Source organism: Gastrolobium bilobum, unplaced genomic scaffold, assembly GCF_033153095.1.
Source record: "Gastrolobium bilobum isolate Gb01-03AN ecotype WA unplaced genomic scaffold, APGP_CSIRO_Gbil_v1 utg728, whole genome shotgun sequence".
NCBI classification, from domain to species: Eukaryota; Viridiplantae; Streptophyta; class Magnoliopsida; order Fabales; family Fabaceae; genus Gastrolobium; species Gastrolobium bilobum.
This window is the reverse complement of record NW_026899225.1, coordinates 174,748-237,521: the sequence shown is the minus strand read 5'-3', so window position 1 is coordinate 237,521 and position 62,774 is coordinate 174,748. Positions and strand designations below refer to the sequence as shown.

At 33.2% G+C, this 62,774-nt stretch overlaps 6 protein-coding genes and 1 long non-coding RNA gene across 8 annotated transcripts in view; 5 read left to right on the top strand and 2 right to left on the bottom strand.

The window, feature by feature from the left end:
• The first annotated feature begins 2,100 nt into the window (after positions 1-2,100).
• On the top strand, positions 2,101-4,415 carry LOC133288535 (uncharacterized). The gene is made up of 3 exons (XR_009748374.1): positions 2,101-2,212; positions 3,976-4,060; positions 4,341-4,415. It is a non-coding gene; the product is annotated as an uncharacterized LOC133288535 (long non-coding RNA).
• Positions 4,416-7,153: 2,738 nt separating this feature from the next.
• Positions 7,154-7,678, top strand: LOC133288539 (uncharacterized). The gene is made up of 2 exons (XM_061486320.1): positions 7,154-7,431; positions 7,534-7,678. Exons 1-2 carry the CDS (start codon positions 7,154-7,156, stop codon positions 7,676-7,678), a joined length of 423 nt encoding a protein of 140 aa, XP_061342304.1.
• Positions 7,679-24,031: 16,353 nt separating this feature from the next.
• Positions 24,032-29,174, top strand: LOC133288572 (U-box domain-containing protein 5-like). Its single transcript, XM_061486367.1, has 6 exons — positions 24,032-24,550; positions 25,437-25,512; positions 25,728-25,913; positions 26,141-26,248; positions 26,665-27,833; positions 28,007-29,174. Exons 2-6 carry the CDS (start codon positions 25,456-25,458, stop codon positions 28,770-28,772), a joined length of 2,286 nt encoding a protein of 761 aa, XP_061342351.1. The 5' UTR covers positions 24,032-24,550; positions 25,437-25,455; the 3' UTR covers positions 28,773-29,174.
• A 2,141-nt stretch (positions 29,175-31,315) lies between these two features.
• On the bottom strand, positions 31,316-34,303 carry LOC133288531 (tubby-like F-box protein 5). Its single transcript, XM_061486309.1, has 5 exons — positions 34,006-34,303; positions 33,051-33,442; positions 32,870-32,957; positions 32,295-32,424; positions 31,316-32,202 (listed from the first exon to the last, which is right to left on the bottom strand). The coding sequence occupies exons 2-5, from the start codon at positions 33,402-33,404 to the stop codon at positions 31,530-31,532; spliced, it is 1,245 nt and encodes a 414-aa protein (XP_061342293.1). The 5' UTR covers positions 33,405-33,442; positions 34,006-34,303; the 3' UTR covers positions 31,316-31,529.
• Positions 34,304-51,899: 17,596 nt separating this feature from the next.
• Positions 51,900-54,350, top strand: LOC133288558 (laccase-11-like). The gene is made up of 6 exons (XM_061486339.1): positions 51,900-52,052; positions 52,087-52,244; positions 52,351-52,595; positions 52,719-52,847; positions 53,029-53,952; positions 54,106-54,350. Exons 1-6 carry the CDS (start codon positions 51,900-51,902, stop codon positions 54,234-54,236), a joined length of 1,740 nt encoding a protein of 579 aa, XP_061342323.1. The 3' UTR covers positions 54,237-54,350.
• Positions 54,351-59,813: 5,463 nt separating this feature from the next.
• On the top strand, positions 59,814-62,024 carry LOC133288561 (laccase-11-like). 2 transcript variants are annotated; one of them, XM_061486346.1, is made up of 6 exons: positions 59,814-59,918; positions 60,001-60,152; positions 60,243-60,487; positions 60,574-60,702; positions 60,791-61,714; positions 61,840-62,024. In XM_061486346.1, the coding sequence occupies exons 1-6, from the start codon at positions 59,814-59,816 to the stop codon at positions 61,968-61,970; spliced, it is 1,686 nt and encodes a 561-aa protein (XP_061342330.1). In that variant the 3' UTR covers positions 61,971-62,024. The 2 variants fall into 2 exon arrangements, with proteins under 2 accessions (XP_061342330.1, XP_061342329.1); XM_061486345.1 differs by having other exon boundaries at positions 59,814-59,922; positions 59,960-60,152.
• A 649-nt stretch (positions 62,025-62,673) lies between these two features.
• The window catches only part of LOC133288591 (uncharacterized), a 1,494-nt gene continuing 1,393 nt past the window's right edge, over positions 62,674-62,774 (bottom strand). The window contains exon 3 of the mRNA XM_061486390.1: positions 62,674-62,774. This exon is cut by the window's right edge and continues 387 nt beyond it. Within this exon, the coding sequence (XP_061342374.1) occupies positions 62,689-62,774 (86 nt within the window). The 3' untranslated portion in view covers positions 62,674-62,688.

Below are 62,774 nucleotides of genomic sequence, written 5' to 3'. Positions count from 1 at the left end.
AGCTTATATACTCTCCCACTTCTTACTAATTGTCCAATGTGGAACTTGTTAAACCCACACACCTCTTCATCTTCCCTTTTCTCTTTTCTTTATTAACCCACTTCTTATTTATAACCAATGGATCATTGTACATTAATTCTTTCATTAATTTCAGCAGAAATCATCGTATTTTTGTAATTTAAATTTTTTCAGGGTTATAATAGTCTTTATATTTATAATTTTTTAAGATTTTAATACCAGAACGACGTTGTTTTTTATAATAAATGCAGATAACTTATCTGCATTAACTGCAGAAATATTTTTCTCTTATTTAAAATATTTGACTCACATAATTTTAAGTATAGGAGATATGAAGGAGAAAATAGTTTGCAAATATATATATATATATATAGGGTTCGCTTTTTCTGCAGTAAGCCTAATACGATGTCATTTTGGGGCGGAAATCATGGTGTTTTTGTAATTTTAATTTATTTCAGGGTTATAATAGTCTTTGTATTTATAACTTTTTAAAATTTCAATACCAAAACGACGTCGTTTTGGGAATAAATGCAGATAACCTATCTGCATTAACTGCAGAAACATTTCTCCCATATATATATAGGGTTTGGTGTTTGTCATTTTAAGAGAGAGATAGATACAAGAAATGGAAATCATGGGAGAGAAAGCTGGTGGTTTTTTTAATTTAAATTTTAATTAAAAATATTTTCTTGTGTCTATCTCTCTCTTAAAATGACAAACACTTTTCCCATATATATATATGGGTAAAATATTTCTGCAGTTAATACAGATAAGTTATCTGCATTTATTCCCAAAACGACGTTGTTTTGGTATTGAAATCTTAAAAAATTATAAATATAAAGACTATTATAACCCTGAAATAAATTAAAATTACAAAAATACCATAATTTTCGCCCCAAAACAACGTCATATTGGGCTTACTGCAGATAACTTATCTGCAGTAACTGCAGAAAAAACGAACCCTATATATAGGGCTTATCATTTCTCAAGCTGCTTGAGATAACTTTATCTCCGACTACTAAATCATAACCGTAAAAAGATGGATCAATAGTAATAAAGGAAGAGAGAGAAAAAGGGAATCATAACCATTTAAAAAGGTGAATTCAATTAATATAAGGAAATAAATAAACAAAACGACATAATTTTGGGGTAGCCAGAGATAAATATATGTCAAGCTACTTGAGAAATATTTTTCTCATATATATATATATATATAAATGGGAAATAATCATCTTATTTTGCGGCAAATATCTTATCTCATGTGAGTGAGACAATCTTCTATGTGGAGCCCACTTAAAATTAAAATAAAAAAAATAAAAAAATAAATGGGCACTGTTGGTGTGAGTGCAGGAAAAAAATCTTGATTTCTGTTACAGAAGAAAACATAAGCCCTATATATATGTATAGGATTTATTATTTGTACTGTCACTGTATATAACGTTTCGTATTGTCAGCTCAGAACGACATCATTTTGGGTGGGATAAAGGAAGTTCGCGTTCAAAATTAATTGTAGAAAATGAAAATATTATATTTATTTCCACCTGGTTATGATTTCTCATATTTAATGCTTTATATTTATTTTCATCTTTGTATGGTTATGATTCCTCGTATATGGACATGATGAATTTTAAATTATTATTATGTTAAATTTAATGTATAATAATAAAATACTATATAATTTTGGATTATTATAATATGTTTTAAACATCATCTTTATGATAGGAAAATTTCCATCCAACTGCAGATTTGAGATAAAATTATTTAGTAAAAAATTATTTTAGTTCACATCAGTTAAATCGATCCCTCATCTATTTATTAAATTAATCTTCTCTTTAGTATTTTTTTTACTTATATCTTTTATTTAAATTTCATTTGCATTTAAAAATACTCCTAGGATATACGGATACTTAATTTTTTTTTATTTTTTTAAAATAAATCTTGGAAACTTAAAAGTGATATTGATAAAATTTGAACTCGATGCCACTTGAAACTTGCTTTGTTCTTGGACAAACTTTCCGGCTTTCATTGATTTATATCTATTGTTGCCCCTTTGTTCAGATATATGATGCTCTCTCTTTTCGTAACACCACTTCATCGCCTCCAATCGCTCTTAAACTAAAAGAGCATTAACCTTTGGTTTCAGATGCGCCATATGGTTTTGTCGCACTCTTCGTCAGAATCAAGAATCACTGAGGTAATCATTCAATACACCGCACCATTTTCTCAATGCGCATAATGCTTTAATCATTGCCATCAATTCTTGTTCTGTTTGTTATTGTTGTCATTTCTTTGTTGCGGTCTGCTTCAAAATCACTCACGTTCTTTCACTTTGTCCGCACTTTGCTGCTCTATACTATATATTTTTTGGTTCTAGCACTGTTCTCCGGGAAGAGATACTGTTTATCTGTTTAGGATTAACAAACATGATAATTTCATATGTATACTTACATATTACCCATATACTGATTAGTCTTCAATGTTGTTGTATTATGGATCATTAAGAGCCTGCTAGACACATAAAAAGGGGAGTTAATGTTAAAAAATTGGTTAGAGTAAGAGAGTCCTGAACTGAAGAATAGATGCTATCAAGGGCTTCAATTTTAATAGACAGTAGTAGACAATGGATGATTATGCAGACAGTGTAAGATTCAGATTGTTCTGGTATATAATCCTTATCTGAGATTTATTATAGATGCAATAAAACCATAAATCAGCTTAAGCTTTATGGAAGAGTTGGTCCTTTGAAATGATATTAGAGACTCAAATGACCAAGTGGTCACTTTAGGAGAGTTGGTCTTTGATATTTACTGTCTCGCCAGCACATGAGAATTGTATGTTTGGACAGTTATAAGTTAGCAAGAAAGTGATAATAGAATTATTATCATGGATGACTAGAAGTTAGATGCGCATGATACTGGCCTGTAAGAAGTTATTTTCAAAAGGGAAGAGAAATATTGCCGTTTTTCTTATTTCTGATATAGAGCTGCAAGTACCTATGAGTAAAAAACTAAAATTAATTTTGGAACATCTGTAAGTAGACTGTTTAGTGTTTACTCATTTATCGGTAAAAGGTGGTGCTTTACCTGTGCTGTTCATTACCAATGACTTAGCTGTCATCACTACTGTTTGTTCTGTAGGGATATGGGACTTGACCATGTTCATTGCATATGAAATCTTCTTTGGATCTCATAGTGCCTTTTAACCTCCTCTACATATTTTCCCACCTCGTTGGCAACTCTCTGCCGCCTACCGCGTGATATAAAGCCAGGGCTCTTTCAAAAAGTTTGTTTTGCCTTGGTGTCCAACATGATGCCATCTGAAGATAAAAAGTTCAAGTTTGCTGTTAAGAACAGTCTTAAGCAATGGTTATATAAGCAGGCTGCAAAGGACGGCAGGAGAAGGAATTTCAGAAAAATTAATGGGTGGCTTCATTGAATTCCACAAGCAGTAAATAATAGAAAAAGAATGGTTGCTTCGGTCAAGGGATGGTGCGGTAAAGAGATCGCCAGCTAGCTCCTTATCAATAGAAAGAATAGTGTTGGTGGGGTAATTGGTTAAACCTGTAGGATGAATGTACTTCAAAAGGGATCGAAAATGAAGTGACCTGTTTTCCTTTACCGTAGGAACCACAATACGAAACAGGACAATGGACAACAAGTGGAAGAGGAGAATTGTGATGAAAGGACGCGTTTAATTGTTTTTGGTAGAAATAAAGCCATTCATAGGCTACACCTAATAGATTAAGCTTTTAGGAGAATTGATCTTGACAGTTTTAACCAAATATAATCCTTCATTTTGTCAGTGCCAAGTTAGACTTTGCATTTTAGATACTAGTCGGTGGGTTAAAGTGTCAAAACTCAAAACACAATGCGCAATAGCCAGACCTGCTGATAATTTGTTTATCTTTGAAATTCTTACAATAAATTTACTGATATTACTGTTTATCTTGTGTTCGAGGGATACAACATTACAACCTACAAAATAGATGGTCGGCTTTGCAGCACAAGTATGAAGTAGGGCCGGGCTCTAGTGAAAATTTAAGGTAGCTCATTTTTTAAAGGATTTTGAAGCTAGGATGTATTTGTTCCAATAACATTTGACTTATGGTTTATCAATTCGATTTGATCATTGGGTATTTCTTTTTAACTTGCTTGTTATATATGCCATAACCATATAGATCTTCATGTTTAAAATCCTTTAATTTGGTGTTTTGATTACCCAGCTGCCTACATGGAACTATATGTGCTAGACTGCTTTGTGTTTTGTGTGATTAGCAAGCCAATTGTGTTTATCTTCCACATTTGGACTCTGTTGGTTTTCAGATCTGTACTGCAATCATACTTACCTGTCGTGTGCTACTACGCATAATTACTGCATCCGCAAGCATGGAAAAGAGATCGTTTCTATCAAAGATAAAGTCATTCAATAGTTGCTTCGTTAACAGAACTGCATATACTTTGTATCATTTTTCTTGTGACTAAGAATGCTAACTAAAGATGAAAATAATTTAGCTGTATGAAGTAATAGCTATTTTGCATAAGGGGAAATAGTTTTGGTGCTCCATTTCGAAGTAGTTTCACGAAATATGATGTTGGGCCTCACACTTGAGGGGAGGATGTTGAAAATATTCAAGTGTAAGTTATAAAGAAGTTCCACATTGATTAGAATTGAACTAAGTAAGGACCATATAAGCGCAAAAGACTATAGCCTTAAGATTTTGGGTTGAGATGTGATGTCGATTCACTTATTGTGATCTGTCATTTGGTCCATTAGTAAAAGATTCCTTATAAAGGTTTTGGGCTCCCCGGTTACTATTTCTACAGTGGTATCAGAGTCAACCGTTTGGCTAGGCCGGGTCTTTGAAGATGGTAATATTTTAAGGCCTCCGCAGAAGGTTAGTGTGACCCCAATACTTGAAAATAAAACACTTCCGCATAAGTTACCCTAAGAGGGAATATGATGTTGGTCACTAATTGGGTTCTGCACTAAAACTGCCCTTGACATGCACTCAGCACTTGTCGCTCACTCGTGTGGACATGTCTAAAATAAAAATTCGTTTTTTTGGCTTGGACACACGCCAGACATGCATCTTTGCATGAAGCTACTACGTTAAATTATCGATTTCTTCAGTCTCTTGACTTTGCATGTTTGGTTTTGTTTATTTTTGGGAAAAAAGGATTTTTTTTCTTTTTCAAAAGCTTTCTTAGTAAGCTTTTGATTATTAGCTATTTTGGACACAAAATAAACTAATTTAAACACACATTATGCCATATGGTATGTAGATCCATTTGCATCTCTTCATGATGTTTTTTTTGGTATCCAATGCCTTTATTTTTTATTCAACTGGCTTGTAGATGCCAAATGAATTTCTTTTCTTTTTTATTTGTCCGATACATGAGTGACATGGCTTTGGAATGACGCTGGTTTGATGGATACAGTGCAATATGTTGATGCATCTTAAGTTTGTGTTCCTTCGTAGTTCCAGTAGATAAAATCTGGAGTCTTGCGATAACAAAAATAATGGAAACTATTCTTATTTCGTAACCAAATCCTTAATAGCATTTGAAAACTTAATCAGCAGAGCTGTCAGAAAACTATTTTTTTTAGCATACATCTACTGTGCTTGTATTGTCATCTTAGTGCTTCAATCTGTTTAAGGATTCTAGCGGTAGGATGGTATGGTGGCTTTTTGATGCGGTCAATAGAAATTAAAAAACATGCTTTATTGATGTCTGGCATTTGAGTAATAAAACTAGTGGTTGCATTACAAAGTGGATGATGTCAGTTTTCTGAAAGTCACTCTGAGAGGTCAATTTTAGAGTATGGATAAGAATAATTTATTTACTTGATCTATGAGGATAAGAACAAAGAAGTCTGTATCCGCCACCCCCGTAATGATGTCAACATTTTTTCGTCGTATATTAGGATATGCGCAATTGTGTTCTGTTTTTTTTCCCCTCAAAATTGTTTTGTAAAATATTTAATGAAATAAGTGCTTTTTATTTTTTTTCTTTTCAAAGTTAAAAGTTAAACGGAAAAATATTTTTGTTATTAATGCAGATAAATTATTTGCATTTACTTTCAAAACAACGTCATTTTGGGTTGAAAGATTAGAAAATTATAATTATAAAGAATATAATAACTCTGAAATAAAATAAAATTATAAAAATATCATGATTTTTGCCCCAAAACGACGTTGTATTGGGCTTATTACAGATAATTTATCTGCAATAACTGCAGAAAAAATGAACCCAAAGTTAAAATACAAAAAAAAAATTAGACCTGATGTTCTCTAAATTTGATTGTAAAAATTTTAAAACAGTTATAATGGCAAAAAAAATTAAATAATACTTTTTAATTCAATAATTACGCATTTATTGTAGTTTTGGGAATAATTACACATTTATTGCACAATGTGACGCTCCATTGAGGCGTCTCACCCTAAGGGAAGACGCCCCAATGGAGTGTCACATGTGATGCCCAAAAGGGGCGTCTCATGTGTGCCCTATATATACCCTTTTTTTTACCATTTCACTTCTCACTATTTCACCTCTCTCTAACCACGGTTTGTGCTCCCGACCAAACGCGAAGATTTTCGTAGCGAAGCTCTGCCAACTTAGGTAAGTTCGTAATACCTGCTATGTATACGTTTAAATTACAGTGCTACCTTGCGAACATGTTAGGATTTATCGTATATTAGAAACTTAGAACATTAGGATAGTCACTTAGAAATTTTGTACCATGCTATTATTTTGTGATAGTGATTTAGAAAATAGTGATAGTGACTTCATAAATTTTGTATGATGTTATTAATGCGAGAGTGTATTGATAATTTTGTAGTCAGTTAGGTGTGATGATTAGTACATATTTATGAAGTTATTAGTGACTTAGGGTTAAGTATTATGTCAATATGATTTAATTTGTGTCCGATGTTTTATTATAATTTAATTACAAATAAATGACTGTACTACGTATTAATAATATTTCATTAATGTCGATTCTAGTAAAAACGTAGGGTTTATGCTTAATTTTGTTGATAATAAATTAGGGTATTGCTTAATTAATTTGTACATAAAATGTGTTGTTACATGTGATTAATTTCATTGTTGTTTTATATTATGGTGAGTTTAGGGTCATGACTGATTCATCATCATCTTCGGGTTCTACATCGGATGCAGAGCCTACCGATCCTAGCATCTACATCATACCTGGGCCTTATAGATGGGACGTCATTCGTAAAAGGACGCAGTGTGCCCATATTTCACGAGTGTGGAATACGGAGCATGTGAGGAGACTGAAGACCAGGCGTGGGAAACCACAGGGGGGCCACCTACCGAGGCTATTCCAGAGGTGGTCACAGACTACCTCACACAGGCTGGATTTATCCATGTTGCCTGGATGCGACATATCCAGGTATGCGATTTACGACGTCTTGTATTTATGTAATTATTCAATACCATTCGTTAACACGTGATAATTGTATAACTTATTTCAGATCGATGCCCCATTAATTAGTGCTCTAGTCGAGAGGTGGAGACCAGAGACACATACATTCCACATGACGCAAGGTGAGATGACTATCACCTTACAGGATGTGGCCAGCATATTAGGATTGCCCACTGACGGTATTGTTGTTACCAGATCTACAAATGAGGATTGACCCGCTGTTTGTGCTGCTGTTTTTGGCCCGGTTCCACAGGCCAATGAGTTCCATCATTCAGGTGACCTCCGCATCTCATTCTTAGATCGGTTATATACCCGGTGGACTGATCATGCTGGGATCATGATCGCGAGATACATTTCACAAAGGCGCACATTGCCCGCATGCTGGGGTGTTGGTTGCTGGCGAACAAGTCTGGAGGTAGCAATATCGGTTGTCGGCTAGTCCCGTTGCTTGGGGGAGGATTTGATGAGATTGGCCGTTTCAGCTGGGAATTTGCGGTTCTGGCACACTAGTTCAGGAATTTGTGCGAGTGTACAGATGTCGGTCGATCTGACATGGGTGGTTGCCACATTCTTCTTCAGATTTGGGCATGGATATGATTCCCACCCATTGCTCCACCCCTTCCTCCTCATCCAGACATACATAACTACTAAAGGAAACATAAAGAAATAGTTCAACATACATAAAGTAAACATACATAACTAATAAGTATCTCAGTCGTTTCTCCCACGATTTGGACATGCTCGCCGATTATGGCCGCGTTCCTTGCATAGTTCACACCTGATACAGCTTTGACTTATCTCGACTTCATCCATCTCGTTGCGTATGCGAGTTGACTTTGGACGACCTTTTGCACGCAACATAGTGGTATCGGGAATAATCTTTGGACCTGTACTTGGCGGTATTGCTTCCTCGTTTGCGATTGGCTCCCACAGAAAAGAATAAGCCTCGACCAAGTTAGTTGTCAAGAAGACATCGTCTATGTACGTGAAAGGACTCTGCCTAACACTTAAAGCAGCAGCAGCGGCGTGACTACACGGGTACTTAAAGGCCTTAAACTTTCCACATTGACAAAATCTCTGTGGGAGATTGACAGAATATGAACGCTCCCAACCTGCGTCAACCTCGAAGACAGTATGATCCACGTTGTATGCACGAACATGGTGGTCTGTTGCATGTACCTGATTCTTCTTGACCAGTTCAACAACATTTTTGCAATGATGATGAGATGATTGAAGTTGCGCAACGGCAGATGTACCTCTCTCAACAAAATAATGAACCAATCTGCTATGTGTGTGCTTAACCAATGCAGTTATCAGCATATTTTTATCCCCCTTCAAAACCCTGTTGACAGATTTTGCCAAATTTGTTGTCATATGCCCGTACCTCCGTCCTTCAAGATTGTAGGCATGCGACCACTTTTCCTTAGGGATGGCATCAATCCACTCAGCAATTTGATGACTACTTTCACGGAAGCTTGCAAGATTCCTTTCAAAATCAACCATGGTCGGAGTATAGCCTGCACAAATTGGACATCATCGAATTAATCATAAAATGAGACATATAATGGAAAGAAATAAATAAGGATCTGTGAATGAGTTTACCTAAGTTCTTCAACATCCGCTTCAAACCCTCACTTCGAAACTTTTGATTGAAGTTGCTTGCAATATGACATAATTGCCACCGCTTTCTGCTTTGCTTTCTCCCAATCACAGTACATAATTGCCATCGCTTTCTGCTTCGCATACCATGCCTTTCTATAGGAAACTTTAAAGCCATATTTAGAGGTTATCCTTTCTTGAACCAAAGAAATTGAGACAGATGGTTCTTCCCTTATCATCCTTGCATTGAAAAGGTCACAGACTCGATAACATAGAACGAATTTAATGACACAGCAGTATGTAAATGTTGACATGTCATTGAAAATAAATACGTACTATAACGAGATCCGCGTCGAGCTGTCTATGTCCCTGGGAAATGTGCTCATTCAAACAATTGTGATCTCCACCCCATTTCGTAATCTTCCAATTTTCACCAAACACTGGTTTGATCGCCCTAACGCGCCACAGGCAACCTTTATCATATGCACAACATTTTATGAATAACTTTGCAGGCGTGCTCTCAATTACAATTGCTTCTTGATGCTCCCTAATCAGGTTGTGCTTAAGTGCCATTTGGACATCTTTTTTTGTTGCAAATTCTTGGTTCACAAATAACTTGTCACCCAGTTGTCACGGACCTTGTATTGAACCCGATCCTGAAATCGTACCATCAGTGCATGATTCTTGTTCACTCCGATAACTCCAATCAATGTACGAATAATGCGAAATTCCTTGCCAAAAAGGAATAACAGCTTCGTCACCTGCATCTAATAATTAAAAGTTTTTAATACAAACTTCCTAAATCAGATATTAAATCAGGTATCAATTCAGGTATATACAAATTATATCAATTACCTTGATGATTACATAATGGGGCAGACACAACGTCATGCAATTGCGGCATTTGCGTGACCACTGGTTCATGGTAGACTGGGATTTGAGACGCACCCGTCTCACCACCTTTATCTCCATCTGAAGCACTAGCATCCTCCGCCAGAAGACGTTCTTCCATTGCGATGTTTTCATCATCGTCGTCGTCTTTGTCGTGCATTTTCCAAGTTGGATCATTTTCATCTCCCTCAGAAATGTTACCAACTGGAGACGCATGAGCGGCAGACCGTGATGGAAGACGGGGAGAATTTAAATCAACTGACCTCACCGGTAATGGAACATTCTCCGCTGCGGCGATGTCGACATACAACTCCAGAAAATCTGTCCTTGACTGGTTGAAAATTTCTTCCATTGTCATCTTAACGTCTTCATCGTCAACCACTTGAAAACTAATGTATTTATCACATTGCCATAACCTTGTCGTGATCCGAGTGATACATTGGTTGTCTTGAAGTCTTAACTTCTGCCGAATTCTATGATGCAGTTCACCAATGGTTGCGTTGCGTTGGATACGTGTCGGCCTTTTTTTCACCTTCAAACATGACACCTCGTCGACCTTCTACCTTTCTTCCATTGTAATATAACACAACACGAATAGAATTAGGATTTGAACTCATTCTTAAATAGAATAAGAAATAAAATTCAAATACTAAATTAAAGATGAAGGATTATGTATGTATGATGTTAGGAATTTTGGTAGAGAAGAGATATAAGATGAGAGAAGAGGTGTGAAGAGTTGTAAGAGTGAAAGGGGAATATATAGGGTGCACAATGTGATGCCCAAAAGGGACGTCACATTGTGCAGTAGATCCGTAATTATTTTTAAAACTGTAATAAATGCGTAATTATTTTATTAAAAAGGATTAAATTAATTTTTTTGCCCAGTTATAATTTTAAGAACTATTTTTACAAAATAGACATTATTAAATAGTTTTTTTTGTCTTTCTAAAAATTAAAAAAACTGTTCTTAAAAACTAAAATCAAACAAGCCCACGTCTCGAATTTTCTATTGATGAATTTTTTTTTTTAGAGATGTCTGATCTTAATAAAATGCTATGGACTATACTTATGCCCTCCCATCGACAATATTCGTGATTCCTGCAAGAAATAATTAGCTATTGGATTGCAAAGTTTTTGTTATGCATATTATGTTTGTAGATACTGCAAAAGCATTTGGACTCATGCCGCAACTTGGTTTTGCAAGTGGGATTTTTTCATGTCGATATTCTGGGCCGAGTAATGAGAGGTTGGAGTGGCAGAGGAGGTAGATATCATTGGTGAGAGCGACTCGCAAGATGTGTAAGGAATCTGCATTTAGTGGTCCTTGTTCATGTATAATTATGTCCAAACATGGAGTCGTTACCATCACGTTAAGCCCACTTCCAAGAAAGTAATGCCTATAGATTCCTTTACCTTTTCCGCTATACGGTGTGACATGCATGATCTTTTTGCTGCAACTTGAATTCCGTAAGATTTAAAGGACATCCACATATTATTCTTCTTGTTAGCAGTTTAGCACACATCGAATATTTCCTTTCTCCAGGGACCTAATAAATGAAAAACAAACCTTACGAGTGTACCTTGTAAAAAAGCCAGCCAGGTCGTAGCACGAAATCCTTGGAATGAGTCTTCGAAGTTCGACCGCACTAGAATAATTGGAGAAGATATCCCTCACTCTTTGCATATGCTGGGGAGATTTGTGAACCATTTTTATGTTAAAAGTAAGAAATACTTCAATATTAGATTTAAACGTTAAATAATTACAAGAACGGCATCTTTTCCTCTATTCCTTTATACTTCCGGTTTCACGGGAAGAGTGCGCGGCGTTGACAGAAGCAGAGAGCGGATTAGTCCCTAATAAAGCAATAACTTGGTTCTTATTTATCATGGTTCCTAAATTAACGGATCTTGCATCATAATCTAACATATTTATTATTTAGGCCCAAAAATTCAATAAATATAAATATTTCCATTAATAAAAATCCAAATCAATGAAATTGTGACTATAATTTCTTATTTTCTCTCGTTACGAGATCCTTACATTACGAGCTAAAAAAATTTCATGTTCATTTGAGTTCTAACTAGTTTATGAATAAAAAATTTATGAACTTGCAAAATAAAATTTAAATAAGGATTTAATTTGTCTCATGTTTTAGGACATAAAATTATTGGTTTAATGTTTCTGCTTTTACTGCAGAATTTTTTTTCTGCCACAATCAAATAAAAGTGAGTGAGTTTCTCTAATTTTTTTTCTCTTCTCTTTATAATAAAATTCACTTACTTTGACGTGAGTGTAGCAAAAAAAATATTTCTTCAACAAAAACAAAAATATTTTTCTCTAAAATTATCTCCTATACACGCATAAAATTATATATAACTTATGTTTTTCTTTTTTCTCTCTTCTCTTCATATGGCCCCAAATCAATCTCACATATTTTTATATATGTATAAGAGATAATTTTATCTCCTACAAAATGAGAAAGATGAAATTCTTCAAATAAATACATGAAGAGATAGAGATATGGACTCTCTCTCTCTCTCTTTTTTTTTTTTGGAAGATAGAGATATGGACCCTTTTTAAATCTAAATTGACATATATGACTTAGCGCTAAAATTTTACATCAGGAGGAAGCAAAGATCTCCGCTTCAGTTTTCATTGTTGGTATGAACTATGAACTATTATGCAACGTGCAAAATACTGTGCTTCAAAATAGCAGCTGAATATATATTGTTTTAGTCAAACACTTTATTGTTTGTGTTTAATTTGGGAGATTGTTTATGGTTTAATTTGGGACCTTGGAGTGCAGAATCCGCAGAATTTTGCGCAGCCATATATTTCCTCGACAAGAAATGATGTGTTAATATGATTTAAGGCTTTTATATATGTAATGTTGTAAGACATTTTTAGTGTTATATTACTCTAACATATTTGATGTGAGTCTCATTTAAAAAGAAAGAAGTAAAAAGAAAACAAAGTGGGAGCCATTCTTTTTTATGAAAGTAACATGACATTAAAAGTGTTATGCAACATGACCTATATAAAACCCATGATTTAATACGAGGATATGTATCTGTCTAGGGAGAAAAACTGGTTTCTTACACAAACAATACAGATATGAGGTCCGTAATTTTTATTTCTCTTTCTTCGTCTCACTTTCTCTCTCTTATTTCTTTGTTTCTGCAGATTAAATAGTGTTATATTCCTGTAACATAGTAGTTGTATAACCCTCTAATATATATCACCCATCACCGGGGTTTAAGTCTTCATCCTGTGTGTTCACATTCGAGCTTCTTCTTTTCATAGCAATTAAGACGTAAACAAAAGAGGTTCTGGAGTGATGCTCACATTGCCAATTTTTCAAATGCGTGCTTCTTCCTTTGGACTTTCAGTGGCAGATACTATTTAGTCACTGATGGTCTAATCCAAAGCTGATAACTACGGTCAAGTTCTTGTGGACAGTTGAGGGTTTTGTACGTCATTCCGTATCAGTTATCGTAACTTTCAAGTTATTTTTTCTTCTTCATGATTATGTATCTAATTTAGGCATAGAACCCTTGTTTGTACCTAAGTTAGATACATATTTATGTAATAATATGTAAGCAACATCGACCAAAGTGTCATTATTTAACAAATTTTTTATCCAAACGCAACACAAAAAATACTTTTTATCAAACTGCCACGCGACATAATTCGCTACGACTGATAGCGAAATATGTTCACCAATAATTTTGTGACACGGGGCATATTTTCACAGAAAAAAGTTGACCGGAAGAAATTCGCTACTAGTGGTAGTAAATTTTGTACGCAATGTGGCCACGTGTCACGAAATCATTGGCAAACATAATTTACTATCAGTCGTAGCGAATTACGTTGCGTGACAATCTGGTAAAAAGTACTGTTCACGTGGTGATCTGACCAATACTATATGGGCTAGCCAATAGGTATTGGGCCTAATCACACACGGTTGATAAGAGAAGGCTTGGAGTTGGTTCTTAGGCTGTTGATGGTTGATGATGGAGGGATTGAAATGATTCTCCTTTGGCGCGATGCCTCTGATTGAGATGGGTACCTACAATGACACTCTGACGCTCAAGTCAGTATCAAAGTCAGACTTATGTTGTATTCTTACTGAATTATATGATTATACCTGGGTATGTACCCTTTGTTTATATAGTGAATCTGATGCCGCCATTAGTAGACGGTATGCCTTCTGATTGGCTATTTATGGGCTGCAAATTTAGTTGGTGCCTTTCTGGCCTTATCTCTGTTATGTCAAGCTATTTTGGTAGAGTTGTGGCAAGCTGAAGCCGTTCTTTGTGCATTTGTTCTATGGCGCGGTGGCTCCTTATTCGTGCTTTATTGATCTATTCCTTAACTTTGAAGTCATGTTTAAAGGCGGTTTAGGCTCGATGAAGCCATCACGTCCCCTAATTCTTTACGCGCGATAGTGATATCGCGCTTTGTTTGGGCCCTTATGTTTTGGGCCTTAATCTTTTGGATTTTTAGCCCTTGGTGGGCCTATTGTACTTTACCCAGCTCATGTGGTATTTGGGTAAAAAATTTGGTAACCAGTGACACTTTAGTTACTGTCCCAATATCTAACATCCCAAGTATGGGATTTCCTGATTTTTCAAATGATATTAATCACATCATTATTCTCATTCTCATTAATATTACTTTTTTAATTTACTTACAATGAACATTACTATTGAGATAATTTCTAGAAAAAGAATATATAAGACATTATATTTTCTATTTTAGAAATTTGATTAAATTAAACTTTAAAACAAATATTTCTATATGTTTTTTTTGGAACATATTATTCCTACCTGTTGTGGCATATGTCCCAAAATAACTTGTCCCGTTTATAAAGAATTATTTCAATACAAAAGTTTTAGTTTGTAAGTGATGATTCTTTAATGATTTTATATTATATTTTTTTAACACATTTATTCACGCAAAAGCCCATTGGTCTTGAAGCATGTATGTATATTGTACATGCCTATTTTTTTAGTCTACCTTGTACTAACTTAATTCCACTAGAAAATATAGGTGGTGAGGATTGAACTCATGATTCTGTGGTAACCGATCATGTGAAGCAACAATTTCACCTAATAGCTTAAGTTTATTGGGTGAGATATAAAACACTAATTCAATTCAAAAGCTTAAATTTAGAAGTAAAAAATCCAATAATAATTTTTATATTAAATTTTTCTAATACTTTTCGAAGTGCTCTCTTTGTTTATGTTTGAACAATTGCCATGGACGGCATAGGAGCTGGAGGAACTCCATTGGAACCAAATTTTTAGTTTTTTACCTACATTGTAGCTTCAACAAAAAGCAAAGAGGCTGCCAACGTGGGTGGCATAATTAATTAAGGTTTATGCTCGTGCCTTATATGCGGGCTGATGTGAAGAGTATGGGTATTTCTTCCATAAATCTTCAAAAGAGGTTGGGGTCTGCCCTCAATAAAATACGTACGTATAATTCCACTTAAATTTTTATTTACTACATAAATGCCAAAAAACTATAAAAAAGAAGAAGAAGTTGATGTGGGAGTATAGCATACTCGTACCCTATCCCTCTCTCGTAATCTCCCAAAGAGGTTGGAGTCTGCCCCGATAGGATATTGCCGAATAAAACAATAAAAGAATGCAAAGATACTTGAAAAAAGGGAAACAGGCTTGTACTCAGCGTTATATAGGCTTTTTGATTAGTATACTCTTTTTTTAATAATTAATTATTAAATTGACCTTGTTTATAAACTATTTCAAAAATTTAACCTCTTCAGAAAATATAACACCAATCTATCCATGTTTGACCGTTGACCATAAAGCCTACTCGGATACACCCCGATCTATCTATCCATATCCTGATATATTTTGAGATTATTTAATTACCTGAATAGGGAGAGAGATACTCGGATATATTTCTTGATTCTGAAAAAATGTTTGAATTATTTATCCGGGTAGGGAGGGGGCGGCTACCCGGGTAAATAATCATACTAATTCACATTCTTCATTTCCATGACCCAAGCAACCATAATGGCCCCATCCCCACGTGCAAACACGACCATGCTACCCCCACCACCACTGCATGCCAAGCACCAGCTGCAATCACCATGGGTTTTTGATCTGTGACCAAGCTTCCCACCCAAGCCATACCCAACAGAGCACACTGACCTGTCAAGATTTCAAAGGATCACATGTAAAGACTAGTTTACTTGAGAATAAATTAATCAACAATGCTTAAACACTTTCATGAATCTTGGAGTTATGGACTTCTAATGCAAATATATGTAGGCTATTGAAAAACCAGAATGGAAGATATAAGTGTTGCCATTCAGAGAATAAATCATAATACAAACTTTATTCTATCTCAAACCAACAACTGAACAACATTAATATGCATAAAGAAAAATGAAGTATTAAACAATGCCCATTTTGTAGGATATGATATAATTATCAATTGGATTTTTTTTAAAAAAATAAAAAATTGCAAAAGACAAGGTAAGGAGATACAGTTGAAGCTCACATTCCACTGGGTTGACAAGCCAAACAAAGCAAGTAGCAGTATCCAGCAACTATTCGAACAACTGGTATGTGTTCCAGAGCTGCTCTAAACACCCCATCCTTTATTAGGTGCTCGGATGGCAGTGCCACTTGGGTATGGCTTGGGTGGGAAGCTTGGTCACGGATCAAAAACCCATGGTGATTGCAGCTGGTGCTTGGCATGCAGCGGTGGTGGAGGTAGGATGGTCGTGTTTGCACGTGGGGATGAGGCCGTTATGGTTGCTTGGGTCATGGAAATGAAGAATGTGAATTAGTATGATTATTTACCCGGGTAGCCCCCTCCATACTTAGGTAAATAATTTAAATATTTTTTCAGATTCAAGAAATATACCTGGGTATCTCTCTCCCTATCCGGATAGGTAAAAAAATTTAAAATATACCCGGATAAAGAGGGGTGTACCCGGGTAGGTTTCATGGTCAACGGTCAAACAAGAATAGATCACTTATGTTTTCTGAAAAAGATTAAATTTTTAAAATAATTTATAAATAAGGTCAATTTAATAATTAATTATTAAAAAAAATATAATGTTCAAAAAGCCGCCTTATATAAGTTAAACGGATAGAGCAATGGTTTTGTCTGAGTCGGGTTTTTCCCATAAAACAATAAAATTGATTAAACTTGTCTCGATTTGGACAAATTGATGAACCAAACAAGCTCGTTGTTCAGGAGATATTTTTACGTATAGAGCCGCATATAGTTTAACGAGGGAGGATATTCTTACTACCAAAATTTTCTACTATTAACTTACTACCTATCTAATCACCATTGAATCAAAGAGAGAGAATGCTAAAAAAATTTTGAAAAAAGAGAAAATGTTAATCCAATGGTAATTAGATAGGTAGTGAGTTGGTAGTAGAAATTTTTAGTAGTAAGAATATCCCTCCTCTAATTTAACAAGTATAAAGGTATAAAAATTAAAATTTAATGGAATAATTTTACAATATAAAGATGGGGTTTGATTTTCTCATGTTAAATGAGAATTCAATTCTCATGTTGTAGAGATAAAAAGCATGTGAGACCTATGTGTTAGAAAAAATTATATGTAGGACCCATGTCAGCATGGAAATCGAAGGGTGTGTAGGAAAATTTGAATTCTCATGTTAAATGAGAATTATAAAACCAAGATATAACTAAATCGTATGATGTTGTGATGTTGACACTCAAGGGACAATGATACGCGAATTATTATATTTATTACAGGTTTTTGTAAGAAACCATATTCATAAGTGTTTTTTTTTTTTTTTGGAGAAACATATACAAAGTGTTAAATAGTTTATGGGCTTTGGATTCATCACGCAACGGTACTAAATTTTTTTTTCCTACAAAGAAAAAACAAATTAAATAATAATAAAAAGAAGTTAAAGAAGCATAGTATTCAATGACTTTATCTTATGTAGTAGTTGCACCATGATTCATATTTATCCCGTAGTTTATTGTGGCTTTAGTATTAGTATGAATGGTTGATTATGATTTAATGTTTAGTTAAATTGTGTCACGCAATTAACTTTCCCAAAATTTTAAGTCATTGGGTTAAGATATATGAATGATTTTATTATATATTTTTAATAAATTTTATTATTATTTAATTTATTTGTTATTAATTTATTCAGTCTAATATAAAAATAATTAAATCATTTTATTGACTTAACTAAAATGTCAATACATTGATAACGATAATATTTTATTAAGAAAAATATTCTTTGTAAAAGTTATTTCCATTTTTCTCTTATATTAAAATTGGTTTATCCAAATTACCAAAAAAAAAATTGTTTATCCAAAAAAGAAAGAAAAGAAGATAAACGCACATCTTAGTTTTCTAAAGATGCAAGCAATAACCAAATTGTGATAGTTTAGTTGGTAATAAGGGAACTAAGTAAGTGGAAAGGAAAGAGCCTCAGTTCGAACCTCACATGTTACTATTGGGAGGAATTTAAATATCTTCATCCCTGATTTACCTCACACTCCGAATTAGTCTCATAGCCGACTCATCTCAAAAAGATAATTAGGGTTGAGTTATCAGAAGATACCAAAGGAGCCAACTCGAAATTTGTGGGGATACGGGGGAGTCAACTCGTCTCAAAGAGATAATTAAGATTACATTAACTCAAAAAAAGATACAAGCGATATGAATTTAGTAAATCTTACAAATAAAATTTCATTGATTTAAACCCTTGATCATAAAAACTTTTCACCCCTAAGCTGTTCTTATATTTCATATACGGAAAGACAAATTTAATGTATTTTTTATAAATAAGTAACTAAACTAATAAATTGATATCCATTTTCTTTTAATGAACAAAATGATACTAATTATATATATATATATATATATATATATATATATATATATATATATATATATATATCTTTGGAAAGTCCCACTGGCGTCTATTCTATTAAAATATCATATAAATTATAACACTCTTACCACCTGTTCGTCTTGACAAATTTACAGTGGATTATTTATAGTTGGAACTGATACTTTGCCAAATCAAATAATGTTCACGCTTCCCACTTGGTTGAAGAGCTTTACGACAGAACCCTCGCCCTTCAAGAAACAAAGGCCCAAACAAACTGCACCATGAGGGTCAGCGATAGTGTCCAGTTGGCAAAAATATCTAAAATTGATGATCTAGATCATCATAAACATGAACATCACCTTTAACAAAAGGTTTTTAATGGACAAATAATTATAAAATTTTCGTACGATTTTAATCGAATGCAAAAATATGTTTGGTAATTGGTAGCAATTGGGTGGTTACGATAATGCAAAAGGTTTATGGTCGCAATCGAGTACATATTGCATGAAAAAGTTTGCACAAGTTCAATTTGTCTTTTTCAAAACCCCAATGGGTCTTTTAACATCTTTTTTGCGTGCTATATTAATTTTCGTTTTTTATCCTACCTATAAAATATTTTTATCCAATTTTAAATTCTATCATTAAATTGTTAATTTAGTCACATCCGATATTGGCACAAGTTTAACTTTAATTTAATGTCCTTTAAGGCTTACAATTTATATTATTTTTAACCCAATCTTAAATTTTCGTTAATAAAATGTAGTAATTTTTTATTTATCTTCTGTGATTAATTTATACTCTGAGTATAAGATTAATCTTCATTAGAGGCATAAAGATTATTATTTATAACAAAGGTTTTCCTTTGAGTTAAAACCTAATATTGTAGAGATTCGGGTTCGTATCCTGATTTGCTGTACGCGCAGCGGCTGTAGAAATAATTTTGTATATATATATATATATATATATATATATATATATATATATATATATTTATAGGGCAAGTTATATTTACAAACTTTTTTGTTTACAAACTATACTATATTCTCCCGGGAGAATACAAACTTTTACAAACTACACTATGTTCTCCCGGGAGAAGACAGTGTAAATTGTAAAAAAAATTAAAAAAATTTGTAAATGGATCATGTCCCTATATATATATATTGTTTTGGCTATTAATAAAATATTTAGATATCTCTCTGATAAAGAAAAATTCAGCACAAATTAGATATGATGTGATGTTCTTTTTGACAGCCAAATGTTTGAATAACACAATTAATGTTGTGTTCCAAAAATTTTCTCATTATCCTCGAATCATATTTATTGCATAAGATATTGAACTGAGTGACTATTAATCGTGACGAATTAAATATTCTGTTATTAAAGAAAACAAAAATTAGCACAAAAATAATTGAGAGGTGGACCTACGAGTCACTTCATAGTTCATAGTTCATATTTCCTTTCAAAAAATTTGGTATGTCCTTTTCCCTGTTACCATTAAAAAGAGGGCAGCTTAAAAAAATACAAAGAAATCTTCGCAAGTAATCACACTCTTTCCTCTCTTTTTCTTTGGTTCTTGATGAATTATTAACTTTGTTAGCTACTTGGCTCACATGAAACAAGAAGGAAGACACTCTGAAACAATAGCTCAAAAGCATCTCGGTATTTCTCGTTACCTTTTTTATTATTATTTAAAAAATATTTTACCACTCTTAATAATTTAGCTTACTAATCTTTTCAATTAAATAAAAAATAATCAAATACTTACTAATTTTTTAAGCTATTAAATATTTCATTTTTTTCTCAGATAAAACTTTAAATTTTCATGTAATACTTTACGTTTAAAGTAATTAAAGAAAGTTTTAAACTAATTATTTAAAATGATTTAGCATATCAATCTTCTACAAGAATGCGAAGCTCGTGCTTAATTAATAGAGGATGATGATAATTCTGTACTTTTTCTAGAAATTGTAATTAACATTAAATTAAAATTTATTAGAAAATTAATAAAACCAATACGGAATTATTTTTTCATTTCATACGAAAAGATTTGCGCAAAACTAATATAATACTAAATTAACATATGAAATAATCTTTTGATTAAGTGACTCGAATAGTTGAATCAACTTGAGCTGTATAGTTCTTGGGTTGCCACTAAAACTTTTTATTAATTAATCTGTTGTTTAACCCCTCTGTTGTTAAAAGAGTCATAAATTTATACTTTCCAAAGAAAAAGAGTCATAAATTTATGATTATTTAAATTTGTAATTAACTTAAACTCCATTATGTTGCAATTCTGAACAGATTGTAGACTTAGTAATTTTATTTTTGTTTAATTCTCCATTTTCCTTTATTTCCTATTGCATATAATTTTTTATAGATGACGCTAAAATTTAAACTTCTAATTTCATTTAAACTACCCAAGTTGTTCACTATTAACCCAGTGACTTATATATTTGCTTTTTCTATTAATGTATTGTTAGAGAATAATATAAATCATTAAAAAAATGTCTTAATCCAACGCTTTAATATTTTGGGTTAAAATGATTATTTATATGATATCAGAGCTTTAGTGACCACAAGGTCACGAGTTCGATCCTCACTGCCCCCTATTTATGGAATTAAATAAGCATAAGATAAAACCAAAAAAATTGGACCTATATAATATTCACGCTTCAAGTCCAAAAGATTCTTACGTAAAAGGATATGTTAAAGAATAATATAAACTATTAAAATAAAAGGCCTTAACCCAACACCTGAAAATTTTGGATTGAGATGGTTCTTTATAGAAGGGAATAAATAAGTAGAGAAAATTACCCTATAATACCCTCCACTAAATCTCTCTAACTCCATCAATCGTAATATTTTATTCTTATATGATTTATGACCCAAACTTATTATTGATAGTTTTAATTTAGGGATAACTTCAGTTTCTTTTCACCCATTGTAGTTACAATAACTATCACTTAGGTTTTAAATTTATCACTCAAACCCCGTTATGATTATAGAATACATCATTTAGCTCCTCCAATGTCTAAAATGTCCTTATTATTTAAAATATTAATAATACCTTTATTCAAAAAATTATAAATTATATGTGAAATATAAAAAATAACCCTAATTAAAAAAATTATAAAGCAATTCTATTTTGTATATTCTATTAATTCTTCTCCGTTGCATTGCTTTTCAGAATCCATACAAGAAAGCAATCGTTTTCCATTCTCGTCTAAAATAAGTTACCATCTCGGTCACAAATCAAGTTGGCGATCAAGCTTTTGAAGAAAATACCGTGGTATGCGCATAAACTCGATGAGGAAACTCTCAATATGGTTGTACAGACATACGACAAGAAGGGTTTATTGTGCAAAGCAAAAACTATACTGGACGAAATGCTTCAAAACAATTTACATATCAATATACTACCATATTCATGACTTATGTAAGAAAGGAAATATGAAGGCCGAAATTATTAATGGGACATGACTTGTAGAAATAAATGGTTACAAGGGTTGAAGGAGTTTAAACATCTTCATGTCTTGGGGAAGCATTACGTAAAATGATTAAGATAAAAAGTAAGTTTTAAAAAATAGGTATTTTTAATCATAATTACATTTTTAATTAGAGATATTTTTGATATTTCAAATATAATTTAGAATTATATTTATTAAAAGTATTATCGATATTTTAAATTATAAGGAGATTTTAGATATTTAAGCGGCTAAATGATATATGCTATAACCACAATCCATCTGAGTAATAAATTTAAAATTACAAGGGGCTAACTAATAATTGTTGTAACCACGATGAATGAAACTAAAATTTTGCGTGTGATATTGCAATTTCTGATATTGAAAAAAATTGTGATTTACAACAAACATTATTTTGCTCCACCAACCATAAATGCTGTGCTTTTCATTATATGAGTTCTGACCCACAGTAATTTTTCAAAAGTAAAATGTGACTTATAGTTTATGACCAGTATGATTTAGCATGTAAGTAAGTAAGTTAATTGTTTGCAGTACTAATGAGAAAAAATGATTTTGAGTTTTCAATAATAACGAGTTAATAATACCTAAAGAAATTAATAGTAATTAGGGACAACAATTAAGATAGGACACGTAGTCAATGGTTTCATATAAATTGTGCTTTAGAATGAAGCTTTCCATATGCAAAGCGTTAAAATTCTTGACAAAAAATTAAAGCATTATATAATATAAATATAAACTAGTAAATATCTCGTATATTATGCTAGTATTTAAATTTAAATTTAAGTATAATTTAATAATAAAAATATTTAAAATTATAAATGACATATACATAATCAATTAAGTTAAAATTTTAAAAATATAAATTAAAATAGAATATTTTAAAATTAGAAAGAAGATATATGTAAAATATTTTGAAAAAATAAAATTGAAAAGAAGAGAAGTTAAGAATAACTTTTTTTGTATTAAAAAAAGATAATAATAACTTTTTCATTTTTTAATAGAGAGAAGACTAAAGATTAAGCAACTTTCAAAATAGTGTATTCAATTTAATATACAATACATGTGGAGAAAAAGAATAAAATTTAATTAAAAATAATTTAAGAATATAAATAACTTATATTTGGGAAAAAATTTAACATTTAAAAGTTGGAAGCCGCAAAAATATTTGGCAATAAATTTTTTTTTTTTTTGGTACACTGCAATAAATTGAATTGGAGAGCGATATGTTTGTTTGTCCTTTTCCTTTTGTACTTTGGTTGGTTACGTCTGAGCTTTTCCAAATCAATTTAGTGACGTTATTTATACACTTTTTTTATTTAACAAATTGTAAATAATAAATTAAAATACTAAAATTATTATTTTCTAGACTGCAGAAATTGCATTTTGACTTTAAATATTAATTACTGACTTGTATGCAATGCTTGCTCCTGCGGCATTCAACGGAGTCTGCGGGTTGAAACGTCAATCTGTTTGGTTTCAGTCAACGACAAACCCAACATTGTCACAGCCACCTTAATCGCTACTAGACCGAGAACGGGACCCACATCGTTAATCATGATGAACGGTCGAGAATGATCACAATCGTCACAGGCATTTCACCGATTAACAATGATGACTGACTGTTTCGAACACTTTTCCACTGTATTAGGCCGATACAAAAAGCCGCAGATAAGGCCAAAGTTGGTTTCTTTCGTGTTTCGTCGACTCGGTCATGAAAAATCCAACAATCTCAAGCTGACGGGTCTCTCTTTCTATCTCTCTCTCTTTCCCTGAAACCCTGCAATCATGTACTTTGCTCGGGCGAAGACTTTTGTTCTTGTTTCATGAGTATAAAAATCGGTTATCTTTTTCACGGGCATGCTTGCTTTCCTTTCCTGTGCTTATCATTTTGCTCTTTCTATTGGTTGGTGGGTTTTTGTTTTTTTTTTTTCTCTTTCTTAATCTTTCTTGTCAAGTCTGAGTTTTTTTTTTTTTTTTTACTGAGTTGAGTTCCTCCGTGCTTTTAATCCTCTCTTTCTCTTCTTCTGGGTATGGGACATTAGAATATAGTCATAGAGATGAGCTGAAACACGCTTCTTAGAGCTTACTATTGAATTAAAGGTGATTTTGCTGCTTTAAGAACTTGGTGTCCATTAGCACTCTGTAGTGATTCGCTAGTAATCAGAAGAAAAGGAGGTGGTTCTGTTGGAATTCGTTCCCTGTAAGCAGAGGAGGAGTTTGCTTCTTAATTATCATCGGTAATTTATTCTCCTTTCGTTTGATATGGCTTAGTTAGGACTTCTTTAAACCTTATATTTCGTCCTTATTAGGTTCAAACTCTGTTCGGTTTCCCCTATAATTTTATTGCAGCCTTCAGATAAACATTACAATTGTTTTATTTTATTGGCTGGTGGAGTAATCCATCAGAATTCTGTCCTTTCTTAATGGACTTTTTTCATCGTTACTATTAAGGATACATAAATCTATTATGGCTGCTGCACCCGTTTATATTACAAAAAATCTGAACAATATGAACGTCGTACGCATGCCACATGATTTGAAAAGGCATATTTCTTAGAATTTGAACTCGAATTTGTTGGACATAACAGCGTAATCAATGGGAAAAATATCCCCAATCTAGCCTCTAATTTAGCCCAAATAGGAGGAATCAAATCTGTATATTCCCATAATTGTAGGCAAGACTCAATTGCCAATTCAATGTATTAAAACTCTATTTAAACTTTAAAGGGAATGAACCCCACCTGAAAAATATGATCGAAAAGGGGGAGAAAATGTTACTGTGGATGCAGGTTCGAATGAGACTGAACCACGATATTTTTGGTGTCCTTGTTCTTCCTTATTTTTTTCGTAAATCTATAATAGAATTAGAGAAGACCACTGGACCAAAGGGCTTAATGACTATTCATGCTTCCTTTCATTTTGGAGTTTTGAGATGAATATTGTTGTTACCCGTTGTGTTTATACTCAGCAGTTCGGTCAGTTGTTTGTTCCCATAGTTATCGTACTTCATGTTGGAAGCATGAATTAACATAAGCTTGATATTTCATTTTCAGTTATTTTTTCAAATTATATGAATAATTTTGTATTGACTAAATTAATGTTCTTTCTCTGTCTAATCTGTAGATCTAGGACACTCCCCTTAATGGGAACTGATACTGGTGAAGAGTTGGAGGCATTACCAAATCCTCGCTCCTTTAAGGTACATAAATATAATTCAATTGCGAAAGTGAGGATGTTTCCGAGATCTTCTAATTTCAATACCTATCGTATTGATTTAATTGAAACTTAGAAGCTAGAAGAAAACGTTGCTGACTTTGCAACTTGTTATGTTCTTTAGGATATCTCGGTGCCCTTCTTCAACTACACTAGGATATGAGAACTAACCATTCTGTTGATCGGAATTCATCTTAACAGGTACATAGTAGAATGTGCGTAGAACTCATGAAATTAGTGGATAGAATCTTAAGGATATTTCCAAACATTGAGGCGGCACGGCCGCGAAGCACATCGGGAATAGAGTCCCTGTGTTTGCTGAACAACGCAATTGATAAAGCCAAACTACTTCTGCAATATTGCTCCGATTGCAGCAAACTGTACCTGGTGTGTAGTTTATGCATATATATACATATATATTATATAGCTTTCTGTAATCTGCATCATTAATATCTAAAACAGCTCAGAGAAATGGGACCACCTTTTAGTCTTCATCAAGCTTATGGCGATAAGAAAAATATGAACAACTAAAAATACACTTGATTTCATGGATTACCAATGGATTATACTAGCAGGTTGCATGATAGTTTAATTGATTTTAATATTACTTTCAGGCCGTGACAGGGGATACAATACTCTCAAGATGCCAAAAGGCAAAAAGATCATTAGAACAAAGCTTAAACCAGATTCAGGATATGGTTCCAGTTATGTTGGCTGTAGAGGTTAGTCAAATTTTGTTCTCTATTCAATTTCCTTTTTTCCTGTACCAAGCTTCAAACTCTTTTCTTAGAATGCCTTTCAGGCGCTTCTCATAGATCAAAAGGCTTCCTGGTGCTATTGAATTATTAAGATTCTTTTAACTGGAGCATCAAGCTGTCAAATAAAATTGTTATTTGTTTATTAAAAATAACAAACATTCCACACAATGCTGAAGTGTCCGTTTTCCAGTTTTGAGTAATGTGGATAGCCACGTATTTCTAGATAGAAGTTGTTGTTGTTATGAAACAGACAGCACATTAACTAGCCTCATCTGATATTTTTTATTTTTCATTTAATTTTCTCTTCTTCTTTTTTGTATAATATATCCAATTGGTACGTCATTTTAATAATCTAGTTGGCACGGAAATGTCACTTGCAGGTTTCTAGAATAATTGATGATCTTGAATGTGCAACATTTGTTCTTGACTCTGCTGAAGAAGAGGCTGGGAGGGTTGTGAGAGAGTTGCTTCAGCAAAGCACTTCAACCTCAGATTCAGTGGAGAATTCTGAAGTTAAAGCTCTTCAATTTGCAGCACCAAGACTTAATATCACATCCCCGAAGGCCATCTTAATAGAGAAACGATCTATTAAGAAGTTGCTAGATAAAATTGGACAAAATGACCAGAAAAAGAAGATGATCTTGAGATATCTTCTCTATCTACTGAAAAAGCATGGAAACCTCATCGTGGGAGAACAAATGGAGGTCTATTCTCGTAGTGAAGAACCTATTGCAACAGAGTACTCTAGTAACGATTCTCTACGAAGTCATCATGTTCAGTCAGAACCATGCTTGAACTATGGTCAGTATAGAGCTGATATCAGTGAGTTGGGTAGAGTTACACCCCCTGATGAATATAAGTGCCCAATATCGTCAAGGTTGATGTATGATCCTGTTATCATTGCTTCTGGAGTAACATATGAAAGGATGTGGATACAAAAGTGGTTTGAAGAAGGTAAGGATATATGTCCAAAAACCAAAAAGAAGCTAACCCATATGACATTGACTTCAAACATTGTCATGAAGGACTTAATATCAAAGTGGTGCAGAAATAATGAAGTGTCCATTCCTGACCCGAGTAGGCAAGCAGAAGATGTTCACTCATGGGAAGCTTCCAACACTTCCATTAAGAGTTTAGGAAGTTATATCAATGATTTTCACTTACCAATGGATCTTAGTAACATTTCACTTGGATCGTTGGATACTAGTTATAGTTCAGATGCCTCCCATGGGAAGACTACTCGTGGCTTAAATTTGATGTTGAACAAGACTAGTGACAACTCCCACAAACATCCAACTCATGCAGAGATACATGATGCAGATTTGATGCTCTTGTCTAAACTCCATGATCTTCAATGGGATTCTCAATGCAAAGTCATTGAAGATATGAAAGATCATGTGAAAAGCAATTACCAATCTTTTGTTTCTGCGTCACCTGAGAATTTCATTGAACCACTCGTCAGATTTCTGAGCAATGCTAATGATCTGCATGACTTAAAAGCGCTGAGAGCAGGAACTCAGCTCCTGTTGGAATTTGTGAACAACTGCAGGCACGATTTCTTTTCCCCTTTCTCAGTTTCGTTTTTAGTACATGGCTAATTATTTTGGTTGGTTGAGTTTTTCTATTTTCGTTTTTCTGATTAGTTTTGTCAAAATTAATTGGCATTTATCCTGTGCACATGCTTTTGACATTAGAATGATTTTTCTTATGATTTTCATGCAGAAATGGTGTGACTAATTTAGGTGAAGATACATTCATTATGTTGGCAAGTTTTCTTGATTCAGAAGTGATAGGAGAAGCTCTTGCCATAATGGAAGAACTGTCTGGGGATGGGTTTAGTAAAGCTAAAATTGCAGCATCCAGTGCACTCACTTCTGTTTTTAATGTACTTGATTCTGATAATAAAGAGTTCCAACAACAAGCTATTAGAATCATGTACAATCTGTCCTTCCACGGTGAAGTTTGTCCCCACATGCTATCTCTCAAGTGCATCCCGAAATTGCTGGCATTTTTTAAAGATAGGGCCCTTTTGAGATACTGTATATATATCTTGAAAAATCTTTGTGGTACTGAAGAGGGTAGGAATTCTGTTGCTGAAACTAAAGGATGCATATCTTCTGTTGTTGAAATACTTGAGAAAGGCAGTAATGAGGAACAAGAACATGCACTGGCTGTTCTAGTCTCTTTATGCTCTCAACGTGAGGATTATTGTCGGTTGGTTATGAATGAAGATATTTTCACTCCTCTTTTCTATATCTCCCAGAATGGAAATGATAAAGGAAAGGTAAATGCGTTGGAACTGATCCGTCTCTTGAGAGATATTGACTGTGTTGAGAATAAAGATTGCTCTGAACCAAATATCAACAACACTTCTCGGGATTCTAACAGCCACCCTGAGGAAAATAAATCATCAAAGAGATCCACATTTCTGAAGAAACTATCACCTTTTTCAAAATCCAGTTCACATGCATCAAAATCCAAGAGATGAAAATGAATTCCTCGGCATTCAACCAATAGCATCCTTTGTGATACTTATTGTGGGGACTACAGATTATGTGCTAGATAAGAGCCGTTTTGGATTGCTAGATAGCAGGTGTGTTTTATGGCTGGAGCCTTAATCTTTGTGGATGTGTCATATGTGGGTTTTTCCATTTCCTTTCTTGAACTTAATTCTAAATCTCATCTTGTAGCATTTTTAGCTCTATTTATTCATTCACAATGCGTCTGCTGCTTAATTTTGCACTGTAACAGCAGGTTGTATGGTCATGTATAGTTCTGCTTATGATTGCCATGTATAGTTCTTTTGAAATTACAATTTAGGACTTGATAATTGTTAAGATAGTCGATGGTTTTGCCTTTTCCCTCCTATCAGCATACTAGATAGTAGAGACCAATTACACTTTTTTTTTTAATTCTTATTGTATATATATGTTTGGGTTAAAGGTATTGTAGATGTTATATCGATTCTTATTGAATATATATTGAACACTTTCATATTTTGAGCACTGATTGTAAAATAGATATTGGTGCAATGAAGGCTTTAGGTTATTGCTGGGCAATATCTTATGGTATTATTTTTAAGAGAAAAGTGTGTGTCATTCTAAAGGATGTAAAATTATATCATTTTAAGTAAGAGAAAGAGATAGATCATGAAAGTAGAGGTGTGCAAAATAATCAAAACACTGAACTGAATCATGAACCGAACCGAACAACTCTTAAAATAATCAATTTTTAAAAATCAGTTCATGAATCGAACCGGTTTTTAAAGAACCAGTTCATGAACCGAACTGATTTTTAGAACCAGTTTAAGAGCCGAACCATTTTGAACCGAACTGTTTTCAAACTGAACCAAATTGATTTTTATAACTTTAATTTTTAATTTTTTAATTTTTTCTTTTCAAAAGAGGGTCGACCCGAACCGGTTCCGAACCGAATTGTTTCCAATCGAATTGAACCATTTAAACTAATTCGGTTCGGTTTTTCAAAAATTCCAGTTCGGTTTGACCCATGCACATCCCTACATAGAAGAGAGAAAGCGGATAAAAAAAATAAAGGTGTCAATTTCGCCTATTTGTGAGAATGAAATAACATAACTTGTATCATTTAAAAGGACAAATAATTTTCTTTTTTTTTAATTGGAAGTATTATTAAATATTGGATGACTAGGTAACCATATAGACTCGGTGAAAGAGGAGAATAACCTCCAATTTGAAACGGAGTCAGACAGCGGGTTGTTTCTGTGTACAATTAACTAGAAAATATACGGGGATAATATATAATGGGAAGACATCCAACTACTACCAATTAAGTTTATTATTTTTTACCATTAAATTTTAGCCGTTGATTTTCATCAATCTGACGGTTATAATTTATTGAATGATATTTATTAATTAATTATTAATTCTTAATAAATTATAACTGTCAAATTGACGAAAATCAATAATTAATATTTGATGATAAGAAGTGATAAATTTAATTGGTAGTAAATAATCATTGAGATTAGATTCATCTACGTGAATAATTTTTATATGATAATTTTATTTTTAAAGCTTGGCTAAGGTATCAAACAAGTTAAAATTCATGTGAAAAATCATGAACTTTTTTTTGGGCACATATGACTATTGAGTGTTTTTTTTTTTTTTTGGGTAATCTATATGAGCTTGTTTTTACTATAAAAAATTGTGAAAATTATGCTTGTAAAAGCGGAATTTAACGTAATATTGCACTCTATTGCTATGATGATTTCTCCAATTCGCATTGACTTAAGGCGTTGTAGAGAAGAATTTTTTTTTTTACCGAAATAAAATAATTTCTGAGAGTATGATAGAATTTTTTTTTTCGTGAGTAAGTTACTAAAAGATATTTGGTAAATCAAAATTTTATATATAAGGATTATATTTTCTTATGTAACATGAGATAAGATATCTCATGTTACACTCACAAACTTTATGTGAGTCTCATTGCACGAAAAAAGAGAAACAAGAATTTGAAGTGAATCCCACATCTTTTTGAGTGTGTAAAAGAGACTTATTGTCTCCTAATACATGAGACTAATATTTCCCACATTAATATTTTTCATATATATATATATATATTACACAAAGTATAATACAATGACTACTTGAAAGGACAGAATTACCTTTATGTTTTTAAAATCCAGTTCCTTGCACACAAGAGTTTTTATTTAAAACTCTTAACCCAATCCCCCTCCCTCTTTATTTTTGTCGAGTTCCCCTCGGATATTGTTTATAACCCAATCAACCTCACCAGAGTGTCATAAGATTTATTTGTAAGAAAAACTGCAGACAAAATGCACTCAGACCAACTTAAAACAACCCCAGGATTCAATTGATTAGCTATGACTTACAAGAGATAACGATTGACAGAGTAATGAAAATGATATTTAGCTGCTGCTAAACGCGCGCATATAAAGTCACCTGCATGGCTGGATGAAAACTAATTATCATCAGGGAAAAGGACAATCATCAGAAAAGAATATCTAGAACCAAAATATTCACAATTGAAAGAAAAAAAAAAAAGATTCACTAGTGAGGTATACCAAGCGACTATATATTATAAAATTGAAAATTCACTAAACTTAATTTTAGTTGTATGAAACAACATGCAGGTTAAATTCCAGAATCAACAACTAACATAAGGGGAAAATACTAATGCCTGATGAACTGTGCCTAGCATATTATATATATAAAACAAACCAGCGGATGATGATCCAGCGACATGGGTCTCATTCACAGGCTGGTTTCGTATCAAAGCTGCTCAAGCATATGGCAAAGGCTTGGAAGGCAGAGATTGGATAACGGTAATCCATGGTAAATATGTCTTTTCCAATCTTTCCAAACTGCAAGATTACCTTTTCTTGCTCTGCAGCAGAAACATTATGAGATGGATCAACAGCAGCCACAAGTTGAAAGTTCTTAACAGAAGCCACTGTGACACGACCCTTGAAGTTTAGGCACCAGCATTGCAGCTGCTCATGCCATCTAGGAGACTTATTTTTAAGTATCAAAGGCTCAACTGAGCCTTGGCACTGTACTGGTAGGTCTTGGACCCTTGCATTGTTTAAATCTCTAATTGGACCTTTTCCTTTCAGTGCTGATGACGAAGAAAAATGTTCATCAATGATTGGAGGAAAAGATGTAGGAGTTGGAGCATTGCCCCCTTCCTGAATAGCAGAGATAGGTATGGAGTTCATGATGCACTGCATTTTCCTTGGCCCTCTCGTGCGGAGAACATTGAGCTCATAGGCAATGGTGCTAACACTATAGCTACATGCTGGAACTCTTGGAGACACCTGCTTAGAATGAAATCTCCTACAAGACCGACTATTTGGTTGAACTCCAGCTCCGTGTGGTGGTTGGCTGTCATATATAGTGAACTTGGTACCCAAAAAATTAGACCTGTCAAAGTTTGTCATCAAGTTGCAAATATGATAAGAAGCAAGGTGAAAAAATGAAAAAGACAATTAAAGTTTCTCTCAACCAAAACTTGCCTGAGTTTTCCCACATATTTGTTGCTGGACCGCGAAAAATCATCTGCAACCAAAGATATGACAAAGTCTGTGCCAGTTGCCCTTCTTATCTTTTTGGCAGCTAATAACAACTTATCACCCTCATTCTCCGCTGTATAAGTAAAACCAATCCAAAACAAAACAAACTTTTCAAATATCATTTCAAGAGCTCATTCTATCAAAATTCAATAAGATGGTTTAACAGGTCTTGAAAGGAGGAAAACAAAGCAAAAATTGGCTTTGGGTGTATCCATAGGTTTTGCCTATTTTTGTCCCATTCAATTAGCTTTAATGTATGTATAAGCAAAGTTCCCCAATATATGAATACCAAGCAATCCATTTGAGAACAGAGATCAAAAGATGATGACGATGATCATAGTGAGTAAATGACATTAATTTTAATATATAAAGAATCCCACATATTTAAGCAAGAAACTTGAAGTTCAACATTCGAAGTCAATAATTCAGAGTTTAGAACAGTAATTTCAAAACGATAAATTTGACAACCCTTTTCTTTAAAAAAGAAATGGAATGCATCAGCAGTGAAACAAACTTACATGGCATCAGACCCAAGTACAATAGATATGTAGAAGTTTCTCTGTTCCTCCTTATATAGCACTGTATTGGAGAATCACGAGGACCCGGCTATTCATACACATAAAGGAAAGAGGACATAAGAAACAGAAAAACCTAAAGAAGAAAAAAGATTGGGCCAGAAAAGGGTGAAGAATTTATCACCTGTTTCAATGAAATAGGAAATGTGAGTCTTCCGCATTGCTCAGGAGTCTTGACAATCTCTTTTGTCATGTCCCTCCATGATTTACATACTGAAGCACAATAAACAACGACAGCACGTGCAGGCCAAGATGTCTCACTCTCTTCAACTCTCCGGATTATGTCCAGAAGCAATTCGGAGGGTAGATCTGCCCATTGTCCCTGCTGAATAGGTTCAAGTGGAGTCATAATGACATCGGGAACAATGTGTGATTTTGTCCGACTATGCCAATGCCTGCTTCCTGCACCTCGCTTTGATATGCTACCAATCCCATCTCTCATCTCCTTGAGTTCTCTTACTATGCTTTTCAATGACATTTTCGCATAGCATATCAGTCTTCCTTCCACCACAAAAACTGCAACCATCAAAACACAAGACAAATAATTCTCCACTCTGGGGGTGACAAAATATGCTTATGACTAATGACAACGTGACCTCTTCCAATTATTCTAATACCAATACGAATACGTATAGGCTGATAATGCAACAAAATAAGCAGGCAGATGCTCTTAACAGAGATGCATCACATGCAGAAATAGCTCTAGATTCAATGACTTGAAACCATAACTAACCCAAAAAAAAAAAAAAAGCCAATCCCAGCATAAAACCATATCAGTTAATCAATTACAAGGATTACCCTCATCGCTGAAAAGGTTAACATACAAAACTGAATTTTTGAATAATCACAAAATTTAACACATTTTGCCATCCAACAACAACATAACAAAACTATAACCTAATTATCTTCTCCCTCCCCCAAAATATTAAACAAATAAAAAAAAGAAGAGAGAACTTTATATTTTGTTAATTGTGAGTTGCAACTAATTCTTTAAATTCTGATAATCAACCAGAATGCAGAATGATGAAACATAAATCTCTTTAAAAAAATTAGGGGACGGGGTGGGAATGAATCAACACCTGGAAGAACAGATCAATTAGACCAGATCAGCTAAAAATTTACAGCCTCGGGAGCAAAACTTTAAGAGAGAGCACAAGCAATGAGAATGGAAGCCTCTAGAATCCAGATCCATAAACGACGGGGAGAACCAAATCGGAGAAACAGAGGCAAAAGATCATGTTCGTTTTTAACGACAAAAGTTTGGGAGATGGAGGAGGCGTCGCAAGCTCCGTCGCGGACCCGAGGAGGCTCCACCACCCGCACCACCGCAAAAAAAAGTTGCCGGGACCGGAATGAAGTGGCATGAATCGGATCCAGCCTTTATCTTAAATCTTAATTTAGTAATCTTGTTGCAGAAAGCGAATCATACTTTATTAGAGCGAATCCAGTGCTTCCGTCCATACTGCTACCTAACTCCTGCATTCCGACACGTGGCCCATTATGTCCCCTTTGATTTCGTGTTTTGATAAGAAGAAAATACTAATCAAAATGCTCTTTGTTACGAATTTAATTTAGGATTATTCAACAGACATTGTTGGGTTGTTTCAAAGGAAATAATGTCCTTATACTAAAAAAAATAATGTCCGTTGACAACCCTTTTCCTTTACATTTTTTTTTTCAAATTCAAGAGAGAGGTATCTGTAACGCTCGGCAACCTGCAAGAATCAACGACTATCCCCACATACTAACACGAGACTTTTCAATGTGCTTTTTTCTCACTCGCACACTTCCCGGAAAAACTTCCGAGGAGGTCACTCATCCCTGAATTGCTCCAAGTCAAACAGCGCACCAGCGATCACTCCCCGCCCTCGTCAGCGCCCGGGATGTTACATGCCCACCAGCTTTCGCCTGGTTCGTCCTCGAACCACACCGTATGAGAAGCCATGCTCTGATACCACTTGTAACGCTCGACCGCTTCAAGAATCAACGATTATCCCCTCATACTAACACGAGACTTTTCAGTGTGCTTTTTCCTCACTCGCACACTTCCCGGGAAAACTTCCCAATAGGTCACCCATCCCAGAATTGCTCCAAGTCAAGCACGCTTAACTGTGGAGTTCTTCCGATCCGGGCTACTGAAAAGCAGATGCATCTTGTTAGTATAGGTAGTACCAATTAATTCTTATAAGTTATTCCCAACTGTATCGTCCCATACCAGGACAGTCTCTGGAATCTCTCTTTCGGGTGTTGATTCGATTCATTCATGTACTCGTCCCTAGAAGCCTGCCAGGAGCCGCTCCTTGTCCGTGCCCTTGCGCACCGGTGATCACTCCCCGCCCTCATCAGCGCCCGGGATGTTACATTATCCAAACGGAAGTACGGTGAGATTAATTTCTTATCGAAATTTAAATGCAAATACTTTATCTATAATTATATTTATAAATTTTTATAAGAGAAAAATTATATTTATAATTTTTTTATTTACAAAATTTTATAAACTGCACTATATTTTACCGAACAAATATTTTTGAGTAAAGTCTTACTACTGGTAAGATATAATGTAGTTCGTAAAAAAAACAAAATTATTAATATAATCTTTTTCTTAATAAATTATACTATGTATTTCGGAAAATAAAAATATTTAAGTATATATTTTTCAGAATATATTGTATAATTTATAAAAATTTATAAATATAACCTATTTCTATCTTTTTAGATCACCGAAAAAAATCTTTCCAAGTATCAAATATACGATCAAATCTTTGAGGCACACTTAATTATGAAAGGATATTTATTAGAGGGAGCCATATCAAAACAGAGCTATGGTAAGATTAAATACCTTATTGAAGTTTAAATGCGAATATTTTGTCTTTAACCCCAAAAAAATTTTCAAGTATTAAATATGCGATCAAATCCTTGAGGCATACTTAATTATCAAAGGACATTTATTACAGGGAGGTGTATCAAAACGGAAGTATGGTAAGATCCCTTATTGAAGTTTAAATACAAATATTTTGTCTTTAACCCAAAAAATCTTTCAAATGTCAAATATGCGATCAAATCCCTGATGCATACTTAATTATCAAGTGTGACATCCTTAGAGTGTTTGGTAAGAGGTTTTTTTTAAGATTACTGAAAAAATTGAGATAAATTTTTTAGTTAATTATATTTGGTAGGAAATTTTAAAAAATTTGTCCATTATTCAGATTTGTGTAGCAATCTCAGTTTATGTGTAAAATTAAAAAAAATTGTCATTTTAGAATACCATCCAAAGAGTGATATTCTCATTACCCATCAAATTGAAAAGTAGGAAAAAAAAAAGCAATGGACACAAATATCCATTTTAAAAAAATGTGCCAAAAGAATGCTCTAGAAATAGAGTTTTCTTTATATTTAGTCAAGAGTTAGTTTGATAATTTCATCTCATTTTTTCATTAATATTTTACCTTCAACCAAATATAGAATTAGAAAATTTAACCCAATTTTTTCGGTAATATCTTGGCCTACCAGACAACTTGTTTTTAACTTTCCTACCTAACTAACTTTCCTAGTAATTATATTTCTCTGGTAAAAAATATTTTCTCCTCTATCAAACGTCCGTTAGGTTTCCTTTGGACTATTTTTGTCTTTACATTTGTAATGATATTTAAGTTACATCAATTCACAATTTTTTTAAAAAATAAATCATTTATTTCTATGGATTTAAAAAATTTGATTTAGGTCGTCTTTTTTTTTTGCTAAACTGATTTAGGTCATTTAACTGTTGAACAGAAAGTCTAATATTACCTGGCGTTTGCTTTTACGTGTTGCTATTGACATTCATTTTTATTAATGACTCGTTAATTATAATTATGTGTAATAAAAGATTTGGGAAAATATGTAAAGAGACAATTATAATTAGAGAACGAGATCTATTCATATTTTTTAATTATTTTTAAACATATAAAAGATTTTTTAATTATATTTTAATTGTGGTATTTATACTTTGTAAGGATGACTTAAAATCCTATATTGGTTGGTGTGTGCTATGATATTTGGGTTTTATGTTTGTTATGTTATATAATATAGCTTTATTTTCCTATACACATAACAAATGACCGAGAGAAAGTGGAATGAGAAAGAAAGAGAAATATGTGGACCCCACCACTTTGTTGTGTGTATAGGAAAGTGAAGTTATGTTATGTAATGTAACATCCCGAGCGCTGACGAGGGCGGAGAGTGATCGCCGGTGCAAAGAGGCACGGATAAGGAGCGACTCCTGACAGGCTTTCAGGGGGTTACATGCAAGAATGAATCGAATCAACACCCGAAAGAGAAGGATTCCAAAGACTGTGCAGGTATGAGACTGCACAGTTTGGGATAGCTTATAAGAATTAATTGGTATTACCTATACTAACAAGATGCATCTGCTTTTCGGTAGCCCAGAACAGAAGAACTCCACAGTTAAGTGTGCTTGACTTGGAGCAATTCTGGGATAGGTGACCTCCTGAAAAGTTTTCCCAGGAAGTGTGCGAGTGAGGATAAAGCATGCTGAAAAGTCCAGTGTTAGTGTGTGAGGATAATCATTGATTCTTGAAATGACCTGGCGTTACAAGAGGTATCAGAGCAGGGCCTCAGGCGAAAGCTGGTGGACATATAACATCCCAGGCGCTGACGAGGGCGGGGACAGTACAGTTGGGGATAGCTTATAAGAATTAATTGGTACTACCTATACTAACAAGAGCATCTACTCTTCGGTAGTCTGAAATGGAAAAACTTCATAGTGAAGTGTGCTTGACTTAAGGCAATTTTGTGATGGGTGACCTTCTTAAAAGTTTTCTCAGGAAGTATAAAAAGTGAACAGAGTTTAGTATTGAACTTGAACAAAATAAAAATATGATATTAAGCTTAGTTCTGATTATTCCGCAATGTATTAAGGTTATGGTCACGCAGTTGGTTATTTTAAACTCGGTGTTTTTAAAAAGAAAATGAAAAATTTACCAGGGTTTTAATTGAACCAATGTGATTGTAACTGCGCTTAATATCATAAAGCAATGATAACAAACCGGTTTCAGAACAGGGTATTACAGTTAGTGTGTGGGGATAATCATTGATTCTTGAAGCAGCCGGACGTTACATGCAACATAACAAACATAAAATTCTATTTATTTATCTTAAATATCATATAATTTATGTATAAAAAAAGGAATAATGTCATTTTTTTTGTAAGACTTATATTTCAAGTCTTCTTTATAATGTAGATGTAAAATTATAATTCAAAGCACGTAAATAATGTTACATTTATGGTATTATAGCAAATTCATCCATGAAAAATGTATATAGGACTCTATTCAGACCACCATGGATTATGATAACTTTGAATGCTAAATATTGAAACTAATCACCTCAATATTTTGTTCATGGTATGCATAGTTCAAACAGTTAACAGACAATAGTATTATAGATTCCATAATGTGCTGGATAATGCAAAAATTATAATGCAACATGGCATGTACAAATAGAGTGTCCATGGAAAAATGATAAAGACGATTTAATATTCAATAAATGCTGATTTATTTTTTATTTTCTTTTTGGAAAATATAATAGACAATAGAGATGATGGAGTGTCAATGGAAAAACAATAAAGATGATTTAATATCCAATAAATATTGATTTATTTTTTGTTTTCTTTTTGAAAAATATAATAAACAATAAAGACGATGAAGTGTCAAGATGGAAAATATAAACAAATTAGCATTTATTGGATATTAAATAATCTTTATCGTTTTCCTATAGACACTCCATTGTCTTTATTGTTTTTATACTTTTCAAAAAAAGAAAACAAAAAATAGCATTTATTGAACATGAAATCATCTTTATCATTTTTCATAACACTCTATTGTCTTCATTGTTTATTATATTTTTCAAAAAGAAAACAATATACAAATCAGTATTTATTGGACATTAAATTATTTTTATCATTTTCTCATGGACACTCTGCACATACCACGTGTCAAATTATTACTGGTGTCATGTAAAACGCTACATAGTGCAGCGATTTAAGCCACGTGGCGTCAGGGCAGCAAGATTATGTGGCCTTAAACTTGCTAACATGATGCCACGTAATCTCGCTGCACAGTGCAACAATTTAAGTAACGTGATATTTTGGCAAAAGAAATTTCCTAACGTGATAATTCGATAAATTTTTGTCAAAAAAAATGAAAAAAGGGTCAGTGTCCCCAACCGTATGATATATTCATAGACGTGTATACAAAGCCATTTAACAAAAGTATCAATTAAATTTTTTAGTTTAAGAAGATATGCACCACATTTAATACATCACTACAGAATATATATGTTTAAATTTAAATATAATATAAAAAATATAAATTAAGAGAGAAATTAATTTTGTAAAATTTAAATTATTCAAATTATGCATAATTAAAAATTAAAATACATACACAAATATATATATATATATATATTAAAAATTTAAAATTATACAAAATATATACATAATCAATTTAAAAGATTTAAAATAAAAATTAAAAATAAAACATTTCTTTCGTTAAAAAAACTTAAAAAAATTTAGTTATACTAACAAGAATGAATTCTAATTTAATATACAAGAATTAATTAATTAATTATTTTTAATTCCATGTAATAATGTCAAGATTTTTTTAAAGCCTCTCTGACATGAAGACTTTGAAAGAGTTGAGAAAGGTGGAGGAGACTGAACAAAGTTATGGTGGAGGAGCGTAGAGTTGTTGGTTGCAGATTGGAGCCAGCAAAAGATCACAGTTCCCACTTGCACGTGCTGCATCTCCCCTGTCTTCTCGCATATATGCATGCATGATCTATCCATTTCCGAAGAGTGGCATGGCCATGGGCCTACTCATTTCTGACTTATTATGCAGACTAATATTAATAATTTTATAAATTTTTAAATTTTTAATGCCTTTGCATTTTAATTTATTTTTTTCACGTTCAAAAATTATCCATTTAAAATTATGGTGTTCAAAATGGAAGCTTCTTCCTGGCAGTGGGGCTTGGTCAATTTCAGTACTCATGTTTGAAACTGGATCTGGAAAGTAGTAGCTGGCATGATCTTCTTGTCATCTTAAGTTTTTTTTTTTCTCTCCAAAAAATGAGTGGATACTATTTATTCTTTTTCTGTTGACATTTTTGTACTTTTATTGAATATTTTATTTATTTAATTGGAGCTCGATAAGATTACATAAATAACAAAGCTCTCCTTACTGTATTTTAACACAACTACATTTTAAAAAATTTAAATTTTAGATCACTCATTAAGCTGAAATATTTCCTTATTCTTTGCCAAGACTCAAGAGTTGTTGCTATATGTCTGGACATCCACACTCGCAATTATTTAATTGTAGTCTTTATATTTTTCGGCAATTTACTACTCTCATAATTTTGTTTCAAAGAACCCGTACACATAGTCTGTTAAGAAAGGATTATTAGTAGAGAAATGATTATAAACCTTATAAGCGAAGTGTTTTAATTATTATTGACTGAATAAACCCTTATTAATAATTTATAGGAAAAATATCTGTCATTTTAAAAAATATAAAGTTCTATTATTTTAAGTGAGAAAAAGAGATAAATCAGGAAGAAAAGAGAGTGAACAAAAAATAAAAATAAAGATCTTGGTCTCACTTTTTCGTGAGAATAAAATAACATAATTATATCATTTAAAAGAACAAATATATCTCATAATTTATATCCCAATACCAAAATAATATTTTAATAAGAGAATGATCTGTTTACAATTTATTTATAAATTATACTATTAACATATAAATTTGTTAGTTAGTTTAGTTTGTTATTCAGTTTGTATAGTTGTATTTCAGTTACTGTAACTAAACAAAAGTTTTAGTTAACTTACAAAATACAACTATACAAACTGAATAACAAACTAAACTAACTAACCAACTTATATGTTAATATACATTAAATATAATCGGTCATTAACTTTTGATTGAAGTATGACCGGTCATATTTAATGTAGTTTGTAAATAAAAAATTTATAAATATAACATTTCCTATTTTAATAAAGGCTTTAATGTTTTTACAGTGAATATAGATAAGTTATCTACATTCGTTTCCAAAATGATATCATTTTAGTTGAAAAATTAAAAAGTTATAATAAAAAAGACTATTATAACTCTGAAACCAATTATAATTACAAAAATACCTTGATTTTTGCCTCAAAACAACATTATTTTAAACTCAACGTAGATAAATTATCTATATTTAATGTAACAAAGCGAACCTTTTAATAAATCCATAAAGTTAAAACATTTCTCTTCTCATCATTTAATGCGTGCATCATGTAAGCTACCTAATAAGTCCGCGTGTTGTATTCACATTGATTAATTTGACCCTTTGGTCTGGTTAAAAATAAGTTTTTCACATTAATATTTAAGAATTTACAAAAATATTTCTTATAATTTGACATCAAATAATTAATATAATTAAAGTTTAAATACATGACTAAACACCTATGCACGCATCATATACTCATCTATTGCTAATTCAATTCATTAGGGTTAAGCTACCTAATATTTGACGTGGTGATAACCCTGTAGAAAATTCAATAACTTTACATTCATGTTTTTATATTCTTAACTTGTTCTTATATATGTTAGATGAATTTGATTTATCATATACGTTGGAACAGATTTTCGCATAAGAATATGTAATTTTTAACTTATTTTCTGGGCTTTTTTTACGGTGCATAAAAGTCTTTGCTCATTCACTTCTAAAACAGTCAATTTATAATTTCAATCTTAGAGCTGCAATGTGTTCTTAAAATCCAGAAACTGGATGTAGTACATATGATGTGCGGATCGGAATATATACAATAGCCCGTGATTATCAAGATTTATATGAACAACAAAATGTATTCAATGTCGGGAATTGATAAATAATTATTTTTTTAATGTAATTGTGATAATTTATAGATTGATTGTAACACCTTGTTTAAGCACAACAACATAATAAAATAAATTACTTCTTAAATCATATTCTAAAAAAAACACTTAAAATTTAATTATACATTAAATTGAAGTCAAGTTCACTATTATTTCACTATTACATCTGACATGAAATATTTTACATCATCATCTAGATCGACAAGAAATATTTCTATATTATCAGTCATTCCACATGTACACAAAATCATTATGAACTCTGTACAGTTCTCAAAGTCCTTAGTCGTGATGCTTCATCCTACTCCACAACTATACATTCTAATATGCTTACTTTCAGGAAAGATTAGTAAAAAAAAAAAAACACATGTTAGATAAATCTCAATAATATTGAGATTTTCGAACTATAACCAATCCAACCGTTTTGGCGAAAAATATCATTCTCCCATAACATGTTTGTGGTATGAAAATAATAACATGAATAATAAACACATGCCCATACTTTTGTGAGTTATTAACAAACATAAACCCAGATCTTTGTGGATTTCTGCATACAAAATAGAAAAGAACGTGTAGTCTTTAACTGAAATGACTAAAGTTCAAACTTTTGTGAGCGCTGAAACCTTTGTGAGTTCTGTATGTGAAATGTTTTTTTATAGCGGAACTCAATCCATAATAAGATGTCGGTTACCCTATAACCATTCTGATCCCAAATCTTTGTAGGTCAGTTAACATCAGAATCATTCAGTTAAAGATTACATATTCCATTAAAACTAGTTTGGTATCAAAGGAATTCTTTAATTCTATAATCTTGATTCAAGATCATTCTTATATAACTAATATGAATAAATTCATCAAATACACAAACCAAAAGAATAGAAAAGATTCATAAGAACATATTTGGACAGAGTAACGACACCTTCACAGTTTTTAAATAAATGAAAAGAATAAAATTAGGAGAATGAGGTTTTCTCCTAATGTTATCTTCCTTTTTATTTTCCTCACTTTCTCTTCTTCTTTTTGTCCCTTTTCTTTCTTCTCACAGTTTTCCTTTTTCCTTTTTTCCTTTCTTTTCTTTCTCATTGTCTTTCTCCTCTCTCCCTCGATTTTTCTTTCTTCTCTCCTTGTTCTCCTCTCTTCTTTCTTTTCTCTTCCTTCTTTGATTTGTTTTCCCTCTTCTAATTTGTTCCCTTTCTCTTAAGGTCAGGGGTGTATATATATATATATATATATATATATACTAATTCCTTTTAAAACATCTAAATCAAACTTATCCGAAAATCAAAGACTTTTATCCTCATTGGTTGCCTCCATATGTCCCTTCTGTTATTATTATTATTTTTCATTGGGACTAGGCACCACCAGTTTCACCCTTGGCGGTATAAGTGCCCTCCTATATATATATAAATTTTATATTATGCTTTTTTTAAGTGAATATTACATTGATCAAATTGAATTTGAAATTTAAGATAATAATTTACAAATGAAAAAAGTTTAAGGAAATGAATATATTATTTTGGATCCCTTTTTTTAATGTTGCTGGAAATTTTTTTTTGCAGCCACCGATTATAACTATGTATTTCTGGGATTACATAATTATAATCTTAAAGCTGTTTTTTTCTCTCTCTTTGGAAGTTGTCTGCTGACGTGGAGAGAAAAAAAACAATTTTTTGATTATATCTATGTTTTTCCGTAAATACATAGTTATAATTGGTTGCTGCAATTTTTTTTACAGCATCATAAGAAGTATATTTCCCATTTTTTTATGCTTATTTTAGCTACTTCTCCTCAGAACTGTTAAATCACAATATTAACAGACATTTGTCATTTGTTTCTCCTCTTGAGATTGTAATCTAACGGTATTAAAGAAAAATTAAAAAAGTAAGTATAATAAAAGGGAAAATTTTCATTTTCACTCATCGTGGTTTGCGATTTATCATTTGACCCATGTGGTTTTAAATATATCACTTAGATCCATTGTGCTTAAATTATATCATTTAACCTCTCGTGGTTTTAAATTTCCACTTAGATAACTGTGATTAGAAATTTTTTCACTTAGACCTCTTGTGGTTTAAAAAATAAAAAATGTTATAAAATAATTTTTAAAATAATTTTTTTCTCTTTTTTATTTTATATCCTCATATAATGCATTTAGGGTTTAAAAAATATTTCAAGTTATTTATTCTAAAATAAATTTATAAATTATCTTAATTTTTTTATTTATTTTAAAAATATATTTGAAATTAAAAATATTATTTAAGATAAATTAAATATGTATTATCAAAATAAGTTATTTAATTTCTTTAGATAATTTTATAACAATATCGGGTAAAAAATAGATAAAATAAAATAATATTTGATTTGAATTTATTTTCTTGATAAAAACTAATAGTATTTTTTCAATTTTTATTTTATTTTTTAAATCCTAAATGCATTAGGTGAGGATATAAAATAAAAAAGAGGAAAATTTTATTTTTTAAAATTTTTATTTTTGCAACCATAAGGGGTTTACGTGAAATTTTTTCTAACCACAAGTTGTTTAAGTGAAAATTTAAAAAAAGGGAGGGGGTTAAATAATAAATTATTTAAGTACAACGGGTCTAAGTAATATGTTTAAATTCGCAGGTGGTCAAATGATAATCACAAAATCAGAACGGGTGAAAATAAAATTTTTCCTAAAAAAAAAATAGACATAATAATATATCTATATTTTTTTATTTTTAATATATATTATTTAAAGGCTTTACTTCTCTCATGTTGTAGGAGAGAAGTTATTTTATGTTGTGAGATAAATTAAGTGAAGTCTTCCAATTTTTAAAAAAAGAAAAAAGAAAAAAAAAGTGAAACACATCTTTTTATATAAGTGTAACATAAAAGATAAATCTTGTGTAACATAAAAGTATAATTTTCCATTATTTAATTCATGACCATCTTCGGTTTCTTCGAATCCAACAAATGAAAAAGGCTAGCCCGTGAAAGAGATCACGTGGTGTTGGACCACCCAATTCTTGGGACGGACTACGAAATATTTTAACTGTATGAGCATTGTTCAGAACTGCACCAAATACATCTTGGTGTCTCAGTAACCGTGCAGTTTGTTACCTGTTTATCTTGCCAGGGACTTATGATCTGATCAAATAAAAAAATAAAATTAAATATCCAACAAAACCTTATACTTTTTTTTATAAAATTTTAAAAATTTCCATTTAATAAATTTGTAATTAAGTTTTTGAAATTTGAAAAAAATTTAATTGGATCCCAGAATTTAATTTATCCTTTAATATAATTGCATTAGGCACATATATAACTATAAGCTTTTGAAACTACAAGGTTTTAATTGCAAAATTTTAGAATATATTAATTATCTGACTGGATTCTTTACTTTTCTGAAGACTAACATGCAGTAGTCTTAGGTGAAACACTTGAAAAAGAGGGTATTCTAATATATTATAGAATTGTAAATAATCTGTATAAAAGGTTCTCTATTTATAGAGAATACTTGACCTAATTTTAGCCTAATGGGCTTGACCCAATACAACAAATAAATGACTAAATAATAATTAAATAATTATTATTTACAACACTCCCCCTCAAGCTGAGGAATAGATATTTATCATTCCCAGCTTGCTAGTAAGTTCTTGAATTCTGTCTGAAGGAAGCCCCTTTGTTAATAGATCAGCTAATTGACGCCCAGTGGGAATGTATGGAGTGGTAATCAACCCGCTATCAAGTTTCTCTTTGATGAAATGACGGTCAACCTCAATATGTTTAGTCCGATCATGTTGAACTAGATTATGAGCTATACAAATAGCGGACTTATTATCACATAGCAGCTTCATAGGTCCCTCACATTTTATTTTGAGATCATCAAGTACAATTTTCAGCCACAGTAACTCACAAATGCCTTGAGCCATAGCTCGAAATTCAGCTTCTGCACTTGATCTGGCAACCACATCTTGTTTCTTACTTCTCCATGTCACCAAGTTACCGCAAAGAAACATGCAATAACCAGTGGTAGAACAACGGTCAGTCACGGATCCAGCATAATCAGCATCTGTGTAGACTTCTAAAGATAGATTGCCATCACGTCGGAATAACAATCCTTTACCAGGAGTACCTTTAAGATACTGAAGAATTCTCTCTACTGCCTGCATGTGTTTTTCTTTTGGATCGTGCATAAACTGACTGACAACACTAACAGCATAAGCTAGCTCTGGTCTAGTATGGGCCAGATATATCAATTTCCCAACTAGTCGTCGATATTGTCCTTTATCACTGAAGGACTCTCTTCTTCATAGCCCATCTTGTGATTCTGCTCAATAGGAGTATTAGAGGGTTTACACCCGAGCTTTCCTGCTTCTTTGAGAAGATCAAGAACATATTTCCTCTGGCTGATAAAAATTCCTTTGCTTGAATGAGCTACTTCTATCCCTAGGAAATATCTCAGTTTCCCAAGGTCTTTGATTTCAAACTCAGAGGCAAGCCGTGTTTGCAGAATCTGTCTCTCCACAAAATCATCACCTGTGATAATAATATCATCAACATATACAAGGAGCACAGTAAGCTTTCCATTTTGGGAGTGCTTGAAGAAAAGAGTGTGATCTCCTTGGCTCTGTCTGTATCCTAAGGTCATCATAACCTTAGTAAATCTTCCATACCAAGCACGAGGTGACTGCTTCAATCCATACAAGGCCTTTTTTAATCTACAAACTTTATTTTCCCCCTTCACAGAATCAAAACCAGGCGTGATTTCCATGTAGACTTCTTCTTCTAACTCACCATTGAGGAAAGCATTTTTCACATCAAATTGATTTATATCCCAATTGTAATGGGCAGCAAGGGATAACAAGATTCTCACTGTATTCATCTTTGCAACTGGAGCAAGGGTTTCTTCATAATCAATGCCATAGGTTTGAGTGTAACCTTTGGCCACTAATCGAGCCTTATATCTCTCAAGAGTGCCATCAGAATTATATTTCAAGGCATAAACCCATCTGCACCCTACTGCTTTCTTTCCGTTGGGTCTATCAATAACCTCCCATGTTTTATTTTTCTCCAAAGCATTCATCTCCTCTTGCATGGCTTGAGCCCAATTCCTATCTTTCAAGGCTTCATGTACTGATTTTGGGATTGCAATAGAATCTAGTGCTGAAACAAAGCTTTTGTGCTGCACAGAAAGATTAGCAGAGGAAACAAAGTGGGAGATAGGGTATTGAGTACAAGAGGGACAGGAGGAACAAGTTTTCTTGTGACAAGATCTTTTTTCCTTTTCTAAGAGCAATAGGTAAGTCATCAGAAGTAGAAGCAATGGGTAAGTCATTAGAGATATCAGAAGAAATAGACAAATCATGAGAGGAAATAATATTAGAATCAGAAACAAGAGATTCAGGAGACTCAGAAGAAATAGGAGATTCAGGACTTACCAGTGGTTCAGACGATTGAGGTTGCTGGTGAGACAGTATGGGTTGTATCTCAGGTGTATTTGAAGGTTCTGACACACCAGGAGCAGACACACTAGGAAGAGAGGAGATTGATCCAGACTCAAAGAAGGAAGGGGACGAGTCTTCTGAAGAACTATTCTCCCCCTGACGATGAAGACCCAGAAAATAAGATTCAGATTCTTGAAAGGTGACATCCATAGAAACAAAAAATTTCCGACTTGGTGGATGATAACACTTGTACCCTTTTTTATAAGGGTTATAACCAAAGAAGACACACTTAAGAGCCCTAGGATCCAACTTACTCCGATGTTGTTTATGAACATGGACAAAGGCAACACATCCAAACACTCTTGGTGGAAGGCTCTGCAATATGGGAACAGAAGGAAAGAAGGAAGTCATGGAATGAATATGACTGATATTGTTAAGGACCCGTGAAGGTAAACGATTGATCAAAAAAGTTGGCTAATACTGCTTCTCCCCAATAAGAACTAGGAACAGATGTCTGGAAAAGTAGTGCTCTAGCAACTTCAAGAAGGTGACGATTTTTCCTTTCAGCAACCCCGTTTTGTTGAGGGGTATCAACACATGTGAGCTCATGAATCATACCTCTGTCTGAAATGAATTGTGACAGGCGTTGATTGACGTACTTAGTACCATTATCAGATCTGAGTCTTTTAATACCCTTACCAAACTGAGTCTCAACCATGTGATGAAACCGAATAAATATCTCTGGTACTTCAGACTTGTCTTTCATCAAGTATATCCATGTTATCCGAGTACAATCGTCAATAAAAGAAACAAACCACCTTGCACCTGAAACACTGTGCACTTTAGAAGGGCCCCAAACATCAGAATGGATAAGAGAAAAAGGTTCCCTGCTTTTAATAGTGCTAGAAGGAAATGACACTCGATGGTGTTTTGCAAATTCACAAACATCACAATGAAAGGTCTCAACCGACTTATTGAGAAACAGAGAGGGGAACATAGACTTCAAAAGACTAAATGGTGGATGCCCCAGACGCTTGTGATGGAGCCAAATCATAGACTCTGCAGTAGAAGGATGACGTGTCATTAATAACTGATTTTTGCTAGCATGGTCTGGAAGGAGATGATACAACCCATCCTGTTCATTAGCAACTCCAATTGTCTTCTTCGTGGTAAGATCCTGAATAAGACAATGAGAAGGAAAAAATGTGATAGAACAATTCAAATCAGTTGTAAGTTTTTGAGTGGAGATAAGATTAGTAGAAAGCTGAGGAACATAAAGAACATTTTTAAGAAACAAGGAAGGTTGAATTTGAATGTTACCAGAACCAATAACTGATTTATGGGATCCATCAGCTACGGATATAGTATGACTACCAACAGTAGGATGATAAGAACAAAACAACTCAGTACGACAAGCCATATGATCAGTTGCACCAGAATCCAAAATCCATGAGGTTTTAAAATCAGTGCAAGAAGCAAGAAGAGATATAGAACGTGTGCTCTTACCAGATAAGATCGAAGAACTATCATGCTCGACCATTCTTTAACAAAAACAGTTAACAACCAGCGATAAAATCAACCAAACAGAATATCAAATGACCTTTGATCAGAAAAATAATTACAGATCCAGACAGAAGACAAGAAGACGAGAAGAATGGTGGTGGTCCGGTCCAAAAACACGGCCGCACGCGCCTCCACGCGCCGGAGAAAGGAGCTGCGTGTGGGATTCACTCTCCGGGAAAGGGGCGGCGCGTGAGAGCGCGTGGAGGGTCTTCGCCGGCTGAGATTTTTCTGGTGTGGTCGTCCGATGAGCGCGCACCTGTCTGTGGGTGGTCTCGGTTGAAAAGTCGCCGGAAAGTGGTCCAAACGGTGAAGACAGATCTGATTGGAGGCGGTCGGAGGTGTTTCGGTCGTTTGTGGCGGAGGAACAGTGCGTAGAATGATAGATCGGAGGAAAAATAAGGTCAACAATGGTTCCCTTGGTCCAAAAGGTCCCCGGAAAAATTTTCCGGTAGCGGCTGATGGCGGCAAGAGGCAAAGAAATTAGGGTTTTGTTAAAAAAAAAAGATAATATGTGCGGAAGCAAAGCCCTCAGATCGAGAGCTCTGATACCAACTTGAAAAAGGATATTCTAATATATTATAGAATTGTAAATAATCTGTACAAAGGGTTCTCTATTTATAGAGAATACTTGACCTAATTTTAACCTAATGGGTTTGGCCCAATACAACAAATAAATGACTAAATAATTATTATTTACAACAGAAACCTTAGTACAATAGCATGTAGAAGTAAAAAAAAAATGAATTTTTTTGTAATTTTTTTTTTTTGTTTTTTTTTTTGGCGTTTTTGTTTTTATCAAATCAATAAGTAGATGTTAATGTATCATGTTTCAAAATATTTTGCAGGACTAACTCAAATTTTATTACCCTCCAGCCCTGTCATTAGGCATTAAACATAAAAAGGCAAATTGCAGTGCAGATTTTATGTCTTTTTAATTCTACTCCTTTGGAAGTACTGTTGAGCTTCCTTCAGCTGTTATATATAAGGGCATATCTTGTTGGCTTATTCGTTAGGAAACATGTTTGTTAGGATTGAGTTTTTTCTTGTTTTCTGTTTGCTATTCCAAGAGTAGAAATCCTATATTTTTTTAGTTTTTTTTTTTTGTAAGGTTCCGAACCCAATTTAAATTATTGTTGATCTAGATAATTGATCACAAAGATAAACATAAACTTGTCAATACTAAATCAATAGCTGAAAATAAAAAACAAAATAAAGGATAAATTAAGTTATAAGAAAATTGTTTTAGACTCTTTCAATAAAGATGTTTTTTCCTCAACATACATTGTCGACAAATTATAAGATTGGTCAAGTACATTAAGTTTCTTTATATTCTTCAGATATTGTACAACAAAAAACGCCTTCAATTAAATTATAGTGAATTTTTTTATCATTGCAATTTGATTTTCCGCATAAGTCATATTTTCCCTACTATCCAATAATAGTGGTAAAGTTCTAACTTTGTGCTTTAAAATTCATATAAATAATATTAGAAACAGAAAAATATTTCTACAATTACTGCAGATAAGTTATCTGCATTTACTCTCAAAACGACATAGTTTTGGTGTTGAAATATTAAAAAATTATAATTATAAAGATTATTATAACTCTGAAATAAATTAAAATTACAAAACACCTTGATTTCCGCCCTAAAACGACGTCATTTTGAGTTCAATGTAGATAATTTATCTGCATTAACTGCAGAAAAAACGAACCAGAAAAGGTTGCGCACAATTTCAACTTACTTTCACAATGAAAGATTGCTTGTGTTTTTAATTTTCTCACATTTTTATTGTGCAAATTTTATCGAAATTAGTAAAAAATATTTTAAATTCTCAGCTCAATTTCACTATTACAACATAATTTTCTTTTACAAGAACTACGGTGACAAAAATTAAAAATAAATCTTGTTGTCTTTTTCTGGTGGATTCTAGGTTATGATACAATTTTGTGGTTCCAAATAATATTTTACTTTGAATCTTTGATATACGGGTCAAAAAGTTAAATTAATTTGTAAGTCTTCATACTTTTTAAACAGGTCTCTTTATTTAAAAGTTTTGTATTAATTTGGATCCTGATGACAATAATCTAATCGTACTCAAACAGTAGCAACTTATAAACCAGAAAATTTTATAATTGTAAGGAGGATTTAATAACATACTTTAAATTATAAAAACTTTATATAAATTTTCTTCTAAAATATAAGTAATACAAAGTAATTTATGATGGGTTAAAATGGCAGTAGATGCTGTCGGATAGTGGTCTCTGGTGAGGATTTTAAACTATTAAGTTTGTGGAATTACGTATTTTACGAACAGATCACAGGGCTTCCCATTTCTTAACTTCAGTTTGACGTAGCAGTATCTTAAAACTTCTGCTATGTATTTGCAACTATAATCTAGTCTGTTCCCAAGCAAAAGAAAGTCCACAAATGAAGGATTCACATTGGTCGTCCTAAAACAAGCAAAAAATTCTGTTAGTTGAATATCATATGATAAGTGAATAAATTATTAATAAATGAAAATGCTTGCAACCGAAATCTCATATATGAGTATGATTGTTTACTCAATCACTTGGTAATTGGTAATTATCAACTTAGAGATAGCATGTGATAAATTTTACAATGTAAAAATATTCTGTTGGCAGCACATAAAGTATATATCTCTTCCAGCAGCAGTTACATTATTTTATCATTTAAGACATTACTTCTCCTTAACGAAAAAGCTTAGCCCAATGTATAAGGCTTAATTGTTTGGTCCCTCAAACCTCTCTTTTTCAGTCCACATTTGAATATACCGCAAATTCAATAAAAAAACTGAATCATGCGTGTGAATATTTTTCTTGGCTTAGCAATCTCAGCCTCTAAGGCATTCCAAAGAACTTGAAGTCCTTATCAGCATATCGCTTCCAAGCCTTCCTGGAAAACCCTTTCATTACCTAATCAGAGCTTTGATGTATAAATACTACTTCACCATATTTTTTCATCACAATGATCTCTTCAACAAAGAATCAAAGATATATACTAAACTTAAGTTGACCAAGAGGAACAGAATGTCTTGCATGGGCTTCAACAGTCGCACATCTTTGTTAATTTTTTTCGGATTTCTTGGCTTAATCTCTTTTCCAGTTGAAGCTGCCATAAAGAAATACCAATTTGATGTGAGTGTCAAAATCAGCATGCTTAGCAACTCTATTTTTGAATTCATTTTTAATGACATTGTCCATTACTATATTCTACTTACAGATTCAAGTGAAGAATGTTAGCAGACTATGCCATGCAAAACCCATGGTAACAGTAAATGGGAGGTTCCCGGGGCCAACAATTTATGTTAGAGAAGGAGATAGAGTACTAATCAATGTCACCAACCATGTAAAATACAACATCTCAATTCACTGGTAGGCCAATAATATTGTATATTTACCAGACACGAAGGTGAAGTTTTGATGTCTATACATGCAAATGAGATTCTCATAAACATATGGATTGTTGGTTATTTTATAGGCATGGACTGAAACAATATCGTAATGGTTGGGCTGATGGACCAGCTTATATTACACAATGTCCAATCCAGACCGGTAGCAGCTACACTTATGACTTCAATGTCACAGGGCAAAGAGGAACATTGTGGTGGCATGCTCATATACTTTGGTTGAGGGCCACTGTGTATGGTGCAATTGTTATCATGCCTAAACAAGGGACCCCATTTCCTTTTCCACAGCCAGCAAGAGAATTTGAACTTCTGCTAGGTCAGTTCAGTTTCTGAAATAATTCATTCATTATATTATATTATGCAAAGGGGGAAACGCCTTCAAGTTTACTTAAGATTCTGATAATTAAAACAACAAAAATTTACATAACTTATGCAACAGGAGAATGGTGGAACAATGACGTGGAAGAGATTGAAAAGCAAGGGAACAAAATGGGGTTGCCACCAAATATGTCAGATGCACATACCATCAATGGGAAGCCAGGACCACTCTTTCCTTGCTCAGAGAAACGTAAGGAAAATTTAATCAATTAAATTTGTGATTATTATGTGAATCAAAAAGTCACCAGACAAATATAGTTTGGCTAAATATATGGCTAGAAAAAATTAGGTATCTTCGCTCCAAAGAAAACTAAGCTTAAGCGTACATTTCACCTTCCCTCATTACAAATTTTCACTTGTTTAATTTCTAGATACATTTGCAATGGAGGTTGAGAAGGGCAAGACTTACCTCCTGAGAATCATCAATTCTGCCCTCAATGATGACCTTTTCTTTGCCATTGCGGGTCACAACATGACAGTAGTGGAGGTTGATGCAGTTTACACAAAACCATTCACCACTCAAGCTATAATAATTGCACCTGGTCAAACCACAAATGTTCTAGTCCAAACAAACCAAGTACCAGGAAGATACTTCATGGCTACAAGGACCTTTATGGATGCCCCAATCCCAGTTGACAACAAAACTGCCACAGCTATATTCCAATACAAAGGCATTCCAAATACTGTCCTCCCTTCTCTTCCTCAACTACCTGCTGGGAACGACACAGGTTTTTCTATGAGTTACAACAAGAAACTAAGGAGCTTAAACTCTGCACAGTACCCTGCTAATGTTCCCCTCAAAGTTGATAGAAACCTCTTTTACACTATTGGTTTAGGCAAGAATTCTTGCCCCACATGCATCAATGGAACCCGGTTACTTGCTTCCTTAAACAATGTCTCTTTTGTGATGCCCCAAACCGCGCTTCTTCAAGCTCACTACTTCAACATTAAGGGGGTTTTCAAAACTGATTTTCCTGATAAGCCTTCAACTCCTTTTAACTATACTGGTGTACCACTAACGGCAAATCTAGGTACTTCAACAGGCACAAGAGTTTCCAAGATTGCCTTTAATTCCACAGTGGAGCTAGTTTTGCAAGACACCAATCTCCTCACAGTTGAGTCTCACCCATTCCATCTTCATGGCTATAACTTCTTTGTTGTTGGAACTGGGATTGGTAACTTTGATGCTGCTAAAGACCCAGCTAAATACAACTTGGTAGATCCTATTGAGAGGAACACGGTTGGTGTTCCCACTGGTGGTTGGACCGCATTTCGTTTCAGGGCAGATAATCCAGGTATGCCTCATGAAATGCATCTACCTTAAAAACTGCTAAAATCTTAAACTGTAATACAATTTAAGGATTGTCCTAGTATTGTTATTGTATGAGACATCATAAGCATATTTTGCTATAATGACTTGTTTTTCTTTTATATATATGGTTGTGTAGGTGTTTGGTTCATGCATTGTCATTTGGAGTTACACACTGGTTGGGGTTTGAAAACGGCTTTCGTTGTGGAAGATGGACCAGGACAAGATCAATCTGTTCTGCCTCCACCAAAGGACCTTCCAGCTTGCTAGACATAAATGAAATTGTTAACGAGCTCGGATTGTATGTGGAACAGTATTCATAATGCAATGTTTTAACTTTTATTATCTGTTAATACTTTCCTGCAAAAGTTGCAGAGAATTTTTAATTACGAAATTAAATGTGAGAATCAATGTAAGCAAATATTTGGACAATGTATAAAAATTACTTGTTCTTTCTCTGTTGCTTCCATGAGTATCGCTATTCGTTGTCACATATCATTTGAGAGTTTCTTTAAACCAATTGCGACTTTAATCTATATTACGAATTGTAAACTAAATAGTTTATGTTATATCATAAATCACTGTAAAGATCACTAAAACATATACAAAACATAATGAATCAACTTAGAGCCATGTAAGTTTTACATTCACTGTTATTTATTAACCACATTTATATTCAACGGCCTTTAAGTTTGAGTATACTATCATTATTGATATATTATTAATTATGATAATTATAATAGTTAATCATTAATCTATGATGTATTAATAATTCGTTCTCTTTATCTACATTAATTATGCAACTATTTCTTTAGGAGAAAATGTTTATTTTTTTAAAGGATATAATTTTATGTCATTTTAGATCTTAACCGTTGATTTTTTCAATCAACGGTTATAATTTATTGTAAATTATTAATTAATTAATAAGTTTGACCCAATAAAATATAATCATTGATTGACGAAAATTAACGGTTAGAATATAAAATAACATAAAGTTATATCCTTTAAAAGAATACATATTTTCCCCATTTTTTTTATTATGATCATTTCTAAGCGGGACTTAAGTTAGGAAGGGCAATGATGGCTGCCATATTAACTTAATTCGATTCCTTAATACTTTATATCATCTTATTTGTTTGTCATTAACCCAAAAAAAAAAATGTTGTTCGACATATTCATGTTTCTAGTATTCTTTTTTTGGATATAACATATATCATCTTAAGCATTCATCTGCTGACCATATTTTTGTTCATGTATTTCTTTTTTCTTTGAAATTTTAACAAAATGAGAAGGTTCCAAATTCCAATTTCCGAAGTCAAGGACATGTACCATATTTAAGCGAGAGCTTAGGAAAATGCTCATTAATTTGTCACGAAATTTTGTTTGCGAAATATCATAGAATGAATTGGCTTCTCTTAATTGGTAATAAAACAACTCCTATAAGTCAAAGAATATACTTTTAACAGCTTTTATAGCTTATATACTGTTCCCTCCTTTGTATAGCTTTCGTAATCCCATTCGTAGCGAAGGTTTTTGTCCTATCGTAGCTGTCAAGTCTAAGAAATGGAAGTTAGGCCATATATTTTTTTATGCCTCTAGAATAAGCGTTTTTTTGATGCCATTGAATAAAGCAAAATGACTAGATATATTTAATTAGTTTTCTTAATATGGGCCGGAAAAAACATAATTGAATTTACCTTAATGTTTGTAAGACGTATAATATTTGAAAAAAAGTATTTATCCTTTTAAATGACACAATTTATATTCTTTTATTCTCACAAAAAGGTGGAACTCACACTTTTATTTTTTTGTCAACTCTTTTTTCTTCTTTATCTATCTCTTTCTCTCTTTTTAAATAACATAACTTTACATCCTTTAAAATGACACACAATTTTCCCATAATATTTTCAGTAAAATGTGAAAGCAGTAGCCGAGTAGTCTGTTTGCTTTATATTTCAATAAAATATAAATGCAAACGTCCCTTTTTCAGTAAGAAGGAAGCAAACTTTTTCTTTGACTCAATGCATGTTTGCGGTGAGAAAACAGTAATAAGGGATGTGCTAGGGAAAGTTCTAGGGTATATACGCTCGAGCTCCATTCACTGTTTTTTTTTTCCTAAAAATTTGTCAACTAGAAATTATGGAATGAATTTCAAAAATATTATCAATCAAAAGAATAAATTGGTGGAGCGCGCTCGCCGCTCGACCATTCTGTAGCTAGCATTATCCTATCAATAAAACAAACGAGCCGCAGTTGATTGTCTCTTATTTAAGCCATAAATATTCTAGCTTTTGAAGTTTAATATAAGTTATATAACTATGAGCAGGGATATATTCACAAATTTTTTTTTTACAAACTTACAAACTATACTATGTCTAACCGGTAATACTCTCTACTTAAGAATGTATTATCGGTCAGACACAATATAGTTTGTAAACACAAAAAATTTGTTAATATAACTTTTTTCTATGACTATTGAACAACTAATTTGTAAAACAGAATTTACTTTAATTTTTAAGTTGTCGTTCTATTCGTTTAAGATTCATGAACCAAATACTTCAAAAAAAAAAAAGATTCATGAACCAACTAAATTCGTTACATTGAAGTATAATACATAGGGTAATACTTTTGTCATCACGAATTACTTCCATAGAATAAATGAGGAGAAAGAAAAAAGAATGAAGTGAGAGAAAAAATTTGCAATAAGACCCATATTTAAATGTGTGTGTAGGAATATTTTGGTCTCTTATGTAAAAAGAGAGACATTAATCCCTAATACATATTGGTTAAATACGCATTAGAGTTATCGGCTGAAAATAAATTATAGCAGATATTGGACTCAAATCATATATAAATTATAAGGGAAGAAAGTTTCTAAAGTTACTTTAGACAAATTTATTTATTGCTCACCAAAATGATGAAATTTTGGGATGAAAGATTAAAAAATTAGAATGATAAACACTATTATAACCCTAAAATAAATTAAAATTATAAACACACCATAAATTTTGTTCCAAAACAATATCGTTTCGCCAAATATTAGACCAATTTATTTAATGTAACTTTAAAAAAAACAAACTCAAATTATAATAAACAAACAAATTGTTTTTGGAGTTTGGTATCCGAAGTATAGAGTCAGAGAGGCACAAGTAGGTATGAATAAAAAAAATCAAAAAATTGAATCGAACTATGAACCAAACTGAATTGAACTTAAATAAGTGGTTTTTTAAAAAAAGAGTTAATGAACTGAACTGGTTTATAAAAATCAATTCAAGAACCAAACTGATTTAAAAAAACCATTTCAAGAACCGGTTCAGAACTGGTTTTTAATTAACACCTGAATCTAACACCCAATAGGTACAGTATGTTCCCATCTCTATCTATCACCTGGATTTCACTGCCATTTTTTTCATTACTGTAACAAACAGAAATTGAATCGAAAAATTGAAGTAACAATTTAGGGAGAAAAAAATTACGAGATTCTTGTTTGAGTTGATCGAGGAGGAGATTGATAGCTTCGTCTTCGTTAGGGCCTTCAACTTTGAGATTGTAGCCTCTGATCTTGCACTTCCTCAGAACCTTTTTCCTACTTGAAGCATTCATTTCTCTCTCTTTCTATAGTGTTGCTTTTCAATCTCAGTAGAACAAGATTAAAAATCAGTTTATATTCGGTTCGGGTTGAGCAGGTTCTGAACCGATTTTGAACCAAATCAAACTGATTCGATTTAAAAAAAAATCAATTCAAAGAACCGAACACAGTTCGGGTGGACCCATTCTCATCCCATCCCAGCACAAGGATTACTACTACTGCCCATAGTCAAAAACTTGATTTATTGAGTCTAGGGATGTAAATGGGCTGGGCTTTGGCCTTTTTGGCTCAAGCCTACGTCAAAAAAAATTCAGTCTATTTGGTCTACTGGCCTGTTAAAGGCTTTATTTGTAGGTCAAGCCCGACCCATTTTTTAAAAATAAGAAAGCCTGACATGACCTACATGCCATGTAGGTCTCCCACTAAGCAAAAAAAATAATTGTATAGAGCAAAGAAAGTTCCATTCATGCATGCACTAGTACTTCTCATAAGAAAAAAATGACAAACAAGAAAGAGACAACATAATACCCCAGCTCTAGAATGTATATCATAGAAGAATAGAGTCAAAGAAATGGAGAAAATAAGAAAAATACAATTACCGGAAACTGAAATAAAGTCTATAAAAGAATGTCATTTAACTAAAAATCTTTAAACCACCATCAAGACAAGGGAAATAAGAGTATTATTGAAAAATCTTCATCTGTAACATTATAATCCAGCAAGGTACCTATTACTCCTTGGTATTAAGCTGCAACAACATGTAAAATTTGGAGACATTAGACAAGTTTTCCTCTCATAAAATAAAATAGCACAAAAACTAAGAGATATTGGTATTTGGTACTTTGCGTCTTTGCCACATAAAATAAATATTATTTTATTTTAATAAATTAAATAGGCCAGCCTACAAGGCTGTAGGCCGGGCTTGACAAAATTGGCCTATGACCTATTTGTTAAAAAACTTTTTTATAAGCCTAAGTCTACTCTACTTTTCTGAAAGGCCGAGCTTAGGCCGGGCTCAATGTAGACTGGGCTGGACCAGCCTGACCCATTTACACCTATAGTCATGACCACGTTCCGTAATCCGTACGACGGCTTCTATGTAATCACAAATTTGAGAATTAATTTAATTTAATTTTTTTTTTAAAAGCTAAAGATGAATCGGATTGATTTTTTTTTTTTTTAACTGTGTACATTGTACATATAAAATCTACTACCACCAAGCACTGATCAATAGATAAGGGATTGTTTTTTCTTAACCATGAGTGGGAACACAATTGTATTAAAATTTGGTAGATAGAGCTTTCACGAGTAAACAGCCTCGGGGGTTCAATTAGTTCTATAAAGGTTCAGAATGCACCTGCAGGAACAAAAGAAGCGTTTCTTGAGTGTTCAAGAAATCGAGTTTGTATGCAGCAGAAGATACACTCCATGGACCTTACATTTCTTTTCGTCAAGGTTGATACATACTAAAGCTTTGCTTTTTCATTTGCCAAAAATAATAAAAAAATAAAATACAACTGAGTTTTTGGTTTCAACTTTCAACAATAAGCAATAGAACACTCAGAGACAAAACTTCTTAGTATAATGGAACAAACGACGTATGGCCTAAAACAAGCAAAAGATTTGGTAGAAATAATTAATTAAAAATACATTATAATAACCAAATTTTAATCCGAAATTATATGCTGAGCTGAATCATGGTAAGAATAAGCTAGCTTCATCAGGTAGGCAATCCCCAACAGTGAGATACCATTTTGGCATCACAGCAGCAACTGAAATAAGAATTTCTTTTGGAGGGTAGGCTGTTATTTGGCAAAGAGAACTTTCCACTTGAATGGCACAAGGAATTCTTGGATTAGCACTCACCCTTAAGCCATTACTTCTCCTTAACGATAGAGCCTAGCCAGTGCATATTAAGGTAGGTTTGGTTTCATGTACCTCTCACTTTCTGGTTAATGTATTGAAAAAATGTATAAACAATTATAACTTCTTTAAATATTGTTCTTTCTTCAGAAACCTCTCAGTCTCTACGGAACCCAAGGCCTTCAAAAAATTTATCAGTATTTTGCTTACAAGCTTTTATGTACAGCTCATTAATGCACTACCTAATCAGCCTCAGGTGTTTATTATCCTTCATGTAACAAACTGATAGCCCATCTTACCTTCCCACCATTCATATAAATACTAGAACATATGCACCATTTATCTGCATCCATACAGAATCCAAGATAGTAAATATAAGTTCAACATCATACAGAATGGCAAGCTTGGGATATTTCATATCTGTCTTAACTTTACTCTTCTTCGTCTTTGTTGGCTTAATGTCTTCATCTGAAGCTGCCATAAAGAAATACCAGTTTGATGTGAGTTATATTGACCATAATCAAAATGCTTAACTAACTAGCTATGCAAAGTTCCCTTGATAGCATTTTGTTCTTTCTACAGATTCAAGTGAAGAATGTGAGTAGATTATGCCACGCAAAACCCATTGTAACAGTAAATGGGAGGTTCCCAGGGCCAACTATATATGCTAGGGAAGGAGATCGAGTGCTGGTCAATGTCACCAACCATGCACAATACAACATGTCGATTCATTGGTAGGCCAATTTTTCAATATCAGAAACATAGGTGAAGTTTTTTTATACTGCCATATACATGCTTCTCTCACAACCATATGTTTATTATAGGCATGGACTTAAACAATATCGTAATGGTTGGGCGGATGGACCAGCCTATATCACACAGTGTCCTATACAGACGGGAAGCAGTTATACTTATGAATTCAACGTTACTGGGCAGAGAGGAACACTATGGTGGCATGCACACATTCTATGGCTGAGGGCCACTGTGTATGGTGCAATAGTAATTATGCCTAAACCTGGAACACCGTTTCCTTTCCCACAGCCAGCAAGAGAATTTGAAATTCTACTGGGTCAGTTTAATTGTCAAGTATTCTTATGATTCGTACGACAAAAAGTAAAAAAGTTTGCTATAACAAAGTGTTTGTGCATGCAATAGGTGAATGGTGGAACAATGACGTGGAACAGGTTGAAAAGCAAGGGAACAAATTGGGGTTGCCACCAAATATGTCAGATGCACATACAATCAATGGGAAGCCAGGATCACTATTTACGTGTTTTGAGAAGCGTAAGGAATAATTAGCCCAAGTTTGGTATTATAGTTAGGAAAGATTGAAAATCTTTTGTTTTAACTGCAATTTTGTTTCAATTTTTAGATACATTTGCAATGGAGGTAGAACAAGGGAAGACTTACCTCCTGAGAATCATCAATGCTGCCCTCAATGATGAGCTTTTCTTTGCCATTTCGGGTCACAACTTGACAGTGGTAGAGGTTGACGCAGTTTACACAAAACCATTCACTACTCAAGCTATACTAATTGCACCTGGCCAGACCACAAATGTTCTAGTCCAAGCCAACCAAGTACCAGGAAGATACTTCATGGCTACAAGGACCTTTATGGATGCCCCAATTCCGGTTGATAACAAAACCGCCACAGCTATATTCCAATACAAAGGCATTCCAAATACTGTCCTCCCTTCTCTTCCTCAACTACCTGCTGGGAATGACACAGGTTTTGCTTTGAGTTACAACAAGAAACTAAGGAGCTTAAACTCTGCACAGTACCCTGCTAATGTTCCCCTCAAAGTTGATCGAAACCTCTTTTACACCATTGGTTTAGGCAAGAATTCTTGCCCCACATGCGTCAATGGGACCCGGTTACTTGCTTCCTTAAACAATGTCTCTTTTGTGATGCCTCAAACCGCGCTTCTCCAAGCTCACTACTTCAACATTAAGGGGGTTTTCAAAACTGATTTTCCTGATCGACCTTCAACTCCTTTTAACTATACCGGTGCACCACTAACTGCAAATCTTGGTACTTCAAGAGGCACAAGAGTTTCCAAGATTGTCTTTAATTCCACAGTGGAGCTAGTTTTGCAAGACACAAATCTTCTCACAGTTGAGTCGCACCCATTCCATCTTCATGGCTATAACTTCTTTGTGGTTGGAACTGGGATTGGTAATTTCGATGCTGCTAAAGACCCAGCTAAATACAACTTGGTAGATCCTATTGAGAGGAACACAGTTGGTGTTCCCACTGGTGGTTGGACAGCAATTCGTTTCAGGGCAGATAATCCAGGTAAGTCTCATGATGTCGTCCTAAACTTAAATAAATTTTAAACTGTAAGGCCATATTTGAGCATTGTCCTGATGTTGAATGAGATATAAACCGCATTTTTTCTTCTTCTATATGTGGTTATATAGGTGTTTGGTTCATGCATTGTCATCTGGAGCTACACACTGGTTGGGGGTTGAAAACGGCTTTCGTTGTGGAAGATGGACCAGGTCAAGATCAATCTGTTCTACCACCCCCAAAGGACCTTCCAGCATGCTAGTCATCCACGAAAATATAGCCAAAGAGAATTCGAATTGAACAGTATTCAATGTTTTTACTGTGTCTTTGTCTGCTCAGCCTTCCTCTGAAAGTTGCACAAGGTTTATAATTATGAGAGGAAATGATGTAAGGAAAGATTTCGACGATTTCTTATGATTAAATTTCTAAAATATGATTCATTCTTTTCTTTGTACTTCCGTGAGTATAGCCTTTTACTTCTCATATATCTCTTAAATTCCCTTGAGCTATTTGGACCAACATGTCTGCAAAACACATCACCGTCAAGGCCACTGAAAAGCAGTGACCCCTGCTTCTCCCTACTCCATTCTTGCTCTTATTACCATAATCTCGCAATGAACTTTCTGCCCTCACATTTATGCATAACTTAACGCACTCCATCATACTGATCAAAAAATTTATCAAGAAAAATATACGAGTCTCAAGCGTTTGTATGAATCAAACTCCACGATGAAGTTTAAGCTTAAGCAACACATAAGACTTGAAAAAAAAAGAAAAAGAAAATTTGACATTTGGACTTATTTCAATACAAATAAACTCTACCGTACAGATACTTAGCTTCGCCTTTCTACGTTCTTTCCTAAGTTATTCTCTTTTCTGTTTTTCCTTTCATCCCCCCCCCCCCCCCCCCCCCCCCCCCCCCCCCCCCCCCCCAAGCTAAATTTTCTGAACCTAATACTAAGGCATTTGTTGAAGCCAGATCAGCCAGCAACTAGGACCAGATTATGATCAAATCCTGACACGGCCTGTAAAATTGGAAACCCTTCTAAAGAATCAAGACAAAATG

Bases quoted from the DNA above. Each gene is read 5' to 3' on its own strand.
- LOC133288561 (XM_061486345.1), top strand. From the start codon at position 59,814: ATGGCAAGCTTGGGATATTTCATATCTGTCTTAACTTTACTCTTCTTC. The intron at 60,488-60,573 runs GTCAGTTTAATT...TGCATGCAATAG, and splicing joins AGAATTTGAAATTCTACTGG to GTGAATGGTGGAACAATGAC. The intron at 61,715-61,839 runs GTAAGTCTCATG...GTGGTTATATAG, and splicing joins TTTCAGGGCAGATAATCCAG to GTGTTTGGTTCATGCATTGT.
- LOC133288558 (XM_061486339.1), top strand. From the start codon at position 51,900: ATGTCTTGCATGGGCTTCAACAGTCGCACATCTTTGTTAATTTTTTTC. The intron at 52,053-52,086 runs ATTTTTAATGAC...ACTATATTCTAC, and splicing joins GCAACTCTATTTTTGAATTC to TTACAGATTCAAGTGAAGAA. The intron at 53,953-54,105 runs GTATGCCTCATG...ATGGTTGTGTAG, and splicing joins TTTCAGGGCAGATAATCCAG to GTGTTTGGTTCATGCATTGT.
- LOC133288531 (XM_061486309.1), bottom strand. From the start codon at position 33,404: ATGTCATTGAAAAGCATAGTAAGAGAACTCAAGGAGATGAGAGATGGG. The intron at 32,958-33,050 runs GTGATAAATTCT...GTGTATGAATAG, and splicing joins TTCCTATTTCATTGAAACAG to CCGGGTCCTCGTGATTCTCC. The intron at 32,425-32,869 runs GTAAGTTTGTTT...TTACTTATACAG, and splicing joins GTACTTGGGTCTGATGCCAT to CGGAGAATGAGGGTGATAAG.
- LOC133288572 (XM_061486367.1), top strand. From the start codon at position 25,456: ATGGGAACTGATACTGGTGAAGAGTTGGAGGCATTACCAAATCCTCGC. The intron at 25,914-26,140 runs GTGTGTAGTTTA...TATTACTTTCAG, and splicing joins ATTGCAGCAAACTGTACCTG to GCCGTGACAGGGGATACAAT. The intron at 26,249-26,664 runs GTTAGTCAAATT...TGTCACTTGCAG, and splicing joins CAGTTATGTTGGCTGTAGAG to GTTTCTAGAATAATTGATGA.
- LOC133288539 (XM_061486320.1), top strand. From the start codon at position 7,154: ATGACTGATTCATCATCATCTTCGGGTTCTACATCGGATGCAGAGCCT. The intron at 7,432-7,533 runs GTATGCGATTTA...CCCATTAATTAG, and splicing joins CCTGGATGCGACATATCCAG to TGCTCTAGTCGAGAGGTGGA.